The sequence below is a fragment of the Pelmatolapia mariae genome, linkage group LG16_19 (genome assembly GCF_036321145.2).
Source record: "Pelmatolapia mariae isolate MD_Pm_ZW linkage group LG16_19, Pm_UMD_F_2, whole genome shotgun sequence".
In the NCBI taxonomy this organism is placed as follows: Eukaryota; Metazoa; Chordata; class Actinopteri; order Cichliformes; family Cichlidae; genus Pelmatolapia; species Pelmatolapia mariae.
In genome coordinates this window covers 21,239,938-21,300,885 of record NC_086241.1, presented here as the reverse complement: position 1 = coordinate 21,300,885, position 60,948 = coordinate 21,239,938, and the positions used below count along the sequence as shown (strand labels likewise).

The window sequence follows — 60,948 nt, the reverse complement described above, 5'->3', positions numbered from 1 at the left end:
AACACATGTGCACTCGTTGATAGAGGGAGAAATGGCACACACACACGCTTGTGCAATGAAGAATGCTTTGCTCGCAAATGCTTGTGCTGACATGCAAAATGCTGCACACGAACATCCCAATACATAATTTTTATGAGAAGCAATTGATTACTTAAAATGTGTTTTATGTCACCCAGAGGATATTTATGTAGATTTAAGGAACAAGGTCTAAAATTGTCTGGTTATGAAAACAATGTCTGTGCGTGAGGTCTGTTTATGGCTCAAGGTCTTGATTGAATTGTCTATTGTGCTACACACTTCGTAAATGAGGTAATATCAAAAGTCTCTGAAGCACTGGGCTTCAGTATAAAACATCACTTCTCATATCACCCGCAGAGTACCCATTACAAGCGAACCGTTAGAAAACAAAGAAATAGTTTGAACAATCAACTGCCAGATGATTCTCTTCCAGTCTCTTCCAGGTTGAAACCAGGAGATTGGATCCTGATAAAAGTGCTCCAGAGGAAAAAGTGGAGCTCCCCGAGGTGGGAAGGACCTTACCAAGTCCTCCTGGCCACACCAACAGCCTGCAAAATTGCTGAACGACCTTCCTGGATTCATCAGAGCCACTGTAAGAAAGTGAGCGACAGTCCACACTAAGACGCCAGCACCCCTGCCTGTTAGTGATCTGGGAGGTGGAGAGAGGGCTGTTTGGGTAAATCCCGCCCTTGTTCTTCTCGCCCCTAGTCTACTCACTCACAGGACCAGGTGTGTTCGGTCATCATGAAGACCCTACTCGTTCTGGTGGCCAGTGTCACAATTCTGTTGGGACTGCTGTCACTGATTTCAGAAGAAGAAGGACAAGATTGACACATGACACAATACATCCAGACGACATGACACAAGATCACAACCACCCATGGATGAACAATGCCTGGTACCGTTATGTGTACAACTCCACAAGAGACAGAAACTATTACATCTGTTCGCACATGCCTCTTAATGCAAAACACCTGATAATGTGCATTCCACCAACTTGTCTGACGCACTGAACACGCTACGTCAGCTCAGACGAGTACAGCAGCAAGATTACACACACAACACCGAGGACTGGCTCACATGGCTGTTTAGTGGGTCGTGGAAGTCATTACTCACTAAAGGACTAACATTCGTTGGAATGCTCCTTATGCTACTTTGCTTATTTTCCACGTGTACTGCCTTGTATTCGGAGTATGATAAGCAAAATGTTTACTGTAAGATTGCAAGCTTATGTTGCATTATCTCAAAATGAACAAGCTCAAGAAGAGGTACAAGTTGAAGAAGATGATTTTTAATCACTAACTGTGTAAACCCAATAAAGTTGATCATGTACGTTTTCACAAAATGATACTCTAGTTGAAAATGCTTCTGCAAGTAACTAGTAGTTGAAGTACATAAATATATATGAACAACAGCAGGGAATGTTAAGAGATTTTGTGATGTTTTTCCTTATAATGTTTCATTTACTCATATGCTTATGTTAAGAAAGGCCTGAAAAGCACATAGTGTTCACATATCTTTATGTTTTGTCTTTGCTTCTTCTCACACACATACACATGAGCCCTGCAGTAATCGCTGACTCCTGTAAAAGTATCTTGCAGACACCCTTGGAAACAGGACCCAACTGGCTTCTGTTTTCCTCGAGATAGACAATACACTCACACACACACACACACACACACTGTGTCCTATACATGCCCAGATTGTCTGTTAAAGCCTGAAAAAACAGGGAATGTTGCGATGTATAAATAAAGCTGACTGCAAAGCCTCGGTGTGAGTATCACCCGATCACTCACCCGTGCGCACGTAGTTCTCTGAACAAAACTCTGACTGTTTCTGTATTCTTTCAATGTTTAAAAATGTCTTGCCACTGACAAGAGTAACAGCAAAATCTGAGAGATTTTTTAAACAGAAATTTCCCCACAAATAGTGACATAGTTGCTGCTGCAGGATGATATAATTGCTCAGCAATTTTTATATGGCAATATAATCAGAATCCAACCAGATTCAATTCGATTACATTTTATTTATATAGCACCAAATCACAACAACAGTCGCCTCAAGGTGCTTTATATGGTAAAGACCCTACAAAAATACAGAGGGGAAAAACAGATGAGTCATGTCGCATGTTTTTATCCACTGTTTCTGTTACAGTGGAGGCATGGACAATGATTTTAGCAACTTCTGATTTCTGCAGGTGTTTTGTGGGTTGCCCTTGGGTTCTTTCTCACCTCTGACAGTCTCAGCTCTTGGTGTGATCTTTGCCCACTACTTTGTTTGTTGTGTTGTGTTGTGAACACCCTGGTCTATAGAAATGATTTTGTAGCCTTTTCTTTGGGTACACAGGAAAAAGTGTTAAACAGTTGAACAGATTCCTATGTATCATTTTTCATTTCTGAATTGTAAAAATGGACTCCAAGCAGGTTTTTCTTAATTTTGAAACTCTGACAGCATCACGCATTCTCTTTTTAAATATTTCTTATACTTATTATTTTTAACAGTGGATGAATCTGTTTTCCTACCTGCAACATCTGTGCTTCCAAAAGTATAAAATACCTATTTTTTTCTCTCACAGCTGTCTCCTACAGCCGTCTCATTTGTCTTTTTGTATTACCCAGCATTCATTACTTCACACTATCACTCTATAGTATAAGCACTGCAAACATTCACCGCGCCAACATACCCTTGTGTCACTTCTCATTTTTGTTTCCAGTTTTTAACCAGGTGGTAACAACTGCGGGATTTATCCAGGATCCAAACAAAGCAAACATTTTGAGCTCTAGTTTTTGATGAGAGAAATCTTTCTGCTTGTTGGAATCTGGACAGATTGAGTTGGTTCACACTGCCTGCTCTCGTGGCAAAACATCATAGCTTATCTCTTTAAAAAACTTTTTGCTATGCTGCAAAGTATTTTAGGGTTTCTGTTTACGTGAAAACTTTTTGACATTTTGGGGGGTTTAAGTAGGCTGAATTTGATTGGAAGGAATAGTGTTTATAATCATAGTTATGTGCAGGGCTGATGAGCCAATGGATCATCGTTAAACTGCAAATTCTCAACACATTTTAATGCTAAATCATTGGGACTTTTACTTTCCTCAATAATGAGTCATTAGAAAATACACATTTTAGTTTTTCATGTATTTTGAGACTGGGTTTTTATTGTTTTTGGAGAGCTGGAATATAAATGTGTCCAGCTTTAAAGCACTTCGGGTCAGCTTCTGTTGTTTAAATGTGCTATAGGTTGTAAAAAAATTTGAATGTGACAGTCAACACAAAAAAGTTCATTTCTAATAATACATGCCTGAGGTATATTTTAATTTAACACAATTGTTTGGGCTAAATACTGAACTTAGACGAAAGTATTGATCCGATATTAATACTTAGTTGTTCACCAACTATATTTACATATGAGGCCAGATAATACAGTCAGTTAAGTTAACCTACTTGTGCGTCTTTATGATAATAAATGCATTGATTATCTCTAATTTTAAACTAAAATAGTCAGACAAAACTGAGGTTATTGAACTCTGCATGACATTATCTTGACCTTCAGTAACACTGTGAGAAATCTTGGTTGGTTTTGACCAGGATGTTTCCTTCACTGTGAATAATAAACACATACATGAGATTACCTTCATTAATATGCACAATATCTTTAAAACTGTAAATATCCCGTCTCAGATTGATGTTGAAAAACTAGTTAAAGCATTTTCACTGAGAAGCCTTCAGCTGATCCAAACCTCTGTAGTGAGCTTACCGACAGGGACTAGAAAGAGAGAGCATACAGTGGCTTGCAAAAGTATTCGGCCCCCTTGAACTTTTCCACATTTTGTCACATTACAGCCACAAACATGAATTAATTTTATTGGAATTCCACGTGAAAGACCAATACAAAGTGGTGTACACGTGAGAAGTGGAACGAAAATCATACATGATTCCAAACATTTTTTACAAATAAATAACTGAAAAGTGGGGTGTGCGTAATTATTCAGCCCCCTGAGTCAATACTTTGTAGAACCACCTTTTGCTGCAATTACAGCTGCCAGTCTTTTAGGGTCTGTCTCTACCAGCTTTGCACATCTAGAGACTGAAATCCTTGCCCATTCTTCTTTGCAAAACAGCTCCAGCTCAGTCAGATTAGATGGACAGCGTTTGTGAACAGCAGTTTTCAGATCTTGCCACAGATTCTCGATTGGATTTAGACACCAGACAGGTCAGGGATAAAGTTATTGAGAAATTTAAAGCAGGCTTAGGCTACAAAAAGATTTCCCAAGCCTTGAACATCCCACGGAGCACTGTTCAAGCGATCATTCAGAAATGGAAGGAGTATGGCACAACTGTAAACCTACCAAGACAAGGCCGTCCACCTAAACTCACAGGCCGAACAAGGAGAGCGCTGATCAGAAATGCAGCCAAGAGGCCCATGGTGACTCTGGACGAGCTGCAGAGATCTACAGCTCAGGTGGGGGAATCTGTCTATAGGACAACTATTAGTCGTGCACTGCACAAAGTTGGCCTTCATGGAAGAGTGGCAAGAAGAAAGCCATTGTTAACAGCAAACCATAAGAAGTCCCGTTTGCAGTTTGCCACAAGCCATGTGGGGGACACAGCAAACATGTGGAAGAAGGTGCTCTGGTCAGATGAGACCAAAATGGAACTTTTTGGCCAAAATGCAAAACGCTATGTGTGGCAGAAAACTAACACTGCACATCACTCTGAACACACCATCCCCACTGTCAAATATGGTGGTGGCAGCATCATGCTCTGGGGGTGCTTCTCTTCAGCAGGGACAGGGAAGCTGGTCAGAGTTGATGGGGAGATGGATGGAGCCAAATACAGGGCAATCTTGGAAGAAAACCTCTTGGAGTCTGCAAAAGACTTGAGACTGGGGCGGAGGTTCACCTTCCAGCAGGACCACGACCCTAAACATAAAGCCAGGGCAACAATGGAATGGTTTAAAACAAAACATATCCATGTGTTAGAATGGCCCAGTCAAAGTCCAGATTGAAATCCAATCGAGAATCTGTGGCAAGATCTGAAAACTGCTGTTCACAAACGCTGTCCATCTAATCTGACTGAGCTGGAGCTGTTTTGCAAAGAAGAATGGGCAAGGATTTCAGTCTGTAGATGTGCAAAGCTGGTAGAGACATACCCTAAAAGACTGGCAGCTGTAACTGCAGCAAAAGGTGGTTCTACAAAGTATTGACTCAGGGGGCTGAATAATTACGCACACCCCACTTTTCAGTTATTTATTTGTAAAAAATGTTTGGAATCATGTATGATTTTCATTCCACTTCTCACATGTACACCACTTTGTATTGGTCTTTCACGTGGAATTCCAATAAAATTAATTCATGTTTGTGGCTGTAATGTGACAAAATGTGGAAAAGTTCAAGGGGGCCGAATACTTTTGCAAGCCACTGTATTTCTCCCACACTGGCTTCTCTTCATTGGCTCCCTGTTAAATCCAGAATTGAATTTAAAATCCTGCTCCTCACATAAAAAAATCTTGAATAATCAGACCCTGTCATATTTTAAAGATCTCATAGTAACATATTATCCCAATAGAGTACTTCTTTCTCTGCTAAACAGACATCCTCTCTACTTTTACGATTTGATAAATCTTATTTTATTACACTGATATACTCTGACTGCTTTGAGGCTTTCCATAATGAATGGAGGGTTTCTTCTTCACTCATCTCTTTTCACTCTCTCTGTGTTTATGCATCACCATTCTCCACAACTGGTCATGGCGGATGGCCATCCCTTCCTGAGCCTGGTTCTGCTGGAGGTTTCTTCCTGTTAAAAGGGAGGTTTTACTTCCCACTGTCACCAAGTACTTGTTCGTGGGTGTCATACGATTATTAGAGATGGACCGATTTGATATTACGTATCGGTCCGATACTGGCCTAAATTACTGGATCGGATATCGGAGAGAAATAAAAAATGTAATCCGATCCATTAAATATCACAAAAGCACCTCAGAAAACTTGCGACATGGCGTAACTCAGCTCATAACCTTTAACGTCGGAGCAGTTTGCGTCACGTGATAGAGCGGCTGTGGCGTGTGAGACCTGTCAGCGGTCTGGTTGAGCATTTGGAGCCTCGCTATGTGCTGCCAACCCGGCATTTCACCTCCGAGAAAGTGATCCCAGAGAGAAGTAAAGCAAGTGTGTAAGTTCATCTCTGAATGTTTGTAAAGCATTCCGGCGTTAAGCTTAACAACCGATACATGGAGCGACTGCCTCCCTCCCCCTCCCTCTCCTGTGGCTACTTCAATCATGAAACTGATCAATGATCAGCTGATCGGCTTTTCTGTCGCGAGTCCGTCTCTCTTGTTTGTTTATCGCATACTTTGCACCAGAAAGAGGAAACCAGCGGCTAAACAACAGCAGCACGCTTAAGCTTGATAAGCTGTTGTTAGAATTGATTTAATATCACTTTCTACACCAGGATCCTTTTAGCTGACGGCTGGTAACTGTGCAGGGGCGGATCTAGCAAAGTTTAGCCAGGGGGGCAGGAAGGGCATTAACAGGGAAAGGGGGGCACAAAGACATACTTTTCTTTCTTATTCTCATTTAAAACGTCTAGCTTTTAATAAATAATTGAATTTGAATCTTACAACCAAAGTTTTAATCTGATGTAAAATGTATAGAAGTCCATTACTGTATATAGTAACTATTAAGTCTAATATACCCTAGTAAGCTATAGTACTTTTGGGAAGATACAATCAGTGCAGTCTGCAATTCTGTTGAAGAAAAATGTTGAATCTATTTAATTATTGTAGAAAAATAATTTATTTCTGTGCATTTATTATTATTTTTTTTTTCACACTGCATTAAATTAAAGTTGATTACGTCGATTGGGCATCACGAGCCAGAGGTTGGGGGGTGGTTTCCTTTTTTTTGCTGGGAGTTGGCAACCCTATTAGTTTAATATTTCTGCTAAGTACTCTTTAAAACACCAGAATAGGAAGGATGGTGCAGGTTTAAGTTTATTAGCTTGATGAGTGTTGCTGAACTATGAAGCATTTTGGGTGCAGTATATTTTTTGAATACAGGTATAGCAGAATAGCTTTAGTGTTATGTTTTTTTAAAACTTGACTATGAACTTATACACAATGCAGCAAGATATTAAAAAACAGTTTTATTAATTAAAAATTACACTATATCGGATTCATATCGGTATCGGCAGATATCCAAATTTATAATATCGGTATCGGACATAAAAAAAAAAGTGGTATCGTGCCATCTCTAATGATTATGGAGATTTCTTTCTATATTCTAGTGTATTTACTTTACAGTATAAAACGCCATGTGTTGTTTTGGTTTCCTCCCCCAGCATGTTGACAGCACTATGTGGGAAAGCAGATAACTGGATCATTTGTCTACAGATGTTAAATTAAACTTCAACTTCATCTTGAAGAGGTTGACCAGGTGGCCAGTGAAGCCCTGCAGGACTATTTTGAAACAACAGATTTAGTTGTGCAGGCCACATGGGGGTGATATAAATAACAATTTTGAGTGCGTGACAGTTTTTAAGAGGATACCACCATCCCAACCAGGATGGCTGTTTTTCTAAAAAATGACCTACAGACAAGTATCTGCTGATGAATAAATAAATAAATAAATAAGAAGAGAGGTTTGGTGACAAGAACAAGCTGAAAAGGGTACAGTTTGACCTTAAGGTGAAACAGGGGGAGTGCAAGGACTCCCGCAGACATGAGCTGGCAAATAAATTAAAGCAAAACAACATCAAGAGAGGTGTGGATGAGCATGAGGCAGATTATAGACTTTGACATCAAAGATCATGAGGAAGGGGAGGGCAGAGTAGATAGGATTGGTGTGAACACAGTGCTGTGAAAAAGCATTTGTGTCCTTCCTGATCGCTTAGATTTTTGCGCCTGTGTCAAAGATAACCCGAGTAAACACAAAACGCAGTTTTTAAATGATTTCAGTTCTTAAAGGAGAACAGCTTTCATACCTATCTCGCCTGTGTGAAAAAGTAATTACCCCTTGTTAAATCATGAGTCGATTGATGTGATTGACGTGATTAACCACATTTTTCACAAAGCTGAGTTCAGTTTCACTGCCACAACATATCACTTAAATAAAACCTGACAAAGTGAAGCAGGCTAAACGATCTTAAAAATCAACACATCATACCACAGTCCAAAGAAACAGCTGACAAACAAAGTCACTGACACCTATTAATCTGGAAAGCATTACACAGTCATCCCTAAGGTTTTGAGAGCCACAGTGAGAGCCATTATCTACAAATGGAGGAAACTGGGAACAGTGGTGAACCTTCCCAGGAGGGACTGGTCTATCAAAATGACTCCAAGAGCACATCAATGACTCATCCAGGAGGTCACAAAAGACCCCAAAACAACATCTAAAAGAATGTGTTCCAAAAGGAACACAAAGGCTCGTCTCACATTTGCCAAAAAAACCATCTTGATGATCCCCAGGACTTTTAGGAAAATACTTTGTGGACTGACGATACAAAAGTAGAACTTTTCGGAAGGTTTGAGTCTCGTTACATTTGCTGTAAAACTAACATAGCAAATCATAAAAGATCACGCCAACAATCAAGCATGATGGTGGTTGTGTGATGGTCTGAGGCTGCGTTGCTGGACTTGGGTTCTACATTGGGACGATGATCCAGAACACACCACCAAGTCCACTTCTGAATGGCTCAAAACACAAAATAAAGTTTTTGCAGAGGCCTGGTCAAAGTCTGGATTTACATTGAGATGCTTCGGGATGACTTCATACAGGCCATGCTTCAAAACCCTCCAGTATAGCTGAATTCAAACAATTCTGCAAAGAAGAGTGGGCCAAAATTCCTCAACAGTGACAGGAAAGACTCCAGTTATCCAAAATGCTTTCAGTCAAGGGTGGCACAATCAGTTAAAAGGTTTAGGAGGCAATTACTTTTTCACAGCGCCAGGTAAGTTTGGATAATCATTTCCCCTTAATAATAAATGGCATCATGATCTAAAAACTGCGTTTTGTATCTTCTCAGGGTATCTTTGTCAAATATTAGAGTTGGTTTGATGATCTGAAACATGTGAGACAAATAAGAAAACAATCAATCAGGAAGTGGAGAAATGCATTTGTGCTCTCTGCTGGATAAGCCCTACCTTAATATTTAAATATTGTTTAATCACATATTTAGTGACATCGGTATCCCCCGTTTGTGTTGTGGCCCCTTCTCTCGGTTGTCGGTGCCGCACACTGATGGCCACAACTCTGCTTTCAAACAACACCTCTGATTGTCTTTGTGTTTGTGTCAGTGGGGTATAAACATGCTGCAGAGCTAAGAAGCACAAATGTCTTCATTAATTTAATGTTTCTGTTTTTCCACTAGAGACGGGGAGTCGACTCAGCTGCTACGAACACTACAAAATAAGAACAATACCAAAATAAGTGACTGTGGTAATTTGCAAACTGAAATTGGATTTGAATTACTCTAAACTAGAGCAGTCAGTCAGTAATGATCCCTCTCCCTGCTGAGCCTTTGGTTGCTTTGAGCTCACTTTCCTTTTAAATCAAGTACACTAATTTTAGATAACCATTCACGTGTGCTCCCCTGTTCACCAGTTTATTCTTTGGTCAGCTAACCCTGCATTATTATTGAAGCCGAATTTTGAAAGAGGCTGAATGAAAATCAATGAAATTGCTGACATTCAGCTTTATACGAGTTTAATTAATTCAGATTAAATTTGCCAAAGACTCCCAGCAGTGTGAGTTGCCAGAACAACCAAACACATAATCCTGCTGCTCAGGTGAACAGTTCTCAGGTGACGATCGAAGGAGCCCAATACTGCCACCATGTGGGGAATTCTGCGTACTGCAGTCCACATTTTCTCCTCTAACATTTTCAGTCACCATTAAAAATAATAATAATAACAAAATAACTTTTACAGCTCTGTCTCATCTTTCCACGTGGACACTGCTTTGTAAATAACAGCTGGCCCAAAAGACGGTGTACTCGATCTCCATTAAAAAGGTGAGACTAGAGAGCCAATCCAGATAAACCCCGGTGCAGTTTAAGGTACGTTGACATGCTGCAGTCATCACTCTCATATAAAGATATGAAATCCCAACTGGCAGCTTGGTCCTGTCAAAGCTGAGGCAGATGGCGGTATAATTGTGACTGACTCAGACACAAACACCCTGCGAGGGTGACCTCAATCATCAGAACGATTCTGGTTACACCAGCTGACGTATGTAGGGGTTAGCTATTTGCCAGACAGGATTCAAGTGGCCTGGGGGGGACTTTAAATGGCTGAATGGGCTTGTATACAGTGGTAAACCCCGTTAGATTCCCTTAAATAAATGTGTGAAATAAAAAAGGAAACGCTCCTATTTTTTAAAAAAAAATTTTTACACTAAATTTAGAATTAATAATCCTGAAGTGATTTTCATTTTTCAAACCGGTGCAGTCAGGTTTATTAAAAGCTGATGTGCTAAAAAGAACACAGAGGAGCATAAAGTAAAATCCCGAAGTGGTTTTAAGACCCAAGGATGATAGAAAAACATCTTTAAAATCTTCATCTTCTCCACATCTTGCTTAAAGCTGCTTTCATATAGTTTAAACACCAAAACAATTGCGGGACAATACTGAGACAAAAGTTGAACTCAGCCAAGCTATGAAGCACGGTGGGGAAATTATTTGCAAATGCTCTGAAACCTCAGGGCCTTGATTTCATTGCTGTCTGATAATTAATCAGACAGCAATGAAATCAGCAGAGAAGGAATTTAACAGGAGTCTCGTATCACCGTTAATTTGATCGCATCGCATTAGAAAATGAGAAAGTCTCTCTCTCAGAGCAGAACGGCTACACCATGCTGGCATTAACCTTTCAAAGTAATCACTGAGACAGTAACCGATCACATGTAATTTAGTATTCTTCAAAAAATTTTATTGAACAAAAGTATCTCAATTCTCATCACGTTGTCGGTGATACAGTACCATAGTTGGATCTTAATGATTCATATATGCACCTCTTCTTATTTTGAATATATACATACAGTGGAGACAAGAATTAAATAACAATGCTCAATAACATTCAGATATATCATATAAAAGCTGAGGACCCCATGATCAACACTTCCATTGGTAAACAAATGCACATAGCAAACGAAAATAAGAGGAGAATGCGTGGCGGGACTAAGGTTATAACTTTCAGCTAAGATGAGAATGTATTTGGTTTCTTGACAGTGAAAGATGAATTTTTTTATTTATGTGTATATATAAAGAGACAGAAACCTAAGCCCTGCTCCAGTTACTGTTCCTACACCTGTTAGACATGCACAACACATATCAAGGGTACAATGGCATCTCTATATTTACCCGGAAACAATTATCTTTGATTTCACTTCTGCCTGAAGTGTCACAAACTGTTTAGCTGGCCATGCTAAAGGCAGCCAATCCCGATTTCAGGGTGGATTATTACTATTCATTTTACTTTTATAAAGATAAGTTGGTTAAATTTTTCTTTTTTGCTAGATTCAAACAGGCCAGGCTTCAGACCTGTCATATTTTCAGTAAAACTGGACTACTCCAAGTCATTTCGTGATTAATTTGTTAATAAAAGAAAGATTTTGTGATTTGTAAAGGCAGTATATCATTTCCTAAATACTCTGAAACAGGGTCTCAGGTAATAACTTTACCATTTTTCCTTTTTTAAGACTTTTTTGGTATAATATCCCTTCCAAAGTCCTCATCGGTCAGATGTGAGAAGGTATTTTATTTCCATGGGCAGGCGCTGGAGCAGATCAAGTGTAATTACTCAGGTTAGCAGAAAAAAGCTTTTTATTATTCTTCAGTCAGTATCGTGAAATACTGGAGAACAGTAACATGTCCAACGTGACACTATATAAAGCATGAGCACAGAGTTATGAACGACTGGCGTACTATGGCGAGTGCAGTGCAGCCCTGGAGCCAGTAGTAATGGGTACAAGGTGGCACATTTGGTTACACAAATAAAACATTCAAACTCTACAGGAAATCAGAAGTCTCCACTATTGCATTAGTGCTCCCACCTAGACTGCTTTTAGGAAGTGCTGTATCCAGATTTTAAGTACTACAAACTAACGATGGGGTCTGTGAAGACGGAAACAAGGAGGGATTTAAGTTAAACAAAAAAGAAAGGAGAAATTTAAATGGGGAGAAAATGAGGAATGGTGAAAACTCTGAGACAAAGGGCAAAAGGCAAGAGAGTGATTCTGGTCACTTTGTGAAGTCACTGAATGAAGAAGCAACAGTTTAAACCTCCAGAGAGGAAATTAATTTAACTATTTTTTTAAAAGAGACAAAAAAAAAAAGAAGCATCAACTCTGTAACAAGCATTTCTTAAAAAGAAAAAAAGAAAAAAAAAGTGAAGAAAATAAAACAATGGCCAGCGATTCGACAGGACAACACCAGAGTTAGGTCCCACAGAGGTCTGAGTTCTCTCTGAACTCTTAAATGTCTGTTCTCCTGTGTGGATTAAGAGCAATGGTGTAACTTACAATGTGCGTGCTAGTAAATGGACATTATGTATGACATCAGAAGGAGAGCTCAACACCCAACAAGGCTTCAGGCGTTCTGTTAGCAGCAGATTTGGTCACTGCAATTTGCACATCTTAGATTGAGAGGCTGTTTTGTTTTTTTTCCTTTTTTCTTGTATTTAATTCTTTTGGCATGGTGTTGTATATGAAGGATGCAGATATTTGCTGACACAGTGCTGGCTGTCTTCAGGTTAACGGCTCGGTTGGAGAGCTAGAGAAAGTTTCACCTGCTCACTGCTAGGACAGATAAGACGCGGAGGTGCGAGAGAGGATCTAGACGTGGTACAGACGCCACAGCAAGAGGGTCCAGGGCTAAGGCTTGAGTTAAGACAGTCGGGGAGTGGCATTAGTGTTTGGTGTATGAGAGCGCGTGTGTGTGTGTGTGTGAGTATCCAGTGTAGGTGTGAGGGTGTGTAAAATCACAGCAGCGCTTTGACCAGGTACAGCTTCTCCCCATGTTCGCTGGTGAAGATGGGCGCTTTCTTGTAATGCTCCACAAGTTCATCCATGGAGTTAAACCTGCGCTGGCCAATACAGTACACTCCGTCTGACAGCTGCACTTTAAAGTGCTTATTCTTACCCACCGCCTTCAGAGACACGGAGAAGTCACTGGGCTGAAAAACAAAAAGGCAGACAGTTGTTACGGTTAGAAATGTCAGAGAATGACTGGGGGAAAAATGTGGAATTAAATTCAAAAGCAGACTGTGTTACAACCAGCAGGTGGCAGCATACGCCTAAACTTAAAGAGCTTGAACTACATTCATCCGACTGCAACATGTGAAATTCTGGTGTTCCGTGAGAAAATAAATAAATAAAATGAATAATCCCATATACCATCCAATCCCACGTAGAAAGGTGTTTTAATGCATGTCATTGCTCTTCTTAGATGTTCAGTCCGTGCAGAGTTTTACTCTTAACGCTTCAATTTCCACTGCTGTAAGTGGGACGTTTTCTCTGAGGTCACCTAAAATCTGAGTTTAAGGTGTGACCGCATGCAAGCCGTATTTATGACATCAAAAACATGCTGAAGAAATCTGAAACCCTGCACCAAGACACAACCTAATCTTTTTTTAGATGCACTTAAAACAAAAAAAGAAGAAATTCACTTCATAACAGCTGACATCAGATGGCTGCAGTGCAATGACAGAGGTGATCTACAGCAACAAATAATATACAATTCAATTTAACGGTCACCGTGAAATGTCCTTTTCGTTAAAAAGAAAAACTTTTTTTAATCGAATAAACTCTGTCCTGCATGGAATCGCCTTTATTCCTTATAACAAAAAGATGCATTTCAAAGCTGTCGGTTTGTATCCATTTTCAGCCAGTAATGAAGCCACAAAGGCTTTTGCTCCAAACCCTTAACCAGATTTATTGCTTCCTTAAATCAGCAGCTTTTCAGCTGTGCTTGCATAACTGAAGATATCTCAAGACAAGCTTGTTAACAATATTATGCGTTGTAGGTACTTTATTAGGTTATACAATGTCTCACTGGACCACAAAAAAATGGTGGTTATGGAGAGAGCACTGTGCAAGCTATGCCAGCATACACTCACTGGCAAATTCATGTTCAGGTGCCCGTCAATAAAAAAAATCTAATCAGCTAATCATATGGCAGCAATTTAATTCATTCAGGCATGTAGACGTGGTCAAGATGACCTTCTGAAGTTCAAACTGAAAACCAGAATGGGAAAGGAAGGTGACTGAACATATGACTGAACTGGCACTGTCATTGGTACCAGACAGGCTGGTCTGAGTATTTCAGAAACTCATGATCTACTGGAATTTTCCTACACAGCCACCTCTGACGTTTATAGAGAATGGACCGAAAAAGAGAAAATATCTACTAAGCGGCAGTTCTCTGTGTGAAAATGTCTTGTTGATTTCAGAGGTCAGAGGAGAAGTGCCAGACTGCTTGGAGCTGATAGGAAGAGAACATTAACTTAAATAACTACTTGTTACAACTTAGGTGTGCAGAAGAGCATCTCTGTATCCACAACACGTTGAACCTTGAAAGAGATGTGCTACAGCAGCAGAAGACCACATCTGGTTCCACTTCTGTCAACTAAGAACAGGAAATTGAGGCTGCCACTCACATGGGCTCACTAGAATTGGACAACAGAACACTGGAAACACTGGAATTGTTGCCTGGTCCTATAAGTCCCTATTTCTGCTGCAACAATCAGATGGTAGAGTTTAACTCAGAATCCATTCTGCCTTGTTGAGCATTGAGCATTGTTGCTGACCATGTCCATCCCTTGAACAGCCCAGTGTACATCTTCAGATGTGGTTACATGATAATGCACCATGTCTCAAAGCTCAAATCATCACAACATGACAGTGAGCTCTCTGTAATCAAATGCCGTCCACAGTCATCAGATCTCAATCCAATAGATCAACTTTAGTATGTGGACGAAGAGTTTCGCATCATATGCAGCTAGAAAATCTGCAGCAGCTGTGTGAAAAAAAGAAAAAAAAGAACACAAAAATCCTTGCTAGAAGTTATTTTCACTGAGAGTGTAATTACTGTAGCAGTTTCAGGTTAAATATTTCTCCGACCAGCTGCTCCTGCTCTAAGCATGTGAATGTGAATAATCATGCGATTGCTTATCAGCTGCTCCAAAAGGTTGCATCTAATGTTTGTGTTAAATAGGACTGATTACTAAAAATGTCAAGATTTCATATACATCATGTATTTAAGCTTTTAAAATACTTAAATGCAGGTCCTGACATGGAGAAACATGCGGACTATATTTCCAAACTCTGCTCTTTTTTTCTACCAGGATTCATCCTCAGTTTCTCCCAGTATCCAAAATACTACTCTATCATGACTTCACCCAAGTGACTCACCGATGACTCGCTGTCTCGTATGAGGAAATCACCCTCTTCGCCTTTCTCGTTGAGTATACACTCAGCCTGGTGTCTGGTGATGTTGCCGTAGTACCAGTCCCTGCCAGCGAACCTCCCTGAGCGTGCCGGTGCCAGGAGGCGGTTCTGTGGGGAGCTCGACGTAGAGGAGGGCGGGCCAGGCCGCTCGTCCAGCACCATCACATAGTTTTTAGGTACCAGGCCCACCATGCCACGTGAGTTTTTACACCTCCACCACTCTGGGTCGTTCTCGGGCTTCTCCACCACTTCCATGACTTCTCCCTTCTCAAAGTTTAGCTCCTCCTCTGTCACAGAGCTGAAGGGGTAGAGAGTCTGAACCAGGTGAAGAACCCCACGGCCACCTGTGCGCCCGTTTGCCAACAAAGTTCCTTGAGAACCTTCGAGGTATCCCCGCGAGGAATCGCCCTCCCCTCTATCATCTGACCCTCCGAGCTCCTCTTGGACATAATTGGAGGGAAACCAGCCTACCCGCCCCGCCTGATTGCCCCGCCACCAGCCGTCACTGCACTTCTCCATCACGATCACTCTGGAGCCTTTCACCAGGGTCAGCTCATCATCCCTCTCTGCTGTGTAGGCAAACTTAACTATAGCAGGGATATTGAGGTCGTAGATTCTCTCTGCTGCTCCTACCCCAACTCCTCCACCCCCACTGCCATTGGAGGGGTACTCTGTGTCTGAGCTTGGTGTTGGGGAAGCATCTCGGGCACTTGTCTTCCTCTTAGTTTTTCCTAAACCTGTGCACATAAACAGAAACAAGAGTAACATTACACAGATGGTAGCAAACACACAATTTTTTTCCCCACATTTCTACCAGATTAGTTATATCATAATTTGGTCTCCGCAATACCCCACTTTTCTTACCAGGTCGACACCAATTGTGTCTGTCTGGTGCTAGTTAACAAATCTCATATGTCCCCATAGCTTGTCTTATACATGTCAGTTCAACTAACTGGATAGATCGCTCATTCTACTCTGCATGTACTTTCCTGGTCAGACTTGTTCCAAATTGTTGACTATGCCACTTTCCAGTGAAGAGCCAACATGGCAGACTTCTCTCACTTGCGTCATACTTTCACTTCATTTGTACAAACGGTCCTCTCACATACACCTAGTTGGTTTAGTGTGTTTAACCATGTCTGCCCAGCTTAATAACCTAGTTAATCTGCGAAGGTGCAGAATCCATTTTGCATCCAAACTTGCATTTAGAGATAAAGAGGTGATCATTTTTAGGATGAAAAGGCTTTTGTGAAAAAATGCCACATTTTGGAAAAGCATTGAATAGTTTAGTTTTAAAATTTTGCTGTTACAAATTCTAATAAAGAGCACAAAGGGCACCCAATGATAAGTGGGAAATGTTATAAACAGCTGAAAAGTAGGAACTTTTTCAAATAGTCATGGACATTACTTTACTACCAACATCTAATGTTCCAGGTTGTTGGAGAAAGTCTATGCCCCACAGCTCTCTGATATATTTCTACACTACCCTTATTAAGAGAGCCTTCAGCAGCTGCACGTGTGATTCTACATGAAGCTGCACTCATTGCAGAGCAGGAGGGTGCAGGGGACTAACAAACTGGGCCTGCCAGTACTCTCTATGGCGAGTGGCAGAGAGGAGCAGTACATTCAGCTGATCAAACAATAGATAAAGATGCATAAAAGTGCATGGAGGGGAGAAAAAAAGAAGAAGGAAAAAAAACTGCTACATTCTAGCTTTCAGTCATTGTGATCTTTTTATATGAATAGTGCTGTGAAAAAGTTGTTTTTTTTTTTAACAATTTTAAACAGCTTGAAAGTCCGTTTATTCCATTCTCCGTAGAGATGATTCCATACTGCTTCAACAGTGTTGAGGTCCAGGCTCTGAGGAGGCTTGGTACATTTTTACTCCACCAGCAGCATGTTTGGGATCACTGCCATGCTGAAAAATGAAGCTGTTGCCAATCAGAAACATTATAGATGATATTGCACGGGGATCAAAATCTGATGGTACTTTTCTGAATCCATAAATCATCAATTTTGACAAGATCCCGAAAACCACTGGCTGAAATGCAGCCTCAAACCATGACAGAGTCATGCCTGTAAAATCTCCATTGTACATCTCTCCTGAACTCCTCTGTATACACAGATGATCATTTAAACCAAAAATTTCAGATTCTTTCCAGTTCTTGTGAAATTTTGCAGTAGCAGTTTCGATTTATCTCAGTCTTTTATAGTTTCCAGCTGTCATTTCTTTTGTCCTGCACTTGTCCAGTTAAAAAAAAAATTAAGTACACTGTGGAGATATGCCTAGTTTTCTGCTAATAGCTCTTTCAATTCAATTTTATTCATACAGTGTCAAATCACAGAACAGTTGCCTGAAGGCGCTTCGTAAAACTGCCGTCTTTGGCATTTTTCATATATTCAACTAAAGAAATGGGAACACATTATGTGTTTTTGTGACAGGGTGCTATTAACAGAGCGCCTAAGCTAAAAATTAGTTCTTTGCTATATTATTATGACACAACAATGGTTCATCCCTTGAGGCAGGTGCCTTTTTCTGCTTCAGTGACTCATAGGTGAATGTTAAGTTGCTTAACAAAAACAGCAGCAAACTACAAAACAGCAACAAAAAAAACATTCCTGTGAAAATGGTCAGGTACTAGGATTGGACTGAAAATGAACTAAAAAGCAGCCACTGTCCAAAAAACATTGAAAGACCTTCAGAAAGCCTGGAGAAGTATTCCTCAAGACTACATTTAAAGTAGAATAAAATCTGGTTGCTTGGAAGCCACATAAAGAAATGAGGGGAGCTCAGGACTTTTGCACAGTAATGTAAACACGGCTAGAATGACGGCAGCCGTTGTCGTTAACATGTGGGTATGGTGATTTTGTCAAAGAGTGGCTACAAAAATTTATTTTTACCGAGCAGAGCAGCACCTTGGAAACAGCTGTTTTGACTGCTGGTTAACATGGGCCGTACCTCTGTTATTTAAAACTCCTTCAGCTATATGATAATACAAACATGGGTAAATGAGAACGGCTTTTCTGGGATTTCTCCTGTCGTAAAATAAAGTGTATATGAAATTAGACAGTAGCAGATGAGCCAACAGATGCAACTAACTGACAAAAAGGCTGATAATAAATTGCACTGAATCACAAAATTTGCAAAAATCTGTATTAAATCAGTCCTCAAGTCTTTCACTGAATTACAGTTTAGTAGTTCTGATGTTCATACATATGGGCCCCATATTGTACCAACACTAAACATATAGAGATATTTCTGTTGTTGTGGGGAAATGGCATCAAAAATGAACCAAAACTGCCGGAAGGATGAAGCTTCTTGATCATCTCACATTTTGTGGGTCTTCAGACTCACTGGAGGGATGTTCATAAGCAATCAAAAACTGAATTTTGCATAATATGTTCCCTTAATCGTGTAAGAAATAACTAAACACTAATCAGTTCTTGTATATGAGCAGTAATGAAAGTTGCAATAACCTGAAGTAGATAACTGGAAGTAAGCAATAGTCAGAATGGCCTCGGCTGCTAGGGGAAAGGAGGCAGTTACAGTCACAAGAAAACTAATTGAGGCTGCAAGTTGTACTCATGGGCTGTTTGAAGCATTACAAGTGCAAAAAATACTTTAGATACAGGATATGCTATGAGAAACCTCAGAGGTAAAGGGCAGAGTGATACTCGCAATATTAGAATTAACAAAGAGCTACTCCTCCACTCACACCGAGCACCCCCACTACTCATAAGGATTGAAATGAAAGCTCATTATCTGCTTGGTATTCTGACGACATCATCTACAGGCCGTGCACACATCTATTTAAATCAAAAGGCTGAAAATAGTTGGTGCTGACAGGGAACGAAAACTGGAGCAGCCACCATGGGCTTGATAATGACAGGCATATCTAGGATCAAAGTCAACTCCTGTCTTACCTGTCTCTGACTTTTTCATTCATGTACTTTCAAAGAGAAGTGTTTAAAAATGCGCGTGCACTTCAGTGAGACCTCAAGTTAAAGTCTCTGAGCTGAACATAACCAAGGAGGTCTCCTCTTTTCTCAAATTCATGTTAAAATAATAATGATATGCCACACGGCTGACAACATTTATACCGTTTACTTGACAGTTGAGGCTTGTGTCATATGCTCATGTGTGCCACTAATGACTGAAGTGAGCATCTTGACAGCTAATCACCCATTTGTGCCACAGAGCAAGCTGAAATGTCACTGCTGAACAGAACATTTACATTGTTTTGAAAATTGCAGGGTTCACACAGAGTACCATGAAACTTGTTGGCAGAGAGAGGGAGGAGAGAAGAAGTGGAGTGAAGAGAGACAAGGGGTCCCTTGGCAGCTGTTCCACACACACACACACACAAAACATGCAGGAGACCAGGCACATCAGAGGCCACAGCTGACAAAAATGCAAAGAAGAGGGATGAGATAGGAATAACAAACAGATCATGTTTATGGATAGCAGTGTGTATCCTACATATCTGATAGCTGTGTGTGTGTATGAGTGTATGGGGGAATATTCTGTATCCAGTGACTGCAATCCAACTACTAGACTCTTGGGCCCATTTCAGGTGAACCTTTACAGAAATTTAAACACACAAACATACACACACCACCCAAGTAAAAACACCTGACTGCACGGGGGGGGGCGGTGTTTACTTGTCAAAGAGGCTAAATCATCCTTTGCCAAGTTAACACTGATACGCGCTATAAAGTGGGAAATAAATTCTACAGTGTCTTTCTCCCTCTTTCAAGTACATATATGGACCGAAGCCAAAACGGCTCAGCTGTTCAGTCTGTACCTCACTAGTGTAGCGCCCAGTCAAAGATGCCAGGGTTAATTTCTTTCCTAGTGGAAATGTTGCTTTTATGTTAAAAGCTGTGGTGGCAATCGACTAGAGTCTCATTCAAACATGCACTGCACCACCGTATTTCTATAGGCATCAAATGGTCTTTAACCTGACAGATCTCTAGTACAATCCCCGAGTAATCACTAACTGTGCCCATGTAAGAACACCAGCAACAATTGTCGAATTCAGAGCAAACGAGTGGGCATCATGTGTCTTCCCTCCTGCATGTTCTAACCAGGCTTCTCCACCTAAACCAGAGTACTTCCAGTACTAAGAACATGCCCGACTATACCCTGCTGAGCACCATGTGTGAGAAAGCCCAGTTGTGAACAATGTCTATCGACACTGTATAGATTTTTCTCTGTGTGTTTTGTAATAACAGCTCAGTGAACTAAAAAGTTGATTCTGGCAATGCTTGTTGCCACACACCAAGAACTCTTGAGCACATGCGTGAAAAACCGATCACTGTCAGGGGTCTCTATTAAGTCATTAGGAACCTTAATGTACAAGTGACCTATAACTGAATGATAGAAAGCAATGGTACCTATCCTAGATAGGCACACATACCTCTCAGGCGCACATTTTTCCCCCCTACTCATTTCCACTTCAAGGCACTGGCCTACTGGTTTGAGCAGCAGCAGGCTTTATTCTCTCCTCCCACCCATTCACTCCCAACCTTCACCTACCTCTTCATCTTCTGAAAGAAGACTCGATTTTCAAGCCCAGAGGACTTCAACTCAGAGGGAAGTGAGTTGATGAAAGCCTCAGTGTCTGCATGTTGCAGCATATTGCTTCACTCTATAACTTAGAGTTGAGGACAGTTGAGGGGAAAGTTACTGTAATAAATAAGTCCACAAAATCCAACATTGCCCAGCAGCAAGTCTGTGCAACAATCAAAAAGCAATACCTGGTCCTGGAGGAAAGTATTGGCACTGACTCATCGAGTGGTATGATTTAGGAGTAGTTGAAGTGAATCACATGTGAGCAATGCGTGTGTGTGTTGTTTTTTCTTTTTTTTAATAGCAGTGTTGCTCTGTTGATATGAGTGCCATGGGAAGCAGCTATGGGCACCAGTATACCACTAGTGGGCCATGGGGATCTTAATGCATTACTGTGTGTTAACACCAGCATAACCTGCCAAAAGGCTCAAGGAGACAAATGAGGTTGAATAAGCTGTAGAGCCCCCTTTTATCATACACTTGTTTACATTTTGTGTGTGGTATTGCCCAATTGGCCATTAGCAGTTTATATTTGTACTGTGCCCATAAATCTATTAGCATACAAATATAACTGGATTACTTTCATATTTAAAAAAAAAAAAAAAGATTTATCAGTTTTTTGTTCTGCTGAAAGTCTACTTCTATTACAGATCATATAAAACATATTCAGTATAGTTGCTGGTAATCTGACTATTGTAGGGTTGTGCGATATGACCAAAATCTCATATCCCGATATAAGACATTTATCGTCCTGACAACGATATAAATCACAAAAATGTAACATTTTCTGTAAATTCTGTGAATCTCGGGCAACTCGACTTGCGTGAAGTGTTTCCAGCTGGGTGTCCTTTACCTGGAGTCCAGTGTTTTAACCGATGCATGAAACTATACATTTTTAGACATAAGTTGTAACGGCCGGCGTTTTCTTTCAACGTTTGAGTCTAAGGTTTATTTTTTAGCACCTGACAGCTCTTTTTTGCTTCTCATCCGTAAACTCTCTGCATACTCTTTCACGTGATTCGGTTTATTTTGAAAGGTCTCAACAGGATCTTGAGCTTTATTGTGAAAAGTTTACGTGGGAAAACAAACAAACAAGCGGACAGCGGAGCCACGTGATGGTTTTACCATCATTGTTGCTAACGACAACACGTAAAAACAGGCTCTTGTCCGTCCGTAGTGTGGTTATATTAAATATAAGAGAAAGAATGAACTTTAAGAAATTAATATAGCCACTACAGTGACCATCAAAACGATGAAAAAATATTGCTGTAAACAGTTTATTTCACGACACCACGAAACAAACGATAGCGTAATAGGAAACGATAGACGTTTTTATATCGTCATCCGATATATATCGCTATATCGAACAGCCCTACTCTGTTGTGTTAAAAAAGATGGGTGATCAGAAGTTGCTAGAACCCAAGACCTAGAGGACTAAAATAAAGTGTGCTTGAAATGGCTGCACATTCTTTTGAAGCTTGTATAGTTTAAGCAGGACACAGGTCTATTTAACCTAGAACTGACAATGACCATGTTTATTAAAAAGTGCTAAGTGAAATGGGCCATGGGTATGCCGCTTTTTAACCTGAGACAGGAAGAAGTGCTTTGCACAGCTCCATATTCACCCACACACCATCACTCACTGATCGCAGCAGATATGCTGTTTAAAAAAACAAACAAACAAACAACCAAACAAACAAACAGAAAAAACACACAAGTGGATGGAAATCTAACTTTTCAATATGTTGTACAGTGAGTACTGGCCCAGTTTCAGGATTAAGTAGGACTTTAACTGAATTCTTTCAGTCATTACTGTTTTTATTTCCTGGGAGAGCAAAGTGGGGCACAAGGCAGCATGCAGCCATTTAGAGTTCAATTTTGCCTCGAGTGATGTTGATGATACAGCCACATTAAAGCACAGAAAATGAAAAGGAAAAGCTGAAGATAACAATAATTATAGACTACCAACACGCTGCATAAACACAATGGAGTGACTGAAGACATGAAAAATAGAAGAAAAAGGCCAGGCTACTGAGAGGATGAAATAATCAAGCTCCCAGCCAATCAGATTCTCCAGTTCAGTGTGTAAGTTCCATTAGCGGCCGACCTCACCTATTGCTCATCACCTCATCATGACAGGGTACTCGCCTATTGAATTTTCTCTGGCTTTTAACACTAAAGAGCTACTAGCTGGAAGCACGCTACTTAGACTGAAATGGAACTAGGCCATAATGATGTAGTCGATATGTAACTTAGTCAGGGGACAGAGAGGTAATCCATCATTCTCGCACAACCATTAGGCGGTTGATTTCTCCACTAATTAAACCACTGATCATAGAAAAGCAGAGACCTACAGTGACGGAGAAAAGAGCTGATGGGAACAATACTGAGGTGGGGGAGTGAGTGAGGGGATGCTATTGTCTCTGTACACAGTGAACTCTTATGAGGGTGACAGTGGCAGGCTGTGCCACGCTAGCCCACATGAGGCTACAGAGTTTCCCCGAGGGCTGGTAGCCACAGAGCTGAGAGTAATCAGAGCATTAGGCTAGACTCCTTTCAGCTCTTTCTCTATTCTCCACTTCACTGTCCTCCCCTCAAATCTAAATATGGCTGCCTTTCAGGGCCACACAGTTACTATTTTTATTCCAGTTGCGCATCTTGATCATCCCCCCCCCGTTAAAATTTAACAGCAGGCATGTCTATTTTTTCCCCTTCTCACCATATCAGTCTCTCTCTCCTTTCACAAAAAAGGTATGTCATACTAAAAGTGTCAAAACAGATGAATTTCAGTGTTGCTCTGCCTCTGGCTCTTTTCCTGCTACAAAAAAACAAGAGCAGGCTTATTTCTTGATGTCGGCTGTTTACCAGGACACACCACAAATCTGTAAGCGATCGGCCATCTCATTTGTGAAGGCTATTTTTCTCGGTGGTCACCTCTGTGGCATTTGTACTCCGGGGCAACTTCTCCCCAATCATTTTGTCACCCTACTCCTAAAGTCCAAAAGAAATATGTAAAAATAACTTAGAACACGCGCTATTCGAATACTTGATATCTAACAGGACCCCATTGTGAGACTATTTGTCTTGCTACGAGTTATAATAAATTAAACAAATACCAGGATGCCTGACAGCCATCACAGATCATATTTTGGAGCCGTAGCTGAAAGCTCAGAAATAGACTCCACTCTGCAGCCGCACTAAGGAGCTCACCGTTAATTTAGGAATGTCTCAAAATACCAACATCCGCTACTGTACAAAAAGTTAAAGTCAATGCTCTCCGGCACGTGTGAAAGCCCTGTGTGCCACATATTCAGTCTATGCCACTTTAAGCTGCTGTATTATGCATAAGGTCACATATAAACTCTACTATATCTCTGTTGATGTCTTGATTGCACGACAGGCAAGCACATAAAAGAATTACACTTATTTTTCTTTTAAAAGTTTGTCATACTTGATGCTAACAGACAAACTTTGCTGTCTTTCATCCATATTGTTTTTATAACTGGCTATTACAAAGAAAACCTCTATTTTTGATCAGGTTGCTTAAATGGTGAATGGTAAATGTATTTAATTCATTTAGCCATACTATATTCTCTGCAATCCCTGTCACAGGCTGACAGCTATGTCAACATATAATTTCTAATATATTCAAGTCACGAATGGGGACTGAGAGACAAGAGTGCTGACAGCTGAGAGCAATGGGTAACTCAACAAGATCCCTGCAGGGCACAGTAACAGCTCCCAGCAAGGGGGTAGACATGGTGAAGAAATCATTTTACTTTTTTTGAGAGAGAGAATTCAAGCAAACACAAGTGCACACACACAGACAACTGTTTAACACCGCATCTTATCTCCTCCACCACGGCGCACAGAGTATTGAAAAGAGGATGCAGAGATTTTCTGCTTTTACTGAGAATAATCTCCTGGCAGTAGCAACTTGTACACACAAGGCAACCTTTGACTTCTAAGCAGCGTGTGACTGAATTCCTCTTACCCAGAGTGTCTTTGATGTTCTTCACAAGAGAGCCTTTCTTCAGGCTGTTCTTGCGCTCGACGTAGTTTGATGGCACATATCCCGTTTGATTGGAGGCGTTGCGGACACGCCACCAGGTCTTCGAGTCGTCCAGGAGGAAGAGACGCTCATTTTTACGGATGTCAAGTTCCTGGTCCTGCTGGGCCGTGTAGTCCCACTTGGCTACAACAATCACCTCCTCTGTCATCTTTCATGGAGTCCTCCTGTGGGGGGGGAAGAGAAACCTGGAGTGAGCCAAGGACTAAAACTCTTTGCAAACTGCCATACAAATGGTGTACATCAGTATACACATTCACTTATGTGCTATTAGTAAGCACATAAGTTAATTATTATAAGGAAATACCGCTTCTGACTCATCACCTGACTCCAGCCATTAGGCAAGTTATATTTAATCTATAAATCACAACCATAAAGTTGCTCTTTTGTTACTTATTAACCAGATTTGCTGTCCAACATTATTAACAATGACAATTACTAACAATACAAAGACTGCAAAAACATCTTTTACAAAACGTCAAAATATGTATTTTTTTTCCCCCTAATGCAAAGTATAATTTAGAGGTGAGTTTATGTGAGGCTCTGCACTGCTGTGACACATAAGAAGTCATTACAAAAATAATCCATACTCATCCCTGCACACAGTTATTAAACCGCTTATCCCAGCTCACACTGGGCATTATTCTGCATTCTGTACGGGGGTTCCAGTCTATCAGAAGGCTAGATTACGTAAGCAAGCTAAATATGACAATCTCATGTTTGTGAGTCATATTTAATCAAAATTTAAATAGATAATTCATTGGATGGAGACTAGAACAACTCTTCAAACTGCTAATAAAATTCTTATTGGCAAACTATTTCTTTTTCAGGATAACGGTGCTAAAAACATCAACCCCTCAAAAAAAGAAAATTCTCAAAGGACTTCTTTGGTAGAAAACAACACAAACACACAAAATCAATTTGTGTGCTCATTTTGCATTCACCCTCTCTAGCACGCACACACATGCACATTACTTTGCCTATTAGATTTTTCTGACAGACAGTGAGCAATTACATGCTCTACTTCACCAAGCTTTAGGTAAGGTCATTCGACGTGAGGCATTGACAAGGAATCACTTATGATGCAACCAAATTTGGGGGAAATCTGCACAGAGATATAAGGAATGTTTGATGGAATTTTTTACTCCAGTTTGTGAAAATCCGCTCTGTGATAAAAGCCACCTCATGGTATGAGAACCATCTTAACAATCCAGTTTATATTTAGCTCTCTGCCAAGTAAGGAGTCTACAAGTGGAAGCTCGATTACTTCAAGACATGACTGACGAGAAATTAGTGGAGATTATAAGGACCCTTTTGAAGATACGGATAAGTTAAATAATTGACAGTTGAAAGGGGTGTTATAAAGCTTTTTTGCCATCTATTGCCAAGCAACTTAATCAAATAAAACTGCCCGTCTGATATCTACAGTCTAATCTAATGTAAGGCTATCAGGAAGCTATTGTGAGGCACCGAATAACAGCAGTAACAAAGTTCAGGGTTCAAGACAGACAAGCACAAGCATGGGGAGCATATGTATGCATATATGAGCACAAAAGTACATGGACTGGACACAAGGGAAACAATCAGCAGCACAGATTTATAATGCAGAGGGATTGTATATTCCCTTACGCCTATAATCACATTTACATTTTAGTCTTTAATGAGAGGGCATAGCACAGATAAAGAACAACCACAAAAGAGATTTATGACTCATGAGAAGAGGAGCTGCACAAATTAGACCGTATAAAAAGATTCCATTACTGGTGGAACGATTGATATCTTCTGGGTAGGCTACATTTTATGAAATGCAAATGGAAGCACTCTAAAGCTCCGGCTGTTTTTTCAACCGGAGAGATTCAATTCTGCTTCAATTAGGCCACGACCGCAGAGACAGTGCAGCCGATACAGAATACATTCTTACAGTTACAGCTGAAAGCAGGGTTGTGTGTCACTGCAAGACAGCGTCTAATAGCCGCTTTCTGTCTCTGCAACAGAACAATAAAAACTGAAATGCAACAGTTTGAGCAGATGAAATCTGCACTCATGAATGTGTCTCTGCTTGCCGTCACTAAGGCTGTCAAACTGGATTTCTTCACGGGCTTGAGCACGGACAACAGAAGAAAGGAAAGGAGGAAGGTTGTGCAATGCTGTCATAACTTAAGTTCACCCTAAGTTAAATTACTCAACTTTCCAGGAGGTGACAACTTTAAGTGCACCACAAAGAATTCAGTAGGAAAAAAAGAGACAGAAGGGACAGTTTGATTTTCAGGAAAAGACGAAAAGCAGCAGCTGTGTTTCTTTGGAGAGGGCAGGAAATTGAAGTGAAAAGGCAGATTTATGACAAGATGAGGGACAGTGACGTCAACTCTTCTAGGAGACAGGAGGTATGTGAACGTGCTGTGGCCTTTATCTGCCCCAGGCTACAGCTTCTAGGCCGAGCTACTTCGGTTGCATGATTACACTAAACCCGAGGAAGTCTGATTGGTTATATGCTGTATAATATTTTACAGTTGTCGCTTTTAAGATGTTGTATAAAGCACATAAGAAATGTTCAACAGCAATAAATCTGGCCAAACTTCTACACAAGAGTGGTTGTTACAATCACTCAGACCTTTGAGCTGAAAGTCGTTTTCACGCTTGTAGCGCAACTAAATTTGAACAAATCAAGTAAAAAGCAATTACACTGATTCCTAGATCTGAGCTCATTCGTGGTTATACTTTTGACAAACAAATTAACAGCTGCGAACATGCAACCAACTCATTCCCTCAACCGATTTGCTGTCATCACAAAATGTCAGTGTCACATATAATCCATTGTATAAACTCTAGAGCGTAACAGCAGGTCTTGCTGCACTTAACTGAACTTTATGTGCTTACTTTTTTCCACCCCACTGGTGTCACCCTAGCGAGTACTCATTAAGGAACAACTGATGATTATTAGATGAGACTGCAGTGACAAACAGGTAGAAAACACATGAAAAAAAAAGCCACAGTACCGTCATGTTATGGGGAGTGCGAAATGAGTCAGCCTTATGTATCTGTTGATATCAGCTTACTACAGAGAGTATTTGAGCAAAAACATAAGTGAGTAGTAAGGCTAACCAAAATAACAAAACTAATCCAAACTAAGACAGTCTTAAATGTCAGTATAAACTCCGTAACAATGACACACTGGCCTGATTAAAACATTAAAGATCCATTAGAAACTGTTAATTACATTCTTCATTAATCAAACCACATTTTAAATTGTAGGTATAACGTTGCACAGACATGATGCAATAGTGTGGAGATTGGGACTAAAGTTAGCAGTACTAACAGCTACAGCCTTCCTGCCTTGCAAGCTACCATCCAGATGCCTGTGCAGACACTGCTTAGGTCCTGTTTTTTTTTTTTTAAGTTGTTGGAAAATACTAAACATACAAAGCACAACTGCTGAACAGCAGCAAAACAAAGTGATTACACATTGCACCAGAGTAACTGAATAATATGTGACTGTTTTTCCCCACCATCCTATCATGAGCACTGCACCACCTATCAACCATTAGGCCAATTTCTGTCTCTTTGCCATCCTTGCATCAGGCAGAGTGATGGCAATGCTGCTTCAAATAAAATCTGTCATCCTCTGTCAGCTATCATGTATGACACAGTGGCAGCTGTATCACAGCTCACTGTGATACCCACATCGCTCTTGCTGTTGCAATGAAATCCATCAAGGCAGTTAATACAGTCTGAATGCCTTTTTTGATACAGTGAACTGAGCTTAAAAACAGGATCTGCTAAAGAAAGAAAATTAGAAAGAATTGTCATTTAATAGGATCAAATGACTTCCTTGGTATTATTAACAAACAAGACAGGTGGCTAAACAAAAAGGTCTCTCTCTGCATGAACGCACACAAATATACAGGAAAAGAAAATAAACCAATTTAGGCGAGTGTGAATTTGAAAAAGGGGGGGGGGAGACACACATTTGAGTGCTTCTCTCATAACCCCCCATTATTCAGCTAAGAGAGTTATGAGAGAAAAGATGAGCAGCAGACTGCTGAGCTGGGCTTCACCAGCACTTCACAACTCCCTTCTAAGGGGGGGGTTAGAGGCCCTTTCAAATGTGCACAAAGAGAGGGTGAAAGTAAAAGAGGATTATGAAAAAAAGAGGGGATGTTTAAAGGGTGAAAAAAAAAAAAAAAAAAAAAAAACACGTCTGGCAGAGCTTTCCGTGTTCAGCATTCAGGTCAAAGCTAGCCAAAATTCAGCCAATGGGAGAACACTTCCACCTCCCCCTCCACTCCACACTGTTTGCAATAGTTGCTTCTCACAGGAAGGAGGACTGCTTTACTCCCTGCTGGCGATCAGTGTCGGAAGCATTTGGAGTGCACTGAACAGACTGAAACATGAGGAAGCCAGATTCACTGCTACAGCCACTCTGGACAAGGCTCTGCAATTTAACGAGGCCTAATGGTCCTCTTCACAGAATGATTCGTCTCCAGCAACATAACCATGCCAGAGCAGCATTTAATGCCTTTCACATACAGTCAGTGTTGACAATATTTTCCACATGTATGCCTGCTGCCGTCTCATTTACCCCAGTTTTGCAGGCTGAAAAAGTGTGGCAGCTACGTTGTTAAACAGCAATATGTTACATCCTCTCGATAGGCTTTCAGTGCATCACCCACTCACACACAAAGTACATTTTCTGTCTCTCACAGCCCTTCAACAGAGGGTGTGGTATATGACATGAGCTCATCTGCCTCCGTATTGAGGTTGGCGAGTGCTCTTCAGTTTCAGGAAAATAAATGGGTGCTATACACATGGATGCCATCAAAATAATAAAAAGAAGAAGAAAAAAAAAAGCACCAAACTCAAACCACTCGAGGACAGCTCGAATACAACACCAAAAGCGCTTCTTGCTGTCTTCTCAAAATAGGACTGAGAAGAAGGCACACTCAGACCACACAAATAGAACCCGGCCTGCTATCACAACACCATATGACTGAACATCTGATGACAGAGCAGGCTTTATCAAATTCAACTTTTCCAAAGCTGCAAAGCACAATCTAAACCAGAGAACAAACACAGCCAACTCTAGTAATAACATCCCTAAAAATCCAGCCCTGTTTTATGATGATTCCATTGAGTCTGAGCAGTAGACCCCAAAAGAAACATATAAACAGAAGTATCCAAAAGTAAAGCCAAATAAACGTTCAAGTATGAGGTTTTAAAGTGATACTACACTATCCAGCACTGTGCTTTTAAGTTTGGGATTTGTGGATGAGATTAAACAAAATCAAAGGCAGGCTTAAGCATCCTACTATCATTACGTACTTCAATTGCCTTATATTGGGGCATTTAGCATTCAGTACCTTTTTAGCATCTTTTAAAGTTTTTTTCCCCTCTATATAAGATCAGTTTATGTACTACATAGCCTGTGATTAAAGTTCCAAATCCTCTGTGCCTGTAGAGTGAATCTATTTAAACTATAATTACAAATACACACAGCCCCAAAATATGATTACATGCACACAAGCCACAAGTTAATATGCTGAGCTTGTGCAATTCAGGTGCACGCAGCCACCTGAAAACAGAGTTTAGAAAGTTTTCTGTTTAACCCTCTGAAAGCAATATACTAAAATTCCTGCTGCTCTAGCAGAAAAGCATCCGACTGTTCCCATGAGCCGAGCTGGAGCGCGAGCATTCAGCACACAGATGGCAATAGTCTTCACAAAAGCGCCAAATTATATCCAGCATGTCAACTCGTATTAAAAGCTTTGGGTGTTTGTATTAATGAGAGTATTAACTGCTTCTCATGGGGGACAAAAATCACTTGACATAAGGCCAAACAAACAAGCAGGGGCTTGCTTTTGGGGCCTGCTTGTTTAAAAGCACTAGAAGTGCTAGTAAGGGCTTTTGATACCTTTTGCGTATACACAAAATGTGGCAGTGGTAACAAGTAAAAGCAAACCAGAAAACAAAAACAAACAAAAAACACACAAACAAACCAACAAAAAAACCAAAAACAAAAACCATGTCATGGAAATTTTAGGGTATGTATTAAAGCACCAAAAGACTAATTGAAAAAAAAAAAAAAAAAATAGATGCATTGAAATTTGTAGTTGCCATAGCATACTGTGCATTTTTATATAATCAATAAGAATCAGTCCAGTTCACTTCAACCACTGATGCAGCAATCTTGCAGTGTCACAACACAACCATAAATCTTAAGCTGCCTAAAAACCAATGAAAGAAACTTCCTTCTTTAACAGGACCTTCCTCTCTATAAGCAATTTTTCACATGTCACTTTTATTTTCTGTCATGACTTCAGCTTTTCTCTCCTATACAGAGCCAAAATTGTTAAATCGATCTCCATGACAATAATCATGGGTGGTCCCTTTTTCACTCGCAGGGGTTTAAAATAGAAAAAAGAAAAAAAGGGGGGGGGGACTAGAAGAGTGTTTCCAAATGCCTTATGAAGACACCATTAAAGAAAAAGGTTGGTGTTAACATATTTGATAATAACTTATGTATTTCATGTTAAAAATTACATAAAAATGTATATTTAACACTTAATCTCAACAGTGAATCTGTTCTGAATGTGAAGTGTTATTTAATATGTTGATGTTAAGATACAACTGTACAATATCCACTAATCAACAAATCAGTGATTACTACAGCAGGACATGATGTGCCTTACCAATCCCTGCATCACACATGATCTCTGCAGACAAATGGCAGGTGGTGTTTTTCCTACTTAAGCGTTTCCTATTTAAACTTTTTTTTTTTTAATGATTGCATTATGCGAGTTGCTGTTTTAATTAGCATTTTCTTAATTTAGCAACACAGCAGTGAAATCAGGTTAATTTTATATCATTATTCCATCGTAATGATTGCAGTGAACGATGATAAACAACACTGAATCCCTACTGCATCGAGTTCCTGCTAAATTCCCTATTTTCTCTCCTCTTCACGCTTAAATAGCTGACTTCTAACTTGGGTTGTTTTCTCTACTCCTTGACGCCTACTTTAACTGCCTTCGATAACAGTGCAGAGCTTGTTCACTTCGCACACCTCCCTGCACTCCAAACACATGACACTGCTCTACTGTGCACCTTGTTTTCTGTAAATTTCATAACCCAAACCTCTGTGCACAACCTCTCCCCGCTCCAAGGCATCACCTATTAGCATTGTTTTCTTGTATCTGTTTTATCCAGTTTTGTAGCCCTGGTTCACATAAGGAATAGAAAGTCTCTATTTTTAACAGTGTGATACTATAGTATTCATCTCCCTTGGCAGAACAACAAAAGGCAAGCATTGTAAAGCACAGTGGGGCGAGTGTAGTGAACACAGCTTTGATGTACAATGGCAATGTTTTCTCTCGATTGGAGTGGAGACATAAAGCACCTGAGGTGATGCTGTGTTTGTGTCTGTGACAAAGCTCGAGAGAGAGCAATAAAGAGAGGGGAAAAAATGTGTGAAAAGGGTCACTTCCAAGCCAAACACCAAAGATGGTGCACTGGCTTTAAGCTACAGACATGTTTAATTAAGTGTACCAGACTATTTTCCTAATCCCTCACCATAAACCATGCCTCCAAGGATCTGCGCTCTGCACATCAAGACTAAAGTGGTGCCCAAACACTAAGCTTTTTCAAAAGACAAGTCTTTATATTGGTTAATTGTATTGCAGTCTGGAAATGGCTTTGGAGTAGGGCTGTGCGATATGACCAAAATCTCATATCCCGATATAAGACATCGTCCGATAAAGATATAAATCACAAAAATTTAACATTTTCTGTAAATTCTGTGAATTTCAGGCAGCTCAACTTGCGTGAATTTTTTCCAGCTGGGCGTCGTGTACCAGGAGTCAAGTGTTTTAACCAGTGCATAAAACTATACATCTTTAGACATATGTTGTAACGGCCGCCGTTTCTTTGTGAGTATTTATTACACGGCATTGCTGCGGGGGAAAGCCGGTTCTAACATTTGAGTCTAAGGTTTATTTTTTAGCACCTGACGGCTCTTTTTTGCTTCTCATCCATAAATACTCTGCATACTCTTTTACGTGATTCGGTTTATTTTGAAAAGTCTCAACAGGATCTTGAGCTTTATTGTGAAAGGGTTACCGTATGTGGAAGATAAACAAGCGGACACGTGATGGTTTTACCGTCGTTGTTGCTAACCACAACGCATAAAAGCAGGCGTTTGTCCGTCCGTAGTGTGGTTATATTAAATATAAGAGAAAGAGAGAACTTTAAGAAATTAATATAGCCACTACAGTGACCATCAAAACGATGAAAAAATATTGCTGTAAACAGCTTATTTTGCGACACCACGAAACAAACGATAGCGTAAAATGAAACGATAGATGTTTTTATATCATCATCCGATATATATCGTTATATCGAACAGCCCTACTTTGGAGTATGCTGATACAGGTATGCAGGACACATGATGACCACTTGCTACCTGCAACTACTATTATTATTCCCTGCCCTGTCTCATACCATCACAATTTTAGTCAATCTCACGCCACACTGACCTACATCACACTAGAGAGTTGCTACGACTGATTTGACTGGGTTGCATATTTGTGTTTTCAAATGCATCTCCGTCAAGTAATGTCTAGAAAAGCTCAGGGATGGAGTCCCTGTGTGAAAACTACTTAATCCTGTGTTCATGTCTGCTGCATTATGTGTGTGGATTGCAGTTGACCAAAGCAGAGGACAGATGGTTGACTTGGGCAACAGTGGGAAGAAAGAATGCTCAGTGCATCATGACAAGCCCACAGTATCCTAAGCCTAGCAGCATAACTAAAGAAGGCTTCAGGGTCACCCCATCTAGTCGTAACTATAAGCTTTATCAAAGTCTTAAGTGTGATCCTAAAAGTAGAGCGTGTCTTTTTCCTGAATCCAAACTGGGAGCAGTTCAGGGGCCTGAAAGCTGAACACTCTTTCTCCCATTCTACTTTTAAATACCCTAGGAACCAGACGTAAACCAGTACTAAAGTGCTCTATTGGGGCGATATGGTACTGTGAGGTCTTTAAATTAAGATGGGGCTTGATTATTAAGGACAAGGTTCTGTATTTGAGGAGAAGGATTTTAAAGTCAATTCTGGATTTAACGTGGAGCCAATGAAGAGAAGCCAATATAAGAGAAATATGCTCTTTCTAGACTGTTTCAGTATTGTAAAATCACTCAAACAAGTGTTAATTCATTCAAAGCAATCAAGTTTGTGGGACACAGACCATCAGTGGATTAGTTTGACCCTGGAATCTTAAAACTGGACATGTCTCAGGCAAGTTCAGAAGAATTTCCCACTCTTGTCCCATAAGTCATTTGCAACTATCTTATAAGATAAGAGAAGACTTTATTGATCCCACGGCAGGGAAATTTTTGCATTACCTCAGCTCAGGTATAGATATCAGAAGGAAAATACAAAAAATACAAATAAAATACAAACAAATATAAAATAAGTAAGATAATACACTATATACAATGATACCATACACAGTATGTGATTATGGATATGGTTGTGGAAATATGCAAGACATAAAATATAAACTATATTGTTATAACATAACTATTCTACCACTACTATTCCTATGTATAATCGAGATCAGAAACTAGAGTTTATCTGGCCCTCATAATTAAGACTGTTAAGTGTTACTCACTAAAATAGCATATTTAAGGTTTCAAAATATGCGACTCCCTTTCAGACTACTTGTGCACCTCAATTAAATGACCTTGGACCAGACCAGGACCAGGTTCTGACCTGCGATGCATACCAGTTTATCAAAATATGCCAGCACACAGAAAATCCTAGTATTTTCTGGCCACCACCAACCAGATGTAACAAGTACTTTCCTGAAAATTAAATTTAAGTTGAACAGTTGTAATAGTTGTTTTGGCACACAGGACATAAGCACTGCTGAGACAATTGCTAAAACATGATTTCCAAAAAAATAGCAGCAGCACTGAAATCAGTCCAGACATGCACAAGGAGGTGACTTCAAGAAGGAATATGCCAAATTTAAATTGGGTACTTTTTAAAAAATATATATACACATTTTACAGAGGACATTAATGAAGTGGACTTAAAATATATCATTTTGTTCAGAAATTTGCCACAAAATAAAAACCACTTGTTTTGTTTTGTTTTTTTGTAGGAACTCCTGGTTTCATAATAAAAAGTTAAAAGGATATAGATATAGGATTGCTGGGTTTGCGCATCATTAGGGTCCCCTGAGTGGTAGGGTGGAGTTTTGCCCGCTCGCACTTCTTCATGATGCATTCCGTAAAGGCATAATTGGATTGGGATCTCGGGGGTTTGAATGCTGGGTCATCACCTTGGGCTCTATGCCATATTCATCAAGAAAGAATATTCCTGACAATAATTGTCTTTTTTTTTTTTTTTTTTTTTTAGACTTTTCTATTGGGGGGGGGGGCATTAGGCGTTTGGAGGAGGCAGCACCCTTGCACTTGCGGTGTGTGTTTTGTCTCTAACTACGTTTATGTCCACATGAATGTCAAGTCCCAAGGTTTCCCGGTAACACCGTAACAATGATTAATCTTTCTCTCTTCACCTGTAAGCAATCAGTGTATCAAAATGCAAGCTGTGGCATCTTCATAAATGAATAAGTGGGGTTATGAAATAACGCACCAGATACAGATCAGATACAACTCCCTCGTTACAGCTGTCCAAATCATTTCTGTGAAATTGGCTACAGCTGGACCCCTCAATTTTTCCCCCCAACAATTTCTTCTTAATATGAACTGTTCTTCCAGAGGATACTTAATTATAAGGCAAACCGTCATTAACTACGGTCATTTTAATGACATCACATACAAAAACCTATGACATGCACGTTGCTAACTATGGCAAAAAATGTTGATAATTCAGAATAATAATACAGAACTGATTTTATTAAACGTTTATTGTTTATTCACTTTACTTTTACCTTCTACTTTTATATAGGATATTATCTGGTCTCAGCCCTAAATACAGAATTTAACACAACCACAGTATATCACAGATATGCTGGCAAATGGTCAAAAACCCTGTCTGATTATGTGTTCATTAAAGTAACTTGGAAATGATATACACATACTCTGCAAAAACAATACTTTCCCCAAGAGTTAAATCACCATCAACATTGTTCACTTTCAACTGCATCACAAAGTTCCCATACTACAGGAAACAAAGACTGGTTTCTTATCTTTTTGAAATTGCTGCGTCCCATTCATGACTCTCAAAAATGTTGGATAGTTTAAAAAGACTTGATCTGCAATGTTGATGTAAAGTAAGGCATCAGAAAACAAATCACAGAACAATAGCTCACAACCAAGCAAGTAACTGCTACTATTACTCACAATACAACACCCTCCAGGAAGTTATTATAATAAAGCATGTTTGACCACTGCAAGCTCAGGTTCAACAAGCCCTTACTTCTAATGCACTCCTTTACCTTAACTAGAAAATATGACGTCTATTTTAATGCAAACTGCAGATTCCTGTCAGAGCAACATTAGATCTCGAGTACACATTATAGCAGTAGCACAAACATGTCATGTGTGCGTCTGTCGGTCAGTACAAAGCAAAGTGCAAACAAAAACCTAATACTTCAATGGATTAGTACAAAATTTGGTTGTTTCCCAGTATGAGTGGAAGTTTAAACTCTTGACACGATGCTCTAGGACAGGTGCACCACTACATGTATTATTTTAAAAAACAAACAAACAAAAAACAGGAACATATATGATCAAAGAAGCAAAAATGGGAAAATGAAAGCCTTTTTTACTAATATTTTTTACTCTCAAATAGCTAACTTGACAAGTGTACAGCGACCATAAGCATGCACAATTGGACTGTAGTTTAATACATTAACATGGAAAATAAACAATTCAAAATGACTGTTGTGTGTATAAATTGCTTCTTCGACTTAAAGCATTACATATTTAAAAGGGGTAAGATTGCATGCCGTGCACTAGCAACGGTCCAACGCTGTATGAGGAAATAACCACCCAATGAACCAATGCACTCATTTCATGTTAATACTCAACACTCAGAATATGTTGTGAAAGACTACGTTAGAAAGTGAGGAAACAAGAACACTGAGCAAAGTCTTCTGAAACTATTCTACACCCATTCTTTTTTGTGTAACACGAACCACTGCTGACTATTACCCATCCCAAGTTTTACCTTCTCTCTGTGCCCTCAACTCCATTTGGTTTTCATTCTACTCCTCCCTCGGCTATGGACCTGAATTATTCTCTTTGATCAGATCCTACATTGAAGCTCCCAAGAGAGAACAGACTGATGTAGTAAAAGCAATGCAAAAAGAGTGGTGCAATTCAATGCAGACCTGTTGAACAACTTCTACACCCCTGTGCATATGTGGATAATTTACAGCATTCTTTATTCATAGTCATCCTTTGACAGTGGCTTATTTTTAAAATAGTATGTGTCTAAGTCTTCATTAAGCAGATCTCCTAAGTAATATCACTGTAAATGACTGTGTCATCAGACTCTGAGTGCATACATTTGTTTCCTTTACTCAGGGGGCTCGTTTCTTTTCCTCCAACCTCACAAGAATCAAAAACAATCCAGCAAAAAGGTCTCAGAGTTAACACACCATAAAGTCTCTCTTTCTCCGGAAAGCATGGGAGAATAAATGGAATTTTTTTTTTTTTTTTAAATCTCTCGTGAAACAGCATGTAGTGAAATTATTTTAGGCTTCTGAAATTGTGATTATAGCATTAGTATCAGAATCTGGGATTTTTTTGTTTTGTCTTTCTTTTTTAAATCTGAGCCTTTTCAGATATCTTAGTCAACCACTTTGCTTAATGATCAGCATATAAAAACAAAAACAAAGATTTTGCATACTCCATCTACATTCCCATGCGTCTGGCCTGTACACTAATGCTCACCGCATCTGAAGAAAACATTTTCCAGGATAGTTTACCATGTTATTCATTTTCCCTGACCAAGGATGTTCCATGATCTATATTTATCTACATTTTCCAAGACACTTGGGAACTCTTTAACAAGCTTCAAAAGAAAGTTGTTAAAGCGTCTCTGCTTCTCTTTCTTTCACATGTTTATTTGTCTGTATTACATAACTGTTTTACCCATGGAAAACACCAGAACAGTGTGGTGAAAATGAAAGTGTCAATATGTTAAAGGTACAAAGCCTTTTAATGAATATACAGACAAGGTCCATTCGGGTTCTTAGCAGCCATGTTTTAAAATCAGCCAACTAAGTTACAGTGGTGCTGTATATTCTCTATGATTTGAGGGTAGATAAAGCTGGAAATGTGCCATTTCGTGCCATCAGTGTGTTCTCCTTGCTGGCCACTTCTTTTGCTGATAACATAAAACAGTTTAAATACATCTTACCATCTGAGCTCTCCTGCTCATATTATATGGTTTTCTGCACCACAGGCATCCATAGCTTGACATTTTACACTACACTTCAATGCCAATTTAGTGTGGCCTGAGCGCCGGATGCCATTTCTCCTTCCACGACATGCAGATGATATAATTTCTTCCACATAAAACAGTGAAGCACCGTACACACATCTGCCGGCAGCTCTTTCTGCCCTCCCAAGGTCGTGTTCTAACAACTGTAGCTCTGCCAACCCAAAAAACAGCAGACTGGGTAAATAGATGTCCTGTAGCAAGTGTATATGATTGTGTGCATGTGAAAGCAACAAAGAGACACTCAACAGCGGAAAAACAGAATGTGTGCAGTATTTAATTCTCAGGAGACCCCTGAGGCATTCTGAGCCTTACATCTCATAAATAAAGTAGGATTTCCTTCAGCTGTAGCCATGCGTGTGAGAGAGGCTAACAGAGAGAGAGAGAGAGAGCAAGAGAGAGAGAGCACAAATGGATTAGGGGATGCCTATCATATTGCTACCAGCAACTGAATCAACTCCCAAGCACGCAGCAGTATATTTGAAGACAAATACAAGACAACAACATATCTTTAAAGCCTAGATTTTAACAAGTACATGATCTGGTGATTTCACACGGTAACCTTCCTTAAAAGCAAAAATATCCAACTTGAGTTATTCCAAAGCATTAGTCTGTCCTTGAACAGATTTCATAGGCTCCAAGTTATGTCTTGGTGAGCCAAACTGTCACACAGACGGTAGCTGTGACTGCTTTTGACTGAAGTTCAGAGAGGCTGTCTCTGCAGCTCTTACATCACACGGAACTGTGATACAAGCCTGGGAAAATACAAGTCAAATGAAGTTAGTAGGCCACTAGACAACAGTTGTAATCCAATTACTGCATAGATCATAAATATTCAGTAGCAGCAGCACGATCCGCCTATTAAATATTTCATACAAATCAAGATAAAACCGGGTCATTTGACTAATGGCGTTGATTAATCAATTTATTCGATTAATGGTGCAGCCCATGTTCAGAGGCACATCAGGCTACAAAACACTGCTCAGCAGTTTGTAATAATTGAGGTTTTCAGGCAAGGCTAACGTTGGTGTCTAACATTTAATGATAACATCTCTAATGCTAATGGAACTAAAGGCTGCCAGTTTGGGCTATATAACATTAACCGACTTGTAGCTAAAACCTGCAGCTGCATATAGATGTTCTGTGTTATGTATTGTTTTCTTCACCATGTAACTGTGACAACGATGTTTAGCTCCTGTATTGTATAAGCTGTGGAGCGGGTGGCACGTTTTCACAAGAGTTGAATTCCATCCATATAATCCCTCCCATAATGCATGCCCCAGCAAATGCACACTGTCTGTTCTTACTTTCTTTTTCTTTTCTGTAGTGTGGGGATTTCCCTTAATCTCGAGGATTTCTGAATCATCTTGTGGGAAATTACTTAGAATCACATACCCGATTCTCTTCAGACTAAAGTCACGAGCTATCGACAAACTTCCTCTCAAAGTCATACTGATGAGAATTCAATAAAACCCTTTAAGATAAGCAGCTGGGCAGTGGGGCAAGCTACAGTGCATGTCCTTGGTGCACAGATGGCTACAAGTGCATAATTTTAAATCTAATAAATTGTGAAATAGGCTGGTTTTGCTGATCTAGGTTTGCATGTATGCTTATCTTAAAGACATGTAAACTGGAAAAACTGCAGTCCAGAACACAGAACAGTCTCAGCTCAAGTCCCTGAACTTCCACAGTTTGTCCTCCATTACACAGTTCAGAGCTGAAGATGCTGAACTTGTGTATCTGTATTGCAAGGACTTAAGGGCCGCATGTTAGGTTTGACTGCATTTTTGAATGGCAGAGCAAAAACCCTTAGAAAATATAGGAGTCAGACATTTCTGAGAAAAATATTGACTATTCAAAATTACAAAGTTATACAAACTCAGAAGATCTCACAATATCACAAATTTACAAAAGAGAGAGAGAAAAACTTTGCAATATAACATTTTTGGGGGTTCAGGGAGACACACGGTCTCACCATACAAGGCTGGTACACCCACACACATGACAGACCACTGCTTCCTGTGTATGTTATTGGTAAATGATACCAAATAAAATTTGTAATTATATTTTGCTGTAGAGAACTACATGTGATTTTACTTCGGAATCACAATATCATAAACATTTGGAGTTTAATAAGAAAAAATAATGTGAACTAGGCTCTTCAGAACAAAAAAAAAACAAAACAAAAAAAAACACACACACACAGATGTGGATAAGGCAAGGGCTTTTTAATGCATTAAGAACTAAACTGGAGAGATGCAATGATAGCTGGTTCCATCATCCATACTCATATACCTGAGTATGGATGTGAGTATGTGTGTAAAGCAGTCCCTCTGTGGTATGAGGAGGTTGATGCAACCTTGCAAAGTAAAATCAGTGTTTTTTTGTTGTTGTTGTTGTTTTTAAATACATGCAAATTAATCTAACCCTATAACATGTCATTGTAGTAGACAAACTAAACTGACACAGTTATCTACATTTGCACTCAGAGGTAGTGTGTGCCCCTTATAATCAGAAATATTCAGCTGATAAACTCTGAAAGATGAATGAAAGCTTAACTGACTCACAAAACTAAGGCAAAGCAAACAGCTAGATTGTTTGCACTGGTAGGGCAGTGGATCTTTTGGGAATGTTGGGTCAATTTTCAGTCAGAATAAAAAATAAAAACAATTTCCTATTATCCAATTCAAATCATCCCATTTGTAAGAGGAAATATTTTCATTTCATTTTCAGCCTACAACTGAAAACACAGTGTTGTTTTTAGCTGAATATAAGGCTACAGCCTGCAGCCGACTGGAAACAGGGGAAAGCAGCTCGTATATGTATCAGCAAAAATAACAAAATCTGACTACCAGCAACTCCAAGATTAACATTACTAACAATGCATATCAATGTTCGGTCTGTTAGAATTAACTCTATGGTTTAATGAGAGAATTACTTCTTAAACTTGGTTTAAGCCATAAACCAGTGACTTCCCAAGTCTTCACTGGCTTGAAAGAACATTTTTTTTTCCTAAATTGCCAAAACATTGAAGGTCATAAGTATTTTTTTTCCAAATCAGATTACTCCCATTTTTCAAATTAATCTTACTAGGTTTTGATGAGTACAGCCAATTAGCGAAATTACTGGACACGTCATTCCAACCTGTAACAGTGAGAGGCGTGTAATTTAGCAATCAAAGAACGCAGCAGCTGCAGTGGCCAATCTGAATGGCAGGTCAAGATGCATTCACACTGAGGTTAGAGCTAGGGCAGATCGAGTGAAGAGCCTATATGTTAGTCCCGGCTGAAGTTCATTACTGGCAGGAATAAAGAACAGCTGGAAAAACATCATTTGGCATTTGAGGTAGTACATGTAGTGCATGTTCCTCAGGCCAACATCAGAGTTATCAATGCTTGAGTAATTTTGAGTAAACAAGAGGGTAAAATCAGTAATAAAGAAAAGTAAACATCGTCCCAAATGTTTCATAGGGCTATTGTTATCTTTTTAAAAATATTATTTAGCTTGTTTAATTTTATATTTAACATTAAAAAAAATTACCAAATCCCAAGTGCCAAGATTACCTCATAAAAACATAGCCGATGTCTCTCCATTGCAGAATGTGCGCCCTATGCGGAATAACTCATCCATTCAGAAAAACTAATCACAAATATGAATCATAATGTTTACTAGAGTGCGAGTGCCTTTCACAGCGTCCATAGGAATGGTGAGAGCTTGTTAATGAGGCTGAACCGCAGAGGGATGGGAGTAACGTGGGCTGCGATGCTCGGAGGGGAACTTGGATTTTTCTGTGAAATACAGATAAGCAAAGCCCTCATGCTCTGTCTGCACGCCGCCTGTTTCTGCATCAGTACAGCCAAAGGGGAAAACGTTCACTTAATTAAATCAATTAGAGCATGAAGGGCCTGTCGAAGCCTCCGCAGAAAAACAACAGGATGGAATAAACTCACAAAAAGTTCAAGTTTTTCCATGAGCCATATAAATTTCTCTTCATTTCACGACTTTTAGATGTCGAAGTCATGCAAATGGTCTGAATAAGATGATGCTGTGGCCTTTAATTAGTCTTTTAAGTTCTTTCTAATCTGAGACATGAGGGGTAAAGGGCGCATCAGTATTTGATCACTAATTTTTTTGGTGTACTTATAGTTATTTTCACTTTTGATCAATCTAATGAAATTTTAGAGATGCACAAATATTGATACAAAACATAAAATGTGACTTTTTATTTATGTCATTATTTGCACCCAAAGTAAGCTGAGATGTCAAACTTTTGTCCAAAGTTTTAAACTCTTACAGTAAAGTGTTGGGTTTCACCCTCGCTCAGGTTCTCTCTCCACAGCCCAAGTAGCAATTTTCTGCTATGCAATCTGAACCCCATACCTGCTTAAGGAACATGTTGGACAGCAGTGGACTCTTGATTACTGTTTAATGAGCAGTTCACCGGAAGGTTTATAAATTTAAGATCATGTTTCTCCACAGAGTGAAGCGAAGCTGAAATCATAGTCTGCATGGGTAATCTCCCTGAAGACCTCAGAAGCTTTACATCTCCCAATCCTCAAATCTCCATCTATATCCATCATTTCAGTAAGAAAACCTACCAACGTATTGCCTCAAACTCGATAGCTGTCTGCAGAAATATGCCGTCTTCTCTTCTGTTTTTAAAATACAATATAATGTCCCTAACTTGCACTCAAACTCGCATCTCAGGTCTTAACCTCAAACTGCAGATTAAAAAGTGTGTAGTTTTGACTCTATGGATAAGAGAATGCAAGACTGAGAAACTGTGCAATCGTACTCTAACCAGCTTTACACTTTCACAGCCTCCCCTCCCTCCAGCACTCACCCCTGCCACCTCCCTTTCATCACAGAGCAGGATTAGGCCTGATGCCCAGTGGTGACACAAGGACACTGAAGCCAACAGACTGTTAGATCAGTTGTTGGGCATGAATTAGGAACTCGAACCGGGTGGAAGGGGATGGAGCTGGGAGGTGATGATATAAATGAAGGACAAGAAGGAGAGACTAGACAAACTCAAGGAACAAAAGAGGAATACAGGAAAGACAAATGAAACTTTAAACTACTGAGTAAAGTCAACGAAAAAAAAAAAAAAAGAAGAAGCCAAAAGCGACAGCCTGGGGTGTGGTGTCCACTAGACACTAAATGTTTAGATGCTGATGTTTCAACAGGTGATGTTTCTCATGGCTTTGTTAGCCTATCATAAAGTAATATAAATAAAGATGTGGTGCTACAGGAATAAAGGCATGAAAGTCTCTGATGTTGTAGTTATAAACTCTGGGCAAAACTAAAAACAGCATAAAGCAAAAAACAGACTTCAGATAATACTATTTACTGGTAAATCTCATTAATCTGACCAATCTTCATTACAGTAAAGACTTGAAGTCTTATTTATATAGACTAGGACCCAATGCACCAAATGTACTCAGTTAACAATTTAACAGAACAAATAACATGAAAGGTGTTTGTTGGTTTTGGAGAGGTCTGTGTTAGCATTTAAGACACGCAAACTCTCTTGTGCTCTGTGATGTTTATGGACCTGGGCTGGTGGTGAAATGTGGAAAAAACCTGATGTTCCGACACCATCCTCTGTGCAGAAAGAACTAGTCTGTTTGTCACTCCAAAGGGCTTTTTGTTTTGTTGTGGGGTTTTTTTTTTTGTTTTTTTTCTCTCCAGGTATTATTGTAGTTTATGGCATTTTGAGAAAACAGTGAGCTTTTTTCTTTTTAGTGAGCTGAGACCTTCAGATGTAGCAGACACTTCTCTTACAGGTAGGTACTAAGTTTGGGCGATTGGACGAATATATCGACTATCGACGATAGGCCAAGCCTTTCACCGATCGTTTTTACAAGAGCAATTTATTCATTTATCTATCTATATATGTGCCCATGAGTAAGTTTGCTAATAATGTTGGTTGAGGCTAAGAGAAGCAGTCAACAGAAAAAAATAATAATAATAGCGCTATTTTAACGGCACCCTCTTCCAGCTGCGAACAAATGCACCCTCCTCAGAGTGCGCCCAAATGCAGAGATTCATTTACTCAAACTCATAAAAGAAAGAAGGAAAGGCAGTACACACAAAAAAACCCCAAAAATTAACCAAAACGTAAGTTAAAAATCAAATCATCTCTTCCAGCAGACATTTAAAAGAAAAATCTCTGACTTAAAGTATTTGGCGCATCTCAAATAAATAAACGAATAATCCAAAAAGTAGCTATATTAATTCTCAAACAAACAAGAAGGTCAAATATTCCCTCCAAACAAAACGTATAAATTCTAAACACGCAAATCAGTCTGTGCATGATTACATTGCTCCGCCCATCAAAAAGTCACCGTCGCAAATATATTGCCTATCGTCGGTTAGTGGACTTACTATTGTCAGTTGGAAATTTTTTTACATATTGCCCAACCTTAGTAGGTACACACCTACCTGTTAACAAAGAATCATTCTATCTTGATGATGAGATATAAATGTTACTAGATCTGTTAGAATAAAGCCTCGTGCCTAGGTTATACTGTTACAGACACTTACAGCGGCCGATCACTCATTCTGTTATACTTTTTTGAAGTCAAGGCCTGTGTGACTGGAGTCTTAAATTGCCAATGGGATTGAAGCGGACACGTTCAGATGCCATCAGATTAACAGAAAGAGAGGAATGAATGTCTAAATTTTGGCTTCCAAAGAGAAGAAATAATAACCACGATAGACCAATACATTTTTAACATTCAGTTTAGCTATAAAACTCAAAGTTGAAACTCTCACATTTTTTTCCAGGTGCAGCTAAGATTACTAAAGAAGAGTTTTAATCAGTAAGATACATATACACTTTACATGGTGTAGATGTATTTTGTGTCAAAGTTTATAAAGTTGAACCTGTTAAAGGAACTTTAACAGCTGCCTTTATCTCTGAATTGCTTAGGATCTCTCACATGGTTCACCCACAACTGCATGCAACATTAACCGTCAAGTGCAGGATCTATATTGTTTGCATAATGGTCACCATGTAGGTCTTCCAAGGCCCAGCCTACCACAGCCATAAACAGTATAAAACAGACAAAGCTTCCATGTTGGTGAAATAAAGCCAATGCGGAAGTCCCTAACAATCTGCATCTATCTGGAAGACACCAGATGGTGATAGCTCCAGTTGCAAAGAGATTTATGGTTCTATAAAAGTCTATGGGAAAGAGTTTTTCATCCCTGACCTCTGTAAAAGCTTTTCTACAGAGTTTATGGGCTCAGTCACTAATTTTAGGTTATACTGAATAAATATTAAGTCGGTCTTGAAAAGAAAAGCTACTTTTCAGCTGCTGCCTTAGTGACAAACGATCACCTCCGTGGATCTGTCCGTGTATTTGATTTGGCAGATTTTTATGCCGGATGCCCTTCCCGATGACACCCCCAAGGGATTTGTGTCTCCTGCCGGCATCAAACCAGGGATCTTTTGCTTGTTAGCAATGTTCCCTCTAATTTTTCATGTGTCTGAGCGAACACACAAACTCCCTGAGCGATCCCTTGGATCACTGTGAGCGACATCAGACGTGTGCACTGTGGTCACGCCAGCATCAAATCCATCCAAGTTACATGGTTTATTAAAATAATCAAATTACAGCATTTACATTTATGTTAGACTACTTTTAATTAACTGCTTTAGCTCACTTATAAATGAAAATTTAAAAAATCTTGTTCATGACCTGTGTAGTATGTTAACACTATTGGAAGTAAAAATAACTTGAACTCCAATTTTGAAAACACACTTTTTTTCTTTTTTTCATAAAGCTCTGACTTGTATTATGAGTCTGTGGTCTGGGAGAGAGTCCTGTAACTCTCTGTCTGCCAAATACAGTATATAATGACCAATGTTGGGCAATTAATTATATAGTTACTTCTTCAAAAAAGTAACTCAGTTTGGCAAACAACAAAGTTTTTTGCAGCTATTTTTTTTAATGCAGCCAGGGCGTTTTTAAATAAACATTTCAAACTATTTACAGAACAATCAGGTGTTCTGCATCAAATCTGATGCCACACAAATTATTTGTGCCACTCCAAAAAATAATTTCTGTCCACTATGAGATAAAGGAGAACAACAGCCTGATACCTGCAGGCCTGACAACAGGAGATGTATCACTCCTGTAACACCTGTAACATTCAGTAGTCGCCTCATTGTTCTGACACACACAACAAAACTACTGACTACACTACACACTAACTACACAAGATTTGCGCTAAACGTCTCAAATCTCTCACATCTCAGAACACCGCCGTCACTCCTAAAACTTCCTCCCATTTCTTAACAACTAGATGCCACATTGCCATATCATTTTTTGATTGGTCGACATGGTACTTTTTTCGACCAATAAGAAAGGGTGGGGGTTGGTTTTGTTTTTGCGCACTCTCCGCCTGTGTTGGTTTTCCTTATGAAACGCCGTTTTTACCGTTTCTTCCCGCAGTAAATATAAACAACGACAGTATTCAGGAAGAAAACCAAACATTGTATATATTTTTATCATAACTCTGGTTTTACGTGGCCTATCAACACAATTTAAAAACTGGTATAAAGTCCACACTTTTCCCTTTTTCAATTGTTCCGTCTGTCCTGCTCACATCTCCAATGGTTGTACACGTTGTCATTAACGTGGCTTCACTCCACATCAGCCACGCCGCTTTGCCAGCTAAAACACCGGTGTCGGCACATAAGGACGCTGTCATAGCCTGTCAACGACGTTGATTGGCTGCGTATATACGAATGTGAATCGCATCATTGGCTGGGCTATGGGATAAGGTGGCATCGTTCTAATCCCATACGGGAGCAGCCAGTCACTTACTGACTAACACTGCAAAACAGAATTGTTAAAGTTTTAATTTTAATTTCAATTCAGGTTAGATTTTTTTTTTGTGCGCAACACAGATTTTCTGTGCGCAGAGACCGTGCCAGCAGTGCGCAATTGCGCACGTGCGCAGCTTAGAGGGAACATTGCTTGTTAGGCAAATGTGCAAATCACTACACTGTGAAAAATCATGTTAAAAAAAAAATAAAAATCATTGCACAGAATAAGCAACACTTCGGACCAGATGTAGCACACAAGGATAAGGAAGGGGAAATTCTTATGATTCTTATGATGATCACTTTATACACTAACAATATTTGTGCATAACTTAACTTTCCATTTTTCAATATTTGTTCAAATAAACCACATTGCGCTAAAGTGACCGGCTGACACTTCCATCCCAGAGCCATGTTGATAATAACATAAAAAAAAAAAAACAGAAGAGAAGGAAACAAAAACATTGATGGGCTGCAGTGACGTGGTTTGAAGGAAATAACACCAACTTTAAAAACAAACAAAACCTAAATGAAGAAAGATTATATTTCACCAACAAGACCACACACACACACACAGCACCATGGTAACCTTCCTGAGCCAGTTTAAACAGCAGCATGAATCAACTTTCTTCTCTTACATCACAGAGTCACAGAAGTCATAACTGCATGTACTGTCAGTTTAATGGATAACTATTCCCCAGATTACAGATGATTACAATGACAATGAGATGGCCTTCATCTTGCTTCCATCATGATTCTCTTCAGAAGCATTGCTCAGTGTCTTCTCACAGCATTTATTAATTCCCTCTTCACTCCTAGTAAGCCTTTTCCCTGAGGGACACGAAATGTTATGCTTTCCACATGAAAAAAAATCCTTTCCCCCCCTGCTGTAGGCTCCTGAAAATATTGCTGGAAAGAAATTTCTATTAGGGCTGGGCCATATCATACAGTTCACGGTAATACCGGTATAATGTTGGGCAACGATAAGAAAATGAAATATCGCGATAGAATATGGGTAAAACGTGCATGCGCAGTGCCTTTGTTTTCATACGCACATGGCAGAAAAAGCATGGCGGCGACGGAGAATGAGAAGGGCGAAAGCGGATCGTTGAATGAAACAGATGAACCAGAATTGGTTTGTAAAAATGCTGCAACTTCAGTGGTGTGGAACTGGTTTAGCTTTCGTCCGTCAGATACACAACAAAGCATTATTTTTGGTAGCGCATGCTAGCGGGCCGTCGTTATTACCGTGTTTTTTGGAAAATATTGCACACTTAAAATCAATCCTTTGATTTTTCTGAAAATCGACAGTACCCCTTATAATTCCATGTGCCTTATGTACGAATTCTGGTTGTGTTTACTGACCTCGAAACGATTTTATGTGGTACACAGTGCTCGAAAATCTGTCGCGGAGTGATACATACTGTGCTTCAACATAATATTACCGTATTATGTGTGTGTATAACCTCTTTTTAAGTTTTGTGGATATTATACATGGTTATGCTGAGGATATGTCGGCCAATTTCCACTGGAAAAGCCTTTTGGTTAAACTGTCAGCAAGGAAAGTTATATCGTCATTGCAAATTTTCAAATTTATATCGTGATAAATATTTTTGGTCATATCGCCCTGCTCTAATTTCTATTATTTTGTTTGGGAGGTCTACACAGAAACCTGCGTCTTACACTTTCTTCACAACGTTCTAGACAATGTGAAGAAAGTGTAAATAAAATTACCCTCACTCTCCAATAGACAGTCCATGTAATATAGGTCATAAAATAAAAGGGGATGACGCAATAGGCTTTAGAACCCTTTTCTCACAGCAGGCATAAAAATAAAGATATATTTCGCCTGCACTCGAAATCTTAAATCATTTAACTACCACTTATGTTATTAGACTATAAATGATTCATTGCTACATTACAGACAATTTAAGATCGCATATGATCGACTCAGCGCCTTCTTCTCTTAAAAAAAAGAGAGAGAAAAAAAAAGACCACTTCAAGTACAAATCACATAAATCAGCAAAATGAGAAAGAAGCAAAGCATCACTTGCTCGGAACAAAGTCATTTTCCACTGGCTTCCACTCAAAACAACAGAGGAACAAAATACTGTGTGGGCACAGCGCTGCAGTATGCAAGGGATTTTTTTTTTTTTTTTTTAAAAGGCCCATTAGGCATATACAAGAAAAACGAGCAGAGTAATTAGTCACAGCTCATAAAAGTGCAATCAAATACACAGAAGAAAGAGGATTTGGATTAGTATCTCGTATGTAAGAAGAAAAAAAATGCAGCTCAAATGACAAACGTGCACATGTTCCAGGCTTGATAGTGGAAGTTAAGACATGCAGACGAAAAATAGCAATTTGTCACTAAATGCAAGGGCGATCTACATGCTTGTATATATCAACATCACATATACTAAGAAATATTCATATTATATTATTTTCTCTAAATCGGCACCAAACGTTTATACAATACTGCCTCATCTGACATCCAGAATATTCTGTTCAACACTTGCTACGAGCTGCCTTCATATCAACTTCAAGTGACAAAGCTCATGCAAGGTGGAAACAAACAAAGTTATATATTAACACCAGTGTTTGTTCTTTCTATCAGATTGGATATGAGGTTAATCATTACCTGTTGTCCAGGCTGCTTCATTCACTTAGGCACATTATGGTAGGAAAAACCATGCATGCATGTTTTAATACCCAAATGCTGAATCACACACTGGTTAAAAAAAATTGCTTCAGTTCATCTCCAGCATTTAACACTTGGCAGACTATTAAAGGGGAAGTTCCCACAGATTGACTCTTAAAATCTTTGACTTTATTAATTGATGATGGCTGCCTGAACGCACCATTGGTTTCAGTCTCTGCAGCACATGGAGGCAATTTAATGTGTGTCATTTTGAAAAGGGCTCTTCTACAAGTCCAGCTTATAATGAAACATGTCAATTATAAATTCTTGAAAGGAGAGGTAATGAAAGACTGCTTTAAATGATGTGATTGGAGCAACCAGCCAAAAAAGAAGAAGAAAAAGTCCCAAATAATTGGTTTACAAAGACTTTAAAGAGGGAAAAACCAGCATCTGCAAAATTGACTTAATCAGCTTTACATTAAAATGACAGAATTGCTTAACATGTGCACACACTTGGTAATCAATGATTCCTTCAAAATGTACCTATAAAACATAAAATATGCCTTAGATCGAAACCTCATTTAAAAGCATGCATGCAACAGGATACAGCAGGTTTGCAACAATTATCTGACTCACTTCTACATTACTTTTTCAGTTATAACTGTTTATAAGTCGTAAAATTGGAGAAAAAAAAAGGCATGGCGTGAGTTATTTTAATACCGCTTTTTTTTCCTGCCAATCAAAAATACAACAATATTCAGCTTACAATCATAGAGGATCAAGAAATGCAGCAAATATGCACTGTGAGGTGGAATCAGACCCAAATTACCCGATCACCATAATTCCCATAACTAATAGTTTCAGGTCAAATTTAGGGTTTAACCGAACCACCACATAATCTACAACACTCATACTAAATGTTACTTGAGTGTGAAGTCAGCCCGAAAAGCTCACATTTCCAGTGAGTACATGCAGTTACTGCACTTCTCGGTATCATTAGCAGTCTTTCTAGTTTTAGTCATGTTTCTGATATGCTGGAAATGCAAAGCACTGAAACTCACGTTCTCTCTTTGCTTTGTGATGTAATGGAAGTTTATGCAATTCACACTTTATCGCTCCATTATCGCACATGCCTACACGGCATACCTGTTCATTTCTGAGTGAACCTTGTCCTAGACTCAGAGCTAACATGGTGCTCTTGTCAGAGGGTGTGTCGGCAGAATAGGTGTGCCACGCAAGTGTACCTGCATGTTGAAAAAAAGAAAAAAGAGAAACTGTGCTTTCTTATAACCTCAGTCCTTGCATTTGCATGCAAGTGCAAATTTCCCCCCGTCTTCTAGAATAAAAGGGACTTTACTTATGGACAATAACTGCCACAGCAAGACAGACAATGCATGCTATTCTCTGCTGCTATTGATGAGGAGGACGCACGGTGTAGTTACCATGAAAAGCCACTAGACATTCAACACTGACAATCTCGGCATGTGGCACCAGTCGCCAGTCTATGGTGTTTTGGCAAATGTGGTTCATTGTGTAAGCCACTGCGTTTTTAAATAGGCCTGCTGACAAACGCAGTGCATTGTAAATGTAAAAAGAATGACAGGAAATTATGTGGGGGGTTTTATTAATCAGAGATATAAATGCGAGAAATTACTCAAACAAGAGCAGATGCCTGAGAAAACAGTCTAAAGGACCTGCCTGAGGATTGCTTGAGTAGCTTGCGCTTACAGGCCTTTAAGAAGTGGCCCCGCACAAAAATTGCTAAATGGTAAAGTTGATAAATTGGAAACCATTTGTTCTGACTCTAAAAATGAAAAAAGAAAAATATCACTGTTTGTGTGGCTCGTTAACAGCAACCACTCAAACGCAAGGAAAAACCGAGGCTGTAGCACACAGCGTCCAGTGAAACCACCTCTGAGTGGACAAAGACCCAGCGTCAAACCTACAAAGTGGCACGAGCAAGCTGCCGTTTTTCTTTACCCTAACTTTTATCTCAGCTTGTAATGACATTTTTCCCGGGCAAATTTAACTGAAAACGGTCGTTTAAGCAGCACTGAAATGGCCAAAGCGACCAGTCCAACTGCACCAACTTAACACAGTTCATTTGCGGTTACAAGGCTTACCTTAGTGTTCACTCCAGTGAGAATGGGCAAACAGCGACACGCTCAACAACAAACCCCGAACAAGAACCCGCCAATCAAATTGTAAGTTAGGGAGCCCGCGCGAAAGCCGCGAAAATAACCCCCTACATCCACATAACCACGGGTTTCTCTATTTTTTCTTTCTTTTAAAACAAGAACCGAGCATGAAGTGTCCGACCTATTATCGCTTGTTTTTTCCGTCGCAGGCTGACTGCCTCCACCTCAATCACTCGTTTCAAGCTTAGTCTACGGGGCTGCCAACTTCCGCTCTTTGCTTTCAAAAGAAAATTCCTCTGGGCGTAGAGACGTTGCAGTCAAACGAGACTGAATTTGAAGTCCGGAGGAGATGGTGACAGAAATGTAATCTTTTATTAAATGTCTTTAGATTTTTAAAGTTTTCTTTTAAGTTTTTAAATCATATGTCTTATGTTTCGGTTTATGTTTTTTTTTTTTTTTTTATCTCCAAGTAACCAATAGTTTTATTTAATAAGTTGATTCAGATGATTCGTCAGAATATCTGCCCTGGAGGCTTCACAAAGACTTGTTTCCAGAAGGATTCTGGTTCTTCTCCTTCATCCGGCTGCTCCTTTTAGGGGGTCACCACATCAGATGCTCTGGCTCCAACTCGCCCTATCACTGACAACCTCCTCTGTCACACAACCACCTTCACTACATCCACGAATCTTCTCTGTCATCTTCCTCTTTTCATATCCAATAGCCTTTGTTCAACCTACCACCTATCCCTCCTCTGCACATGTCCAAACTCTCTCAGCATTGCGTCTCTAACTCTATTTCCAAACTTGCCTGGTCCATCCAAACAATTTGGATGGACCAGGTAAGTCCATCTAAACTGACTTACCTGGTGAGTCACAATGAAAATTTTAGCATCTCCAAACCAAACATAACAGCAGGTCTCACTACCCTCCCAAGGTGGCTGTGGCTTAGGAGGTAGAGTAGCGCCAGAGTATTCTTGGATAAGATACTGAACCCTGAATTTCTCCTGATGTGTTCATCAGAGTGTGAATGCTAGATAAAATGCAATTAGATGGAGAAAAAAGCGCTTGTTTGTGTGCGAATGAGACATGTTGTGAAATGCACTGTATAAAAACCTGTCCATTTATTTTTTTTATTGTAAACCTTCCTTGTTTGCATGTTCACCTTTCCATCTGTCTTTGACTTTTTACGACGACTTATGAATATATCATGTCAACCCCCAAATTATTTATTAATTGAACATGAAACAGCTAAATGTGAAAAGAAATGCAAGCAGCATGCAAATAAAGATTATGAATTTGAAAATATTTTGTTTTCTATTTTAATTTATATTCAATCTGCTGTTATTCATTTTTGAATGACAAAAATGAATACAATTTTCAATGACATTTTGCTCCTCTGTGTGAGCTGGTTTAAGATGCCTAATGCTTTTATTTTGAAGACACCTTCTTTAACTTCCGGTTTGATTTCGTTGAGCGCGCTCAGCTTGATCGCCGGTCCCCTTGGTGACGTCACCCACACCGGGACTCGCACAGGACAACGCCGAGAGAAAGGGAGAAAATTTGGGGTACTGTGTCGCCCCTTGGCGACAACACTGGGAAATCTGATGTATTTTATTTATTTTTTACATGAAAAGTGATTTTTTTTCAATAGCCTGCAAGTAATTATCTTGAGTAAACTCATAAACAAAAACTTTGTATTGATGAGTTCATCAAAAAGTCCCTCCTCGCCCGTCAACTATGTGATTAATCATACCAAAATATTCGTCGTATTACACTTAAGTAAACGTCATTGTTCACACACTAAATTTAGACTTTGTGCGGTTGTTTTCTCATCTGTGTATTCCTTCTCACTGTTTTCATCACTCAGATGGTGTGCTATTTACTACTATGCTATATACTAATCATCCTACACACTTGAAACTGTTAAAAATAACACGAGGCGGAAAAAAAGTTGCACTGAGCTCATGTTATAGTTAAAACCAGTCATACACCTTGACACGCCAGAGGTTCAATGAGCAGGTCTGATATTTACCAGTACTAAGGTTGAGTAATCAAAGAGCAATCAGATTAAAGGCAGCACCCCCCCCAATGTTTTATTTTGTTTCTCAGACACACCTAACCTACAGTGTATGACCTCATGAGTGCTGACAAGGCCACATTTTCATGAGTAAACCTTGAGCACGAGTAACTGGTTGCATAATAACAGGTTGGTTTTTACATCCAATCAAAACAAGTCAGTCCTAAGATGGTAATAAAAGAAAGCTGCACTGAATCTTAAAGTGATGCTGATCTAATTTAAAAATGGAGTCCCTACTGAAGTGTCCAAAGTGTCCCGTATTTCCTTGCTCAGTATCCCACGGTGATTTGCTGTTATAGGCACCATTCGAAATCAAATAATGTCTTAAATCTAATTTTGTCATGAGAAATTAGAGCTGTGGCAAAAAGCCAGAATTTAGTCAATATCTCTGCTGACTTCTTCTCAACTATATACTTCATGTCAGTTTTATGACAGTTTGTCTGTCATGTAAGAAAAAATAAAATAGTATCGCCATTTTGCATGCTGTAAAAGTACAGTCTCACATTAAGACTACATCCTGTGTCTCTGACTACTACACATTTGTAATTTATAACTGGATTTGGATCCTACTCAAAACACAGTTTTCATAGCCAAAACCTTCTGTTCCCACTAATCTCTTATGTGCAATATCCATCTGTTTTAACAGTTCAGTTGGCCCAAATCCACGGATGCTGATTCATTTATGCGTACCTCGTTCCACTGCACCTCCACACGTCCCTATTAATTCCTGCAATGTAAAGCGAAGCAGTTACCTGTAAACGCCTTTTGACACTCATCTCAGCAGGCCCGAGCGACACGTTTTGTATTTATTTCAAGTGTGCAGTGAGAGTGAAAATAACACTGCACATGTATAGAGAGGCTCTTGAAGCATTGGATTTCCTGTCACAAGGGGGCAGAACATCCTTGGAAGAAATGCATATCCATTACTGATATGCCAAAAGCTTTAATGTGCCCTAAATGCTGGAGCAGATCAGATACAGTGCACCAAAAGTATCAGGATGGCCCCCTGCATCGTTCCCCTTCTACAGCACAAAAGCTAAAATGCTTTTTGTCCCTTCTAATCCACCAAACTCTGCACCACCAATACAAAGTCGCAGTATCACGACTCAGTGTGTCCCATTCAAATGCATATTGTAAGAAAGAGTGCTAAAAAGATAAAGTATGTGACATGGATCACGGGCGGTGTCCCCGTAATCATGTGCGAATGCCTAACATACCAACCTTCATCACCATAGCGTCAGGATGTGACAAATAAATAACCATCTGCTGACCTTTTCACCCACACTCCACTCCTCCACCCCTCACCCCCAACCACCCTGTCTTATTCATCATACACAATTTTTTTTTCTACCTCAACAAACTAATTTAATTAGAAGACAGCTGGATGAATAACTGTAAGCACGCGCTTACTTTTAAACATACACGTTAAAAGTTAAATCCGTTTTAATGCTGCGGACTCACGGCTAATTGGAAAGAGCTGATGCGCGTGTTCACACTGCTACACTTGGTATTATTAGATTTCCCAGTTGGATATCATTCAGCATAAAGTTCATTATATAACTTTCAAAAACAACATTACATGTCTAAGGGGGGAGGAGGCAGTGTTTAATGTTGCTGAAGAAGTGCAAAATTATTGGAATGGTTTGTCTTTCATACCCCACTCCTCCTAATCCCGAGGCAAACTTGATTTATTAATCGAGACTGAGTCACACATGTCACCACTCTATCTGCTCCTGCTATAACCAGGATGTCTTCCATTTTGGAGACACGCCCCTCATATTCTCACCAGTGACACTGTATCGTTGACTGCAGCTGAGTGGAGCTATAGTTACCATGCTGATGAAACTGGATGTTTATTTTGGCAGAAAGGCGCCCCGCGTTTAAGTACACCTGACCAGAGGTGGTGATGTACGTGATGAACCAGCGGCTCCTGTGCTATGTTTGCAATTCACTGACCTCAAGGCCAAGTGAGACTTTTAGTCTTATGAAGTATAGATTGCGTATAATGGAAATGAGCATCTTTGATCCTTCAAGGAGAGGATGTATTCATCAAAATGCAGAAATATATTAGCTTGGTGTCATAGATATGGTGCTTTTCCCCCTGCTGTTAAAATATCCACTGTGGAAAAGGCTGGTTTGAAGAGGGTATGAAAGTTGGTTGGTGGATTACAGAGAGTTACAGATAGTTAATGGCTGGATATTAAAATTAGCTCTCACACGTGTTTCTGGAATACAAAGCAGAATCAGAATAGTTTAATAATCCCCTATGGTTGCACAACCAGCACTATTCATCACCACTCTACAACCATGCTTAACAGCTGGTATGAGGTGTTTCTGCTGATATGCTGTGTTTGGGTTTTCTCTAAATGCAGTGCTGTGTGATATACCCAAACAGTTCCACTCTGGTCTCATGTATCCTAAGGACATTGTTCCAGAAGTCTTTTTTGTTTTATTCAGGTGCAACTTGGCAAACCTAAGCCGTGCTGTCGTGTTCTTTTTAAAGAGAAAAGAGGCTTCCATCCAGACAAGTCATGCAGTACTTGTTGAGTGTGTTTCTAATTGCACTGTCATGAACTTTCACATTTAGCATGCTAACAGAGTCAGAGATGTAGCTCTTGAGTTAATTGCAGTTTCTCTGAGCACTGCACAATCTGACCTTGAGGTGAATTTGTTGGGACGTCCAATCCCGGAAAGTTTGGCAACTGTCTTGAATGTTTTCCATTTGTGAACAATCTTTCCCTCCGCAGGATGACAGCCCTCTCTGGCAGAAGGAAGCCTTTCTGTCAGAAAAGCTTTTAAGTCTTCCAAAACAAACTCCTTGCATTCTGAAAAAAGAAATGTTGCGAAGGGAAACATCTACCACTACCACATGAGATGTTTTGTATCTGGTATCGGAAAGCTATATACATCACAGTGACACGGCTGATTAGCTGGAATGATGGTGTTAGAGCCACATTAATATGATTCCTTAGGGGAAAAAACACAAATACACAAATCTTTACATACACACCAAACCAGCTCCCATCTGCAGTTTCTTATTTATCATACAGACATGAAAGAGGTACCAGTTCTGTCATCTCCCAGGAACAACAAGGCTGACTGTTGTAGTAATCACAAGTTATATTTACACTGTATAACATTCTACACCTGGATAAATTCATTCTTACACAAACATTGATTTTTGACCAGCATTTTGCAGAATTAAATGTTTAACTGCACCTCTAATGTGTCATGGTGTCACGTTTGTTTCGCTTACCTGGTGTATCTCTCTGATGAATTCATTTCCTGTCTTTGTTTGCTTCCCACCTTTTGTGTTTGCTCCATCCGTCCTGGGTTCCTTGAATTGAATTTTTGCTTTCTTTCATTGATTCCTTTTCCTGTTATTGGATTAAAAAAAAATGGCTTGTGTTAGATTACCTGCCCATTGTTTTCAACAGCTTCCTGTTTTGTTTTGTTTTTTTGTTTGTCTCCTGGGTCAAGTGCTGTCAAATGTTTGCTGCTTTGGTTTTAGACAAAACTTTTTTTAAAAGCTCTAGTGATTCTTTGAAGACTGCAGAAATGTAACTGTAGTCAAGCAAGAAAAAGCAAGCAAAAAGAAATGAACAATGTTCATGTCATAATACCTAACTGTAGACGTTGGCAATACAAAAAAAGAAAAAAAGAAAAGAAAGAAAAACAGCTGGAGGAACATAATAAGGTTGATTCCCAGAAGGTTAGTAAGATTACTGAGAATCAAAAGAACATGTTACAGAGTTTCTCAGAAGATGAGCAGAGGTTCACCTATGGTATCTGCAAAAAACAGTGACTCGTGTTCTCATAAAATTGCTAACGCCTTGTCATCTACAGTACATAACATCATCCAAAGTTACAGTGAAACTAGAGTAATCTCAGTGTCATCACAGGCACAAGACTGAAAATCAGCATGGATGCCTGTGGTGACACTGCATGATTCTGTCATGGAAACCACTGCCCAGATGTTTGTTGTGGGACTGTTATTAGATTTTAAGATTTTATTATTAAAATATTACATTTTAAAATTAAATTAAATGAAACATTTGATGTTTTCTATGTTCCATTGTGAATAAAATTTGGGCTTATAAGATTTGCAAATGATTGAATTTGGTTTTGTTTGCATGTTACGTAATGGCCCGACATTTTTGGAATTGGTTGTAAAAGGGTTTCATCAAAATACTATGAATTAGAACTGTTCAGTTGAAGTATTGTTTTAATTTGATCGTGTTAACATAATTATACAAAAGAACACTCAATTTTATGTTTGTTTGCTTCCTTTTTTAAAACATTCATCTCATTTAAAACAATTGACCTCAAACGGCCTACAAACAAAACAGGGTTATACAACATCCAGTGAATCACTTTCAGTCATTCTACAATGCCTCAAACATAAACTACTGTGTAAGAAAAATCACTACAAAGACCCAGATAACAAAGCAATGGCAAAAGAATCAACCTGTGTTTAGATTATTTGTAGCACAAAAAAATAAACATTGAAATGGACACAGACGGTTGTTTTTTTTTTTATTTAAAGATGAGAGAATAAAGGTGGAGAAAAGCTAAAGGATCAGAAATAATCCATGACTGATTGTTGTTTGCTACTCTGGCTTCTTTGGATCATTTGTAAAGTTTCTGTGTTGGATTGTTCAAAGCCTGGGAAAACAACAACTGCTGTTCAAAAAAAAGGAAAAAGACAAAAAAAAAGTCACACTACTAGAATTTCAAACTCAATACCCAGTAAAATACTCAACACTCAATATTATTTTCAATATGGCTGTCAGGCAGGAGGGAAAGAGGAAGAGCACAGAGAGGATTCATGGATCCAGTGAAGGTGGACATGCAGAGGGTTGGTGTGACAGAGGTGGATGCTAGAGACAGGGGGAGATGGAGGCAGATCAATTGTGGCAACCCCTAAAGGGAGGTCAAGAAGGAAAAAAGAAGGAGAAGAGCCTACATTCCTTGTTTAAATCACATAAGCAATAGTCAGTTGTTGTTTGCAGGTATCTGAGTCAGCAGACCCTTTAAACAAACTATATTTAATTCAGGTAATGTTCCTTGTTTGTAACAGTTAATAAGATCAGAACCAATAATGGTAAATGTCAACTTTTAATCTACCTCTGACTTGTCTCAGCTGATATCAATTCAGGCTTTAATAAAAGAACAGATACTAATATTTTTATATTTATATCATCTCAGACATAAACCATATAACAGACAGAGTCCTTTAACAATTTGACATAACACCAGATTTAATTATGCTCTCAGTAGTCAGAATTACGAAGAATAATCATTCTGTGTAATCTTTTATCAGTTGCCAAAATAGAATCAGTTGAAGCAAAAAGATGCCGATAGATTATTTCCAAAAGTTATTTGTTATCATAAAAACTAATTTTTTAAAAAGGACATCGATGATTCAGCTGTCTCTGTGTTAGGAATGATCCCAGAAATAAGATTTGTGGAAACTAGAGATGCGGTTATCTTGGGATGTTCCGATTTCTGATTTCTATCTAAGTGTGACTGGCAGGTTTTCTTTCTAAGAACTATAGCTGACAGCATATACAAACAAACATCATCGGTCCTTCAGTGCAAAATTTAAAGGTTCTTCTTTCGCTTAAATGATGGAAAAGAAAGTGCTCTGCTGCTGGAATGAGGTAAAAATAATTAAGTGAAAATGAGCTGCTGCACACCCACCTTTCCTTGACATAGTTTACCTTACCAGACAAAAGCAGGTGTAGCAGATATAAAGCAAAACAAATGTTGGGTACTTAGATTATTTTCCTGTACATTTAAAACTTCACCAGATAACAGTGGCTTTCCCCTTGTTGGCTTTGTTAAAAAGTGTCCATGTTCAGCCAGGTGGGGGTGATTTAAGTGTCTGATTAGGTTTGTTGTTACAAAGAAACCTTATCAGACCTAAATTTTTGTTAGCGACCGGCTGTGAATGTGTGTGACTATTTGCTTGCACTGCTGTGTGTGTGTTGCACAGGCATGAAATAGACCATCTTATAATCCAATATACATGAGGCTGACCATCATCATTCAGGGATGGGAATGCTGGATTCCGGTTCCTGGGCGGTCAATCGGTGCATCTCTAATAGAAGCATCTAAACTGTATAATTCCCTTAGCATGATCTATTACGGCTAAATTCAGTTTTCAATCCTAAACAAGACGTAAACTCTGTGCTGTTTACTACCACATTTCTTCAATAATTTAGCATTAGGAAGATTCTCAGACTGCTGTGCCACACAGGATACTGTGGATAATTTGTTTAAAGAAAACCGTGAAATTTCTCAAAAACTGTCTGCATTCTGTGTTTTTTAGACTTTTGAAAGACATCCTTTCAGAGACGAGAAAATTACTCAGAGGACATTCACATGACTGGACTGGCACCACTAGGTCATTAGAAGCAGCTGATCTCACTTCACTGAAAGCACCCTGAGAAGAAAAATCATCAAATTGTAGTTTCAATTATTTAATTTTTAAATATTAGGAACATTAAAATATATTGAAGATTGAAGAGAATTCAAGTTAAAGTGAGAGTGTACTGTCTTTTCACCATTCACAGCTGAGCAGGTCAGTCAATGAGTCTGTGTCCTAATCAAATATCTCAAATAAAAACAGAAAATAGCTCAACCAGAAATCATTTATTTGGATGGTTTTCCCTCATCATGAG

General features: G+C 39.3%; 1 protein-coding gene across 1 annotated transcript; it reads right to left on the bottom strand.

Moving 5' to 3' along the window:
• Positions 1–10,947: 10,947 nt before the first annotated feature.
• On the bottom strand, positions 10,948–52,414 carry nck2a (NCK adaptor protein 2a). The gene is made up of 4 exons (XM_063499666.1): positions 52,172–52,414; positions 25,031–25,272; positions 15,429–16,201; positions 10,948–13,192 (listed from the first exon to the last, which is right to left on the bottom strand). The coding sequence occupies exons 2-4, from the start codon at positions 25,254–25,256 to the stop codon at positions 12,998–13,000; spliced, it is 1,194 nt and encodes a 397-aa protein (XP_063355736.1). The 5' UTR covers positions 25,257–25,272; positions 52,172–52,414; the 3' UTR covers positions 10,948–12,997.
• Between the last annotated feature and the right edge of the window lie 8,534 nt (positions 52,415–60,948).

Bases quoted from the DNA above. Each gene is read 5' to 3' on its own strand.
- nck2a (XM_063499666.1), bottom strand. From the start codon at position 25,256: ATGACAGAGGAGGTGATTGTTGTAGCCAAGTGGGACTACACGGCCCAG. The intron at 16,202-25,030 runs GTAAGAGGAATT...TTATGTGCACAG, and splicing joins GAACATCAAAGACACTCTGG to GTTTAGGAAAAACTAAGAGG. The intron at 13,193-15,428 runs GTGAGTCACTTG...TTTGTTTTTCAG, and splicing joins TACGAGACAGCGAGTCATCG to CCCAGTGACTTCTCCGTGTC.